The sequence below is a fragment of the Melitaea cinxia genome, chromosome Z, assembly GCF_905220565.1.
Source record: "Melitaea cinxia chromosome Z, ilMelCinx1.1, whole genome shotgun sequence".
NCBI lineage: Eukaryota > Metazoa > Arthropoda > Insecta > Lepidoptera > Nymphalidae > Melitaea > Melitaea cinxia.
This window is the reverse complement of record NC_059424.1, coordinates 15,583,336-15,655,424: the sequence shown is the minus strand read 5'-3', so window position 1 is coordinate 15,655,424 and position 72,089 is coordinate 15,583,336. Positions and strand designations below refer to the sequence as shown.

Sequence of the window (72,089 nt, the reverse complement as noted above, 5' to 3'; positions counted from 1 at the left end):
CCCACAAGAACTGCACAAATACCCAGACCACGGCAAACACCCAAGTATGGCCAATACAAATGTTTGTCATGTGCGAGGATCGAACCCGCAACCGCCAGCGCAACAGGTACAATCCATGACTGTGACCGATGCTCTCTCTCTATTATTAATATATAAAATAATCATTTATTTATATTACTGTCATTTAGCGTTGTTGTCCACATAAAAACTTACATAAAAAGCCTACGGGAAACCAAAACAAGACTGAAAGCTTGTTTTTTTTTTAAATATCACATCAAAAATCGACCGTTCAAGCGAGGGTCGAATCTGCATCTCCGACTAACCGAGTTGGTGCTTTAGCCAATTAAGCTATGGAACGATGTACCCGTTAGATCGATTTTTTTATATATAATAATTTTATGTTCGGTTCTAAGCGAAAAAAAATTGTTTGGAATTCCCTAATGTATGGGTAACACAAAACTAAATAGTAAGCATATATATTTTATTTATTACCTTTCATAAAAATAACTAATAAAATTTATATTATTGTTATGAGTTCACGCTATTTTTGGTGCGAACTTGTGGAGGCCTATGTCCAGCAGTGGACTGGAATAGGCTGCAGTGTGTGTTAATTGGTGTAGGAATTTTCATATTTTATTTTATTTTCATCCATACAAACCTTGTACTGACAATTACAAATATAAAATAAAAGAATTGTCTAATTTGATGCAGTTGTTCGGAAGTGTACATACTTTTCGGCAATTCATTTATATATACATACACATATAGATGTAATTAAGTAATACTTTAAATCTATTAGGAATTCCACCGTAGACCTTAATATGTGCACAAATGATGATGCAGTAATTCTAAAAAAATGCAAACTTCCGATAACAAATCGCCTTTTGTCATTTGTTTTAAAAACGGACGTCTATTTACTTTACATATAGATTTAAAGATTTTAAAAAAATATATGTTTCTTGAATGGTTATTTATATTCAACATCTAAAAAAGGGAGGGTTACATATTTTAGTCTGTATATTTTTGTATGTTGGTTGATAACTTCGTGCAAGTATCATATGATTTTTTTTTTTGTTTTGTATATTCAACCAGGATAACTCGAACCAGGTTAATGACACCTTAGAAATTTTAAGAATATTTTTAAATAAAGACAAACAGTTCAACATCAAGCATAAATATGTTGGTCTTGCTTTTAAAAATACAATATGTACCTATTGGAACAAAGTTCCTTACGGCAGACTTGACATTTGGCTGGGCGAGCGAACTGAAAAAAAATGTGACACTAAAACCGTAAGAAAAGTATATAACGGAAATGACGTAATATCAGTCATACGACTGTATAATATGACGTTTGTAAAACTAAAATATTACTAGTAAACTTTTTTTTAATTATTTACGTAATTTTATACTGTCGACAAGAATAAATAAAGCCATATGTTTTTTTATTTCACTTAATAGTTTGAATTATTATTATTATTTTGTTTGATTTATTTTATTTTACGGTATTTATTTTCTAAAATACTAAATTTCCTGAATACTTTTATGTACTTAATTAAAAACCAATCAACAAAATTTAAAAAAAAAATCAAGAACTAGAAAATATATATAAAATTCAACATTTTTTTTTCAAATTGTGTTGCTTCTATACTATTCGAAGAATCTTCGTTCCTACCTGGTATCCCATGACTCAACAATTTTTTTTTAAATAACTTTAATCAACATATTCGTTTCGATGACGTGTATCAATATATTTGCTATCTTGTTACGTAAACACCATATAATTTTTTAAAGCCTTGTCAACATTTTTATTATACTCAACTATTATTATTACATTCATTTATTAGTTACAATTCTTTTAAAATCCCAAATGAAATTTAAATAAAGATTGGTTTATAATGTTATGGAAATATTAATGTAAAGAGCTATCTGGCATTACCATAGATATCCGTGGGAATAACCCAAAACATAAAAGCTGTACAAATCCCAGTAATAAGATATCTTAATTTATATACATATATATAATTATATATAACGGAGATTGATCATTATCTTCTATATGTATACAAGTAAATAAAATTGGAGTGCCTGTTTGTAATATTAAAATAACCTCTATTTACTAAATGCATATGAATGAATACACGGTACATATACCCAAATAACATTTTTTTTCAATTTTTGTCTGTCTGTCTGAATGTCTGTTTGCTCCAGCTAATTTCTGAAACGACTAGACCGATTTTAACGGGACTATCACTAGCAGTAAGCTGATGTAGTAAGGAAGTAACTTAGGCTACTTTTATTTTAGAAATTTATTTATTTTATAACTCTGTGAACTAAACAATAATTTTTTTCTTAAATTCCACGTGGACGACGTCGCGGACACAGCTAGTTCTTAATATAACGATACTCTCAAAAACTTCTAGGTATATAATAAATAAATAAAAAAGCCTTTTATTTCTTCCAGAAAATGCTAGTGTACAAGTTAAATTAGTTTGTTAGTATCGAGATTTTTTTTAATATTTAATGGTTAGTAACCACAGTTTTATATAAAAAATTTAGATACGTTATTAGTGTAGATATAGTAAATACATATTTTTAATAAGATTATTCTGCAAGAACCCCTCTGCAGGTAAAGGTCTCCTCCAAATTTAGCCAGTTTTCTCTGGATTGTGCTGTTTGTGTCCAGTTTGGATCCGTTATGCGTTTGACTTCGTCTTCCCATCTGATGTAAAGACTCCCTTTCTTTCTTTTACCCACTGTCCCCCTCCATTCTGTTACTCTTTTTGTCCATGAGCTAACCCGTCTGTTGCTTTTGTGATGTTACGTATTTTTTTAGGTATATAATAATTTGAAATCATTGCAGGTTATAAATAGAAAAAAAATTATTTGTCTATGTAACGAATTATGGCATCTCATAACCATTACATGAAGTATTAGGGTTAGCAGATGAGTGCCTGCGTAATGTGAACATAGCAAGTGTTTTATCTTCATGAAAAAAATGTGTAACAAACAACATTGTAATGTATTGCCTGGCTGAGTGTAAATTCCTTAATTCCCTGTCACTGTTATATAAACTGTACCTTCATTATAAACAAAAAATATCTTAAAGATGTCCATAAATCATTTCATTATTTCAGCCTATTGAAGTCCACTGCTGGGTATAGGCCTCAACATGTTGGCGCCAAAAATAGCGTGATAGAAAAATTATAAAATAAAAACTTTTTAACAAAACAATATTACTATTTATAAGTATAGAAATACGTAATGGCAGAGATCCTTAGCAGCAGCGACGGATAATGCCCATCCAAGGAAAATCAAGTTTGGGAGTTAGCATGTTTTGTGTTACTGCGAGTGTGTTGTGAGTAGAAAAATGCCTAGCTACAATAATGATTGTCATCTCGCATAGACTAGACTATATTCATTTTTATCTATAGCATAATGTATCAAATACATATAGGTACCTACTTAATTAGCGTTTATTTTCACGTAAATAAATTCATACCAATTTTCCATCAACATTGAGCATTAATATTAGTGGTGACTGAAGTAAATACAATAAAGATTACATAATTATTTGTCTACCAATTTTTCTTTACTAGTAATCATATGGCCAAGGTTAGATTACCTCTAATTTGTTTTATTAAAAAAGCATAAACTATGAAGGTCAGAAATATTTCATTAAATATTCATTTTACATGTAGTCATTTGTTTTCATATGCGTCGATATTTTTGTATACAGCTAGTAAAAAGTTCTAATTTTCCTACAGTCATAATTATAATCCGATCTTACACAGCAAAATATAATAGGCGCGAGATTTGTGATTTCTTAATGGCGTTACTCTTTCTTTTTTATGTTAAAATCAATAAAAATCAGGATTAACATACTTTTTTATCCACGATTTCCGATTAAGATATATCTATATATATATACAACCGAGTTGCCCCTTTTATTAAAATGTTGTTTGAATGGCAAATCAGAGTTAACGTTGTTGAGGTAAGGCGTTTGCCTACCTGTATGAGGTCTCGGCTAGGCCAGCTTACTGTTAATGAATCACATTTTTTTATTTAAATTTTTTGTGCCAGTTTTTTTAAACATATAAATGTCAAACGATGCCATTCGGTAACAAGGCTAGGATGTTAAATGAAATAATTTTGAACAAAACGGAGTTTAGATACTTGTTTAAGAAGTATAAATCATAAGAAAATTATAGAATTGAAAACGTAAAAAAAATCTGTGAATTCATTTTCATCTAAGTGCGTAAAGTCATGAAAGAGATTTGCATTTAAATATAATCAAATTTTATAAATAATATTTATAAAATACTAAAACCAGTTGCTTACCGTCTAATGAAGTTTGCATATTACGTTTATAGGTATAACAGAGCGAGCTTAAAAAAAAGAAAGAAACACATAAAAGATGTTCGTATCTCGTTATTCCTACAAGTTATTTTAACACAAGGTGATGTAATCAATTATAGCTTTAATAAATTTTAATTTTAATAAATTTTTTATGTTAAATACCACATATTTTAATTTTCACGTTATCTTTTAAAGAGTATCTTTGAAAGAGTAAGTATTTTAGTAGATCACGAGCTTTTTAATTACAAGTACCTATAGAAATATTAATGTACCATGAAATATTAATGTACCATGTATACATATCAAAAATTGAAACATAGGTTTACTGCGTAACTTTGTATTAAATATTTCGATAATTTTTCGATTCTTAAAATAGCTTTTTCTATTATATAAATATAAATATATATATATATAATACGTATCAGTTTATAAAACTCAACAAGATAATTATGATATCAAATATTTATTTTATAACTACAGAGGATTGTAAACACAAATAATTAAAATAAGTAACACCTTAATCCCAAGCTAGATACTTAATAAAAAATAAAATAAATACTTATCGACCTATCTGTATAATAATACAAATACCTACATTTGTAAACGGTACTCTATAGATTTCTTGATATTAATAGTATATTTTTTATCATCCTTCAATAAAAAATTATCGAGGAAGTATTCAAAACATAACTAGCTTGTGTGATTTACGTCTATGATGACATACCTTAAAAAACCAATTTAGTTCCAGTAGTCACTTTTATTTAATAAGTGCACACTTTTATATATGTTTTTTATCACGACGGGTTTTTTTATATTGTGGTCGTCTTTACCTAGATAGAAAGAGCGACTAGTTGAATTATGAAAAATTCCTTATTTAGTTGACTGAATAAAATAGCTTAGATAAATATAGAATCAACTCAATTGAGACAGGAAAAGTTTGCCAACACCAGTATACGCTAAGAGCAAGAGAAAAAAATAGAACTATTAAATAAAGAAGAAACCTAGAAATATTTAGGATACGATCAATCTTTACAAATATATCCCAAAAGAGTTACAACTAGACTGATACATCAATTTAAACACAGGCTAAACACAATTCTAAAAAAGCAACTATACTCACGTAATACTATAAAAAAATCACCATATTTGCAGTACCTGCACTTAAATATTCTCTTAGTACACACTTTTGCTTAAACAGACTCTTCCTGACTTCATAAAATAATATCAAAAATGGATAAGTCACTTACGCCTCTTAACCTTAAAAGTAGGAGTGCTCAGAAAAATGGAACACTCAGTCACAGCAGCACCATAGCGATCTTGACATGATCATATAGAAGTCCCATTTGGGTTCATTAAATCAGTTAGTACTTGTTGAAAAAGTTAAATAATTAAAAACAAAACAATTAATGGCCGAAGATGACTGCCACACTGTTTATATACATTTTATTGTAGTTAAAAGGAGTAAGTATATTGTTGAAGATGCAGCCAAATAATAATTCCCTCGAGTAGTGTTGCGTTCCTGTGATATGACAGCCAGAGATCCTAAAGAGGGTTGGTAACACGTTTGGAATTCTTCTAGAGTTGCAGGCGTCAATAGACGTCAGGCATCAGGGGAACTGGACAATTTTTTTTCCATCTTAGTGGTATAAAAAGAATAATCATATTTACAAATTACCTAATATTGTTAAAAAAAAAATAAAAACAGAAAAGCTTACTATGAGTATATACATCCAACATCAATACCTACCTCCAAAACGGACTTATTTCCATTCAAACGAAGGCAACGTAATTAAACGGTTTTGGCTATCTAATAACAAAAAAAAAAAAAAAATTTCCTGGCTCTGGCGTTTTTATATTTCAACATTACAGAAAAGAAATTTAGTTGTTTTTCATTATACTGAATATATCTTAATATCCCTTTAAAATTTATATAATATACTTTTACAAGTTAAAAGGAATTGTGGAAAGTTCTAGCATAAAATTATAATTTTCTGACGTAAATAAAATTCCTGCCACATAACTAAGTATTACACGAATTGAAAATCTACTTTCGTTCAATATAATTATATTATTTGCATTTATAATTAAATTAATTATTTGTACATATTCATTATTATATACATTTATTTTGTTTATCGCACGTAACGATCCGACATAGAATGTATATCATTACAAATTTTTACAAACAGTATAAATATAAATCAACTAGCTGTGCCCGCGGCTTCGCCCGCGTTGAAATCAGTGTGTCACAAAGTTTTCCGGCAAACTTCCAGTGAAACTCTCATCAAAATCGGCTTAGCTGTTCCTGTAAACCTTCCTCTTGAAGCCCTTTTTTATTGGTGAAACCGCGTGAAAATCCGATTTTGAGGGAATCGATCACATACACTTTTGGGGACTTTGTTTTATAATACACTAACTGTTGCCCGCGACTACGTCCGCGTGGTTATGAAGATATGCATTACTATCACGATGTCTAACGCAAATTATTTTTTTATTTCAGTCACTTAAAATGCTTATCACACTGAGTAACGTTTTAAAAGGCACAATTTAGTATAATTTAATAGTTATTTTTATACAACCTATACACCTCATTTTTAGTTTAATTTTCAGGCTGCAGTATAAATAACCTATCAAGCGAACTTATAGCTGCTGTATATGTTTCATACAAACTATCAACCCCAATTAAACCCCCTTAGCGATGGAATATCGCAAAATCCGTTCTTAGCGGACGTCTACTAACCTACCTCCCTGCAAAATTTCATCTTTTTTTATCCTGGATGGATGGACCGGACCATCAAGCGGTTTTTTGAGTTCTCGTGATGAGTGAGTCGGTGACCTTTCTCTTTTATATATATTTCTCTCTTTATATATATATATATATATATATATATATATATATATATATAAATTACGATGCATTATTTGGACACCTCCTCACCATATATAGAGCATACATTTTAAATTTCAAGTGTCTTACTTCTAAAACATAGGACTTTCATACAAACTTCCAACCCCCGTTTTATCCCCTTAAGGATCGAGTATCGTAAAATCCGTTCTTAGCGGATGTTTACACCCTATAAGGCACCTACTTGCCAAATTTCAAATTTGTGGCTGTTATAGTTTCGGATATTTCGTGATGAGGGAGTCAACCTACCGTTCCCCGTTTTAACCCCAAAAAGGAGTTGATTTCTAAAGATACAATCAAAACATATATATCACATCCAGACTCAGGGTTATAACGGGAACCACAACCACCAGAGCAGAAAATATGGTCACTGCAAACTGCGCCAACGAGCGATTCAAACGATTATTTATGTTTTTTATGCTTTATCAATTCACTTAAAGGGTATTCCTGTAGATAGTTGTTAAGTACATTATAACAGCCTATAAAGGTGAAATTCTTGTAATAATACCATAATTTCTTACAAATATCTTTAGTTTAAATTTATATTCGCAGTTTAGAAACAATTTTGTGTACAAAATTTACTATTATTATAAATTTGTATAAATAAATAATTATTATTTAGTAACTTAGATGCAACAATAAAAGGTTTTTTAACCTATGCCTTGGATAAGCTAATTACTTTTAAAAAAAACGTATAATTTTATAATAAAGTGTCAACTGAAGCTTTTATTTTCATAGAGCTTTCGTCTATTACCGGTTTGTGCGTGACATGGCCTTGTACTTAGGCGCATCAGTCATTAACACTCATCTCAGTATATAAGTGGGATTTCGGGTCTTATACCACATTCTCGAGTCTGTGGGGACGGAGTGATCGGCTGGAGACAAAATGTACACGTTTTGGGTGCGTATATTTTGTTATATATCAGCATATTTGTGTCGATTACGAAATAAGACAGAGTATTTACTTACTAAGTGATGAAGTGCAGTAAATATTAATGCTTTTTATTTATTGTCATAGTATATAGCCCTGCATTTTGTTCCGCGTGTTGCGGGTTCGATTCCCGTCTGAGTCTTGATTTAATAGTTATATTTATGTATCTATTATATATATATGTATTATTACTATGTGAAAATATCGGATGTTTTTAAACAGTTGGCCTATAACACAAGCATTAAGTTGCTTACCTTAGGAACAGACGACCGTGAGAATTAAATAAAAATTAAACCATTTTATTGTGGTTTATTAACTTCACTATAGTTAGGAAAGAATATTGCCATGCGAATTATTTAGAAAAAAATTAAAGAAGAAATAATTTATTTCTTTATCATTATCTTTTATATTTTGTGTAACATTTATTTCAAACTTTTTTTTAGTATATTTTCACATCTATTTTAAATGTTTTATTGTTATTACTTTTTGATAAAGTTTAGATCAAAAATTAATATCAATAATAAATTTAAAATCCTGTTTAAATACTTAAATTTTATGTAAAAAAACTGACGAATTCATATAATTCTTATTATACATTTCATAAAGTCAGTGATGTGTTGTAGTCTCGACATCAATATTCCATATATATAATATGGAATATTGATGTTAAAAAATATTTATTTTAAAAACTATGTTCATTTCAATATTAGTTTTGTAAATATGTCACCTTGTTTAGTAGGTCAATTTGTGAGGTTATAAATATATAGAAACTGTCATTATTGTATTTTCTTATAATTTTTATAGTCGTCTTATCCTTCTGATAAATGTTACTTATGCTATAATTAGCGTATATTGTTATGGTATTACAAGAAAAGCAACATAAATATATAATATAAATAGATATACATTTTTATTTAGTTGCTAAGTCAGAAACATGCATAAAAAAACTCTTTTTTTGTCTTTTGTGATTGAATCATGATAATGTTAAGTTTTTATTTTATAACTATGAATATGGAAGAGCGGGACATCCTGACACAGGTAAAACACTTACTTAAAAGGATGTCCCAACATCGGTATCATGTTATGTAAACGTTTTTTCTAAGTAAATATTTTATTTTTTGCTAAAATACAATAAAAAAAGATAGCTGTATTCATCTAAAAAATGATCACATGATGTCATCAAATGAAAATTAAATAATTAAAAAAATACATATTTCTCATTAAGAATGTAGTATTTTTGTTGTATAATTTATTGCCAATAAAGATTATTATTAATTCGTGGTAACGCAGTCACAATAAGTCGGTTACATTCGAGCTGAAGCATCTCAAACTTATTTTTAAACCACTTATTAAATATGTATATATATTGACAATATAGTGTATAAAGAAAGAGTTTACATTAATGTTTTTACTATTTACTTTGTAATGTTCATTTTATTGTAGTTTCAATAAAAAATATAACACATCTATAATATAAAAATGAGTCGCTGAATGTGTTGCTAAGCGCAAAACTCGAGAACGGTTGGACGGATTTCGCTAATTCTTTTTTTAAAATATTCCTTGAAGTACGAGTATGGTTCTTACGGAAAAATAATAAAATTAAAAAATCGACTGTTAGGCGATACGAAGCTCGCCGGGTCAGCTAGTTTTTAATAAAAATAAATAAATAATAATATATGTATATTCTTACGTGAGATTTACGTAAATTTATTTATTCACATGATTTTGTATGTTTGTCTTATTCTTCTATAAGGGTATTTATATATGCTTTTATGTATATATAATTATATTTATATATATTTAAAGTTTTAACTATATTTATGCAAGATATAAGTTAATAAAAAAACAAAAAAAAACATAAATAACCGTCAATTTAGTTTGCAAAAATCTTTTGTCAATATTGTTTTACTACAGACAAATTTTTGTCATTCAATATCGATATAACAACTCGATACAATAAATTAGCTTTTATACTATTTGGTTTAAATTTAATTCATATCAATAAATAAATAATATATATACGCAAATTGGAGTGAACTTTGTAGTTCATTAAAATGTTATGATTTATTAAAAAAAATTCATCGCTATAACAAAACTATTCATATAAATGAAATATTGTTTCTAACAAATAAGGATAACAACTTGATATCCTTGATACTTGATATTATCAAGTAAAAAATACCAACAAGTGTAAATGTTTGTTTAAAAAAGGTATCATTGAAAAATATCATATTATGGAAAGCCTTTGTTTCATTAAAACAACAAACACTACACAACAAAAACTACAAAAATAACCTTTGTCACTTTGTACGCCGATATAACATTTTAATACTGAAGCAAAAGATATTGAGGTATAAACATATAATCAAATACCAAGTAGAAATCTGAAGAATATTGACTGTATATTTAAATTGATTTAATATTTAAATTTGACTAGCCCGTTGGCGCAGTTTGTAGTGACCCTGTTTTCTGCTCCGAGGGTTGTGGGTTCGATTCCCACCTGGAGTCTGGGTGTAATATAAATATTTATATATGTATTATTTATAAGTAGGTTTATCGAGAAAAAAAATTAGCTATACGGCCTAACTACGGCCTACCTATAACACAAGCATTGGGCTGCTTGCGAAACAGACGACCGTGTGTTTATTGTATAGATATTTATTTATTTATTTAAATACCACTAAAAACCACTCGCTCTTGCTTTGGTTTTAGAAACCGCAACCATATTTGTTTATCTAATTTTGACCAACAATTAATATTGGTAGGTAATCCCGGACGTGAATATATCTTGCGTTATGTATTAACACTTATCTGGTCAAAATCAAGGCTGACAGCTATAAAAGTTTAACTATTAATTATATAGATTTTGAAGATTCCTTGTTTATTGACCTTCGTGTCCTCCCACATATATACGGACGTGAGTGAAATGTACGGTAATTCCAAATATCCTTGCGCAGGATTCGTCATCTACTCGTACATACATGTTGTGTTATCATTCATCATACAGCTAATAAAATAAATATTTAGTACGTGGAATTATTTCAACTCTCAAATTATTTTACAATTTACCTAACCAACTACTATACGTTGTGTTTATATTATTTGTTCTGTTTAATGATATACCATATTTAATGTATTAAAGTTAACATTCATTAACGTTTTCAAAGAATTTAGTATTATTTTATTTATTAACTTTATACTTTCAAGAAAATTAAAATATACAAGGTGCAAAGGCAGTTTTGTCACAGATAACCGTTTCTTACCTTGTTACAATTGTTTACCGAGTTTGATCCATTTTAACATTTATTTTCATTTTATTAAATACACTTAATCAAAAACGAGTATAATAAAAAAATAACGAATAGAAATAAAGCCTCTTTTTCGCTTAGTTAAATTAAAATAAAATATGCAAAAAATATTCACGTAAATTAGAACGTAAACCAAGCATATATCACAAACAGTTACCTCATCAGTTTTCCCATATAAATAATATTCACCTAATAAAAAAATTACTGTTTTAACATTATCATATATCCGTGTGTGTAAATGTAAACGCAGAGTTCAAAGCCGAAACGATAATAAAGGATATCAATTCAACTGTCAGTAAACTACAGTTATTATTTTCATAGTGGTTAAAATTAGATGTAAAAAAAATTATGTATTGAGTGTTGTACTTATAATATAAAAGTCTCAGTATAAAAAAATTCTGAAGTAATTAAGAAAATAAAACCTTTAATTTTATTTGTTTTTTTTTTATGGCACGTAAACGGTTATTTGAATTTATAAAATTATTTGATAGTCTTATTACTGCGGAAAGTCATACCAATACCATCACGCTACTCATAGCAATGGAAGTGGCTAACTTAGCAAGTACCTATGTGGAAAAATTGTATAGAAACGTAAAATATTTTAGGTATGTAGAAATTTGTATTACTATTGCGTACTGTTTTAGCATAGAAGTCGTTTTCGTTGATATAATCTCATTCTTATATCCAGTGCATTTAAATGCGAAGCAACTTATTATATGGCACTAATCAAAATAACAGTTACAAGTTATACGATTATCATTTCAAGAACGGATGAGATACGGTATATACTACTGACGTCAACCAATTTGATGAGTATCCAAATTAACTCCCACGAGTAAAACTGTTAGGATCTTATACTATGAAATAAATATATTTTTTTTTATACAACTAGTTCGACAAACAAGCATACGACTCAACTAAGTGGTAAGCGATTACCATAGCTTATAGACGCCTCCAAAACCTGAAGCATCGCAAGCGCGCTGCTGACCCTATCTTCAATCCCCCCAAGGAGTTCTGGACACAACACTGCTTAAAGCAGTATTATTTAGCTGTGATCTTCTGTAAGGTCTAGGTACTCCAGTCGGGCTGCAACAGATTTTGAGCAGGAAAATTCTTGCTATGCCCTACCTTAGTTTTGAAAAAATTGATTTGATTGATTGATCTATTCAGCCTTATAACATTCTTCTACTCGGCCTCAGTCTTTTCTCTTTCTCCGTGTAGTGGAAGGGTTGGAACTTCACACCGCTTCTCTACTGCGGAAATCTTTGAAAAGAGTGAAAAGAAATTAGAATACGTTATTCATACGATTATAAAATAAAAAACTTACACCTAATATGAAAATATTTTGAAATAAAACAAGTCCACTCACAAAGCACAAATATATACGCAAAGAGAATAGAATTGATCGACTTTAATGTTTTAATATTTTAGGATATTTTTCAAATCAGTAATAATAATGCAAAATGATTCTAAATTTATTTGTAAATTAATTTAATTCGTTTTTATGACAGGAGTGAAAAATATGAAAAATACTCGTTATATATGAAGTTAAGTACAGAATAAGAAACTATGTGATGTATAAACAAATTATGTAAAAAAAAAAATTGTAACATTTTAAAACTTTCATTAGATTCCTATTTTTTGGACAAATTGCAAAATATACCTTCTATCTAAAAAAACAGTCGTCATATTTTTGTGTTTAATATAAAACAAAACACACTACTTGAGTATGCATTATTATCTCTGATTGCCATCTGGCTTCACAAATTAGGTAATAAATTTTTTTGTTTATGAGTTTCTTAGTCTAGCAATAATATTTTTAAAGATGATTCTAAACAAAACAAAAAGTTTTGAAACATAAAATTTTTGTTTGGTTAATAACCGAGAAACCGGTAAAATACAAGTCCTCTCAAATGCGAATAGTTCCGTACCGCCATATTAATACTACACGTTTCTTAACGTCAATTTAATTTTAAAAAGTTGAACTAAACCTTATATTTATGGCAAATCTAAATTTCATAAAAATATAATTAATATTAATTTATGAAAATAGAAAAAGATTGTGAAAGAATGCACGTAGGTAGGTATATTCTGGCGTAGAAGGTAAGGACCTTAAAAATATTTAAGCACCTAAACAAAATAGCAAATGAGCCAAAGAAAACTTACAGAACCGTAAGGAGTATTAAAATAGGTACTGTCAGGTCTTACACATAAGCTAATTAAGAGAAGAATATTGGAAACTCCGCAATATCTATTTATATTTTAAAGAAATTGTATGAGAATATATGTGCGTAAAACACTATATATATATATATATATATATATATATATATATATATATATATATATATATATATATATATATATGAAAATCAAACCAAATTATATCTACAATAATTTACACTGTATACAATAACATAGTATCAAATCGAGTACAAGTATATATTTATTAAAATTCAAGAATCAAAAAGTAAGACAATTACAGTATACGTTAATGCATGTTGTATACAAACTGTACTAATTATATTTATGTAAACAGTGTCACACCTTCGTTGCATCACATTGCCATACAAATGTCAAGTTTTTCAAACGAATTAACAACATCGTAACTATCCTTGCGCTAAACCTTGATATTATATTAAACAAAACAAAAATATAATATTATTTTTCTACAGCCAAATGACGTCAGATGAGAACTCTCAATTTAATATATAAGAATATTTTAATAGATCCTTATTGTTGAATTATACTTTTAACCATTCTAAGACACGTTATGTTAAAGCAGTAAAATAGTGTTATTTTGTTTTACGATTTTATCAATATTCGGTAAGACATTTTCTTAATTATAATCATCGAATTAAAAATTCTTAAAGCATATTGATGAAAGAATTCGGTAGATCTAAAAGCGTGATATTCAGATATATATATCTTAATAATAGGTCTTTACCTACGAAATTGCCGTTTTTGATGAAATAAGTTAACGCATTTTTTTCTATATTTTTTATTTTTATTATTCAATTTAATTACCCATGGAATCAATGCATTTTTGCCAACATAGTGGTAACTTATTGATGCCTTTCTTGAAGAACTCTGTTGAACGGGAGGCAACAAACTCTTCAAAGGTATTTTGTACTGCCTTTCGGGTATTGAATTTTTTCCCGCCAAAAAGTTATCCAATTGTGGAAAAAGTGGAAGTCTATAGGGGCAAGATCTGGTAAGTACGGTTGATGACGGAGAAATTTAGTATGCAGGGGGTTTCGAGGGCGATAAATCGATCTAGCTAGGATTCATTTTTAGAAAATGTCGTTTTATCCGTGTTTTTAGGCAATGGAAACTTTCTACAATATCATAAGAATACGAAGGTAAATTTCGCCGTCATCTATAAGGCTATAACAACTCAGGTGAGAAATCGGGCTCGGTCCCAAAACCAGATGACCCCGGCTCGAATTCAGATGCCTCCAGTCCGATTTTTTTTTTCTTTTTTCGAACTTTTTTTTTTTTTTATTGCGTTATGGGCTTACTCTTGACCTCAGTCTAGCCCTAGAGCACAGACGAGGTCGAAGATGGAGCGAGTTCGCCCAGAAGAAGCCTGTTCACTCGCGCTTTAAATATGTTCGGGTGATATGAACTCGGAAATACAGACGCCGGCAGGGAATTCCATTCCTTGGCTGTGCGCATTAAAAAAGATGATTCGAAGCGCTTTGTACGTATGAAAGGTATATCAATCAGGTAGGAATGAAAGCCTGCGGTACGTCTGAAAGTCCGATGGAAGAAAGGAGATGGGGGTATGAGCTCGTGCAGCTCCAGGGCACACTCTCCAAAGTACAACCTGTAAAAGACCGTTAGACTGGCAACCTTTCTTCGGTGAGCCAGAGTGTGAAGAGATTTCACCAAACTGGCATTACCGATAAGCCGCTTGGCTCTGCGTTCCACTGAGTCCAGTGTGGCGAGTTGATATTTAGCTGAGCCATCCCACAAGTGACTACAATATTCCATGCACGATCGGATTTGAATCATGCATGATTTTGATCGGATTGAACTGTTATTAGGAATTTTATTCGTAGCTAAGTATATTTAAAAAATATATATTTTTTATTTTTATGTTGGTAAGATCGAAAATATATAGTATGTAATTCGTATTTAAATATAATTTCCAAAACACAAGATTTATCAAAAAAAAATACTTTGCTTTGCTTTTTGTTTCTTAATAAGGTTTAATTAATATAATAATTAATTAAATTATTATATTAATTAAATTTATTAAGATTAATTATTAATTATGTTAAATAATAATAAAGTTAAACATTTTACAACATAATTCATTTTTATTAACTGATTAGTATATTATTCCAATATGAAGAGAACTATTATTTAATAAAACGCTATACTTTGATTGAATCGACATTTATTAATAACATACGCATATTCTAACAAAAATAAAATTTAAAAATTGAAGAGGTAAAATTATCTAAGATTTTTAAGCAACAGTGCAACATCGTTGACCAGTTTTCCAATATTACTGGTAAAATTTCCATTTTAGTATTTGTTGATTGATAATCTTTACATGTGGTTAAATTTTTGTTCGTCGGTATATTCGAAATGAGTGTAGCGTTTTTAAGGTTCATTGATCTTGATTCAAACTCAAGGTTCAGGTTACGCAATGAATAGTTGAAGATGGTTAGAAGGCATTCGCCGATGGCATTTGACGATTATGGCAGCACAACATTATGTAAGCATAACGCTATGCCCATTCATTAATATTATGTTTATTTATGTCGTTGTGGGATATTATAGTATTAACATAAGAAAATGAAATGGTTGCGTTTAATATATTTTTTACTAGATGTGCCCGCGACTTCGTCCGCCTGGCAAACAATTTATTGTTCAGTCCGCAGAGTTATAACATAAATAAATTTCTAAAATAAAAGTAGCCTAAGTTACTCCTTATTATATCAGCTATCTGGTAATGTAAGTCCCGTCCAAATCGGTCATTCGTTTCAGAGTTTAGCCGGAACAAACAGAGAGACAAAAATTGTAAAAAATGTATTTTGGTACATGTTCCGTGTATACATGCATATGCATTTAGTAAAAAGCGGTTAGTTTAACATTACAAACAGACACTCCATTTTTGTTTATTTGTAGGTATAGATAAAAGTGGTTGAATATTCAAACGTTGGTATGGGATATTTTGTATCGTTTTATTGTTAGTACGAGCTATTAGAAGTAACTAGCTATACATAAATATTTTCGAAGAAATAAGGAAGCATCGTTCCCGTACCATATACCTATAGGACTAATATTCTGTCAGTGGATATTCTTTATGTACCTAACCTACTTTAAAGATCTTTTGATACGTAAAACCTTGTATAAAAATGTTTAACAGTTTGACAAATTATTTAACACATAAAATAACATAAAATGTCGGAAATAATAAATATTTACTTCTAATCTCCCAAGAGTCGCATCGTTTACAAAACATTATATACCCTGTAATTAAAAAACTCTAAATTCTAGAAATGCTATATTACTTAATATAATTATTTTTTTTACAAAAATAAATAATCATTCCTAGAACTGTCATTACTAAAATATGCAATATTATATTTACTGAAACAGATGGCAAGTAAATGTAACAGACATACGCTATCTCAAACTTACTCACATATTTTTCAAGGACGTTAAGCTGGTCCTAAACTTACCAGTTCCGTCTACCGTTTATGCTGGTTGCTATAATAATACTTAAATTAATATCAAAGCGTCATAATATTAAATACAAAATTAGTTACGATGAGTTAATGTTGTAGCATTTTAATACAGATTTTAAATAGCTTGATACGAATATTTATTTAAATTTGGATAAAGCGATTTTAAGCATGTCATTTTCTTTAATTTCATTTGAGAGGCACTATTTCTAAACGGGAGTTAAAAAACCTGTCTCACAAGCCCTTTACGTTCGTCAATAAAAAAGGTCATTGTTCTATGAGAATGTACCTACACCTTAAACCTTTACTCATAAAATTGAATTATAGGCAATTATTATCTGTAGTTTTATTTAGTTTAGCCCAATAGTTGGAACATACAGAAATTAACCCACTGTGTTTTTTTATTACGGTGGGAAATAGAGTTTATAATAATAATAACTGATTGATTGATTGATGTAATGGGAATAATAATTACAATAGCGAGGTTAAACATATTGTCCGGGAACCAGGTACAAATTTGGTCAATTATTTTCTCCCAATCAAAACATAAATATATAGTACCCGGGTGACCGAGCTAAGCTCGGTATTTTTAGTAAATCGTGTTTTTTGGAAATCATAAAGTATAAATACGAATTACATATTGATAAAATATGAATAATATTTTTCGATTTTACCGACATAATAATAAAAAATAAGAACAGTCTATTTAAATTAAAAATAACGAGTGCAATTAGAAAAAGAAAAAGAAAAAATAATTGATCAGACATGTGGATTTGAACCATGATCTTCTCGGTTGATCCCGAGCGGCCGATTTCCCACCGAGCTATTTCAACTACATTGACTTATGCGAAATTTACCTTCGTATTCTAACGATATTTTTTTCAATTCCTAAAAACAGGGATAAAACGACATTTCCTGAAAATGAATCCTAGCTAGATAGATTTATCTCCCCCGAAACCCCCTAAATACTAAATTTTATGAAAATCGTTGGAGCCGTTTCCGAGATTCAGATTATATATATATATATATATATATATATATATATATATATATATATATACAAGAATTGCTCGTTTAATAGTATAAGATAAAAAATCATTGAAAATATTTTTTTCATGTTTAAGCAGCCAACAGTCGTATAATCCACCGTGCTATGGTCAGCTGACTTTATTTTTCCTTTAAGATATTGGGTAAACTATAATCCGACAAATTTTAAAGTGGGAGGAAATGACGATCACGACTCACGGAGCCGCAGCTGACGGTCGCGAATATTCATATTATAAATCTCTAATACATTTTACGAAGTTTCGATTGGAAGGAAATTGCTCATGAAAATCTGTCACTGGCTCCGGGACCAATATAGGACATATTTTTTTCTTCTTGTCAGTTTGAATATATATATATATATATATATATATATATATATATACTAATAAGTGGTTTAGGAGTCCATTGAGGACAAACATTGTGACACGAGATTTATATATATTAAGATATATAAGAGATTTCCACCTATATATTGACACAACACGATGATATCTCTGGAAACATAAGGCGTAGAGACTTGAAATTTGGTAGGAATATTTCTTTCGCCGAGTAGAGATCAGTTAAAAACGAATTTTAAGAAATTCTACCCACAAGAGGAGGTTGCAGGGGAGTAAATAATGGAAAATACCCGTTCTTAAACTATAGCTCCTATCGACTCCAAAATTGGGAGGAATCTCTTATATCTAAAGTAGATATGATCAATGAGTGGATTTTATAATAACTCATCCCCAATAAGGATTGCGGGGGTGGGCTTTAACAATTTAAATACAATTTCAATTTTAAATGTATGTAACTCCGAAACTACTGATCCAATTTTTACCCGACTGCCATGGAAGGGTTATGTTTTTCGCGCGTATCTTGTATGTATGTATGTATGTTCGTATGTAATATTCTTTACTACCTCATATTTCCAGAACCACTGAACGGATTTACATAATTGAGGTATCGTTAGGTTCGTCTTAGCTGCCCAAGTGTTCTTAGATAGGTGACATTAAAAAAAATCAAACATGGCGGCTGCGCGAAGCCATTGTAGTTAATGAAAAAAAAATTTTTTTTCTCGAATACTACAATATGAGTATCAAATTGAAAGACACAATACAAGGATTTTAAAAAGGTATATCATGATTATTATTACCATAATACTAATAAAGAAATACAATATTAAAGAGTAAAAAATGTGGACTTTGCTCTTTCCCACGCCTATGCCATGCCAAACTCGCCTCCTAGGCGACGATCAACTTCGGGGTGTAGCCTTTCTAATAAAATACAATGATTAAAAAAACCATACAATTAAAATTACAAATAAAAATTAATAAATATCACACCAATTTACAATTACATTAATAAAATCAATAACAAATACGTAATACTAAATACAAACAAATAATTTTAATAATAATTTCATTATATTAAAACTAATAGTTGTTGACTTAAGCAGTCACCTATTTGCTAAAGGTCAGGCTTACGTTGCTTTGAGCAGAGTGAGATCTTTCTCTGGGCTTGCTATCAGTTCTCTTGACCCTAAAAAATTACTTAATCAACCACATGTTGTAAACTGTTTTAATGAATTGAACCGAATACGTAATTTGTCTGACTAAAAAGACATAAATAAAATAATAATTAAAAAAAAAACCCGCCTGCGTGAAGAACAACTAATAGAAAATCAACTGAAAAAGCTGGAACAAGATAAAAATTCAATATGCACACAAAGTCAGCGAAATAAATAGAAACAATATGAAACATTTTGTGCTGTACATTTAAAATATATTAATACGGTAGTCCTTCGAAACTTTATGCAACGTCGTAGATAATATGCAGTCGCAGGCATGAAATTGAAGGATAAGTCAAATCATTCTCTCTTTGTGCATGTGCATGTATATATATATATATATATCAAGCTCAAATGAATATAAAAAATATTATATTGATTGAAAGGACTAAATGTTTCTCATTGCTATTCTTTTTTTTGGTCGTACCAACTCAGAAACCTTTGGGCTCATGCACACTTTGCTGAAGATCATGATATGATCAAATGCATAGTTTACCATTCTATAAAGGACATAAAACAAACATTCATTTTTATATACAAAGACGTACGTTTTATTTTTTCTCTCAATGTACCTCAAACATATAATAAAACTAGCTGACCTGGCGAACTTTGTACCGCCTTCTTTATTTTTTTCTTAAATATAATAATTAATATATCAAAATAAAATATAGCCTACCTTTCAAGTTGGATCGAACTGCACATGGTGTGCGAATTTTATTATAATCGGTTAAGTGGTTTAGGATTCCATTGAGGACAAACATTGTGACACGAGATTTATATATATTAAGATGTAAATGTCAGAAACAATAAAATTAAATAATATGTAATTCTAACGCTATGCATTTTAAATAATCTCAGCCTAAAAATTATTGGCTTGACTATATATGGATAAACAAATGCATTAGTTATTAGAGTAATAATGATTTTTTTACTTAATTTCAGGTTCTAGCAGTAGCAGTCAGCGTTGCAAAAGCTGACGTAAGCCTTGGATATCATTATAATGCACCAACTACAACTTTTGGCGTTCCATCTTACCAAGCCGGTAGCAACAGCTACAAAACTACATACTCAACAACTAAAAATATCGTCAGTTCGGGTGTTGGCTCAGGCCTCGGTTCAGGTATAAGCTCCGGTATCGGCTCAGGTATCAGCTCCGGCCAAGGTGCTGGTTATAAGTATGGCAGCCATGGATTGGGCTCTTCCTACAATTTACTGGGGTCAAATTCTGGCTTGTCCTCCTCTCAAAACCAAGGTGGCTTAAACTCTGGATCTCACTTCAATGTTGGTACAACTGGACTAAACTCAAGATACAACTACGGATCCTCTGGAGTCTCTAGTTCCGGATCAAACTCAAATTACAACTACGGATCCTCGGGAGTCTCTGGTTCTGGATCAAACTCAAATTACAACTCCTTTGGTTCCTCTAACATAGATTCTAATTCAAATTATAATACCGCCAGCGCTACAGACACAGGTTTTGGATCAAATTATAACTCACAAGGAACAACTGCTGGATCAAACTATTTCTTCGGCTCTGACGGTTATGGCTCAAAATATAACACTGGAGGCCATGGGAATTACTACGGATCAACTTTTGGTCAAAACTCCGGATACCAAACTACATTCCAGACTACTGCAGATACAAGTGGCTTAGATAATATCGGAAGTTACTACCAAAAGGCAAGTGCTAATAATCAATTTATTTCATCAAATCAATATCAAAACGCTGCCGTTCAAAATTATCAAGAATACTACAATCAAATTCAGCACCAACCACCACAAATATTCAAACATTTTTACGTACATGTTGCTCCTGAAGATCCAGAACCAACAAAACCAAGACAACCTATTGTCCTTCCTCCACCTCAGAAGCACTACAAAATCATCTTTATTAAGGCACCGACCCAACAACCTCCAGCTCCTCAAATAATTGCAGTGCCCCAACAAAATGAAGAAAAAACCATTGTATATGTTCTTGTTAAAAAACCAGAAGATGCTCAGAACGTTGTTTTGCCTAAGTTCGAACAAAAGCCACCAACGAAACCAGAAGTCTTCTTCATTAAATACAATAACAAAGATTCTCAATCTTTAATCGACAATATTGTTAGTGATTATAACAAAGGAGGAGTTTCAGGTTCATTCCAAGGTGCAGCTGTCGCTGGTTCTGGTTATAAGACTAGTTCCTCAGAAAGTGCTAGCTCAACCGTATCCGAAGGAGGTTCAAAGGATATAAGTTACGAATCCATTTACGGCAGTTCGGATAGTTTTTCATCGGGCGGTATTTCTTCAACTACTCCCAGTAGCCAAGTCTTAGGAAATACCATATCCTCTTTTTCTTCTAGCATCGGTAGTGACTTGACTACTGGCACTAAAGGTAGCAGTTCCTCGTCTGGTTCTGGTTATACTTCTGACTTTTATTACAAGCAAAAACCCAGTACCAGTTTTGGTTCAGCCTCTAATTCATACAGTAGCTCTGCTGGTTCTGAAGGTATTTACAATACCAAACCTAACAATGGTTTCGGTTCAACTACATCTTTTAATACTGGTTCCCTAACCTATGGTAAAGTATCCGGATCAGAAAGCAGCTTTGGTATAAGTTCTGAAAACCAGGATTCCAGCTACGCTGATTTAGCTTCTAAATATGGATCTAAATCGGATAGCGACCAATCTAGTTCCGTTTCTCACAGATACGAGCTTAGTTCTTCCTCGAAACCTACATATGATTCAAGTCTTTCAACAGAATCTCTTGGATCCACAAATACCGGTGGTTTTTCTTCTTCTAATCATGAGGTTGCAGATTTAGGCAATGTAAATGGTGGTTACGGTCCAAGTTCCGGTTCGAGCTCTAGTAGCTTCTCATCCGTCACTAGTTATGACGCAACTTCTGGTAATCTTGGAACAAGCAACTTGGAGTCTGACAAATACAGTAGCGATTCTAGTAGTGCAAATTCTGAGTACAAATCTACTATTATTACAACTAGTCAGGGTGTTCCTCATGAAACATATGGACCCCCTAAATTTAAAACATTGTAAATAAATTGTGACTTAATTGCTCATTTTTATACTTTCACTCGATGCAAATAAATAATATGTAAGGAAATATTTGTTTTATTGAACTACTAAATCGCTCTTAATATAACATTACAGTATTGTTCAAAAATGCGTTATGATCTTTCACTAATCTACTCACTAGGTATCTGAACCTTGAGCACTTATTAGTTATAACTAGCTGTGCACACGATTTTGTCCACGTGAAATTTAAAAAAAAAAGTTATTGTTCATTTTGCAGAGTTATATATGAAGTAAATTTTTTAAATAAAAGTAGCCTAAGTTACTCCTTATTTCATCAGCTATCTGCCAGTGAAAGCCCCGTTCAAATCGGTCCAGCTGTTTTAGAGATTAGTCAGAACAAACAGACAGACAGAAAGACATACCGACAAAAATTGTAAAAATGTTATTTTGGTATATACCGTGTATACATCCATATGCATTTAGTAAAAAGCGGTTCTTTTAATATTACAAACAGACATTCCAATTTTATTTGTTTACATAGATAACTTATGGATATAAATATAATAAATAGGAAAAATAATAAGAATTTATTATTCATTTTCATATTGTCACGAAATTATCTGAAAAAATATAAAATAAAAATAGGTAGTTTCACCCATTTCAATACGACCTTCCCAGAGCCGCTCTTAATTATTTTAAGTGAAAATTCTTACAAAATCGTAACATCCATTTATAAGTAAAATATATAAAAAATTGTGTAAGCGGAAACGAAACGTATTTTGAAATTATTGCATTAGAAGAAAGCTTTATTAATTCCGAGTGGCACAGACTATTGACACTTCATTTTCATAGTAATTAGTATCTAAATATTGATATACGGCGCCCTATCGACCTTAAATCTGTTCTGTCATATGTATATCATACTCCATTTGTAAATATTTTATGTTCCTTTATCTCACTAAATAATATTAGGCTGTAAAATTGTTTGTCTTATACCCATACATGTTTGTATGTATTTGTTTGTGTCTTGTTTTAGGTGGATCAACAGATTTTAAATTATTCTTTCTGACATAAATTTGTAATCTCACAAAACCAGCATATTTAGTAGAGTCAATTTCAAAATAACAGAACAAATTCGATCACTCGGATGTTGGCAAATCTTAGAAGAAGCTAGAATTTAAAGAAGAAGAAAAAGTATATAAATAATAGTTTTAGTTACAAGTCGAAAAAAAAAATGTTACTGTTTCTACACAGACAGCAAAATGACGTTTTAGGTCAGTCCGTATCAGCTCATATTTATGATTTGGACTTCCTGAATAACCTCCTCAAGAAGTTGTGCGCCACCTAACGTGAGTTTCTTAACTGAGAAATGACGAGAAAAATGAACAAGATGACTTCATTTAAACGTCAAAAAATTTACTTCTCATTTATGATTTCATTAAGACTTCATACTGAAATCTTTATGAGTTGAATGCTGACTGGGTAGGCGCTCCTTAGTGCTAGCACTAAACTGTATAATTATGTTTCCGTTGTTCCGTGATAATATGTGAATAAAATGTTCCTAAGAGTACTATAAAAACTAAATAAATAATACGTTGTAAATAATACTTAATCACATATATTAATACTCTAAGGTTAAGATGTTTGCCTCTCTTTTTAGAAAAACCTCACAATTACTCCACATTATATTATATATCATTTTATATAGGTAATTACTTGCTCTACCGGCAACAACAAATAAAAAAAATATTATTGCTTTTGTTTTTGTAAATTAATTAATTATTAAAATTATATATACGAGAGCTTTAATTTTGAAAAAAGGTCAACATGATTGACGGTTGGTAAATTATTTGTCCAATTTTAAATCAATTCACATATAAATACTTTTTTGAAATTTTGTAAAGTGATAGTTATTATACTTATTTAATGCGAATTATTCGCACGGGTATAGCTAGTAATAATTTAATTATGTAATTTAAAATATTTAAAGTTGTTATATCATCGGGACCATTGTACTCTAGTAAATTTGACTTAAAATAGTTTAAAAAATAGGGGAAAATGAACATTGTTAAGCGATATCCTAAATATACATTTAAAAAATTGTCACCGATTGAAGTAGGAATGGGTTAGCTAGTCAAAAGCGTCACTCAAGTAACTGTAAATCTGTAATTGAGTAACTCAAGAATTATCCGCAAAATATGCTAATTTCGATTTATTAATATCTAAGATTTTTATTTTTGTGTTACCCACATTAGGAATTCTAAACATTTTTGAATATCATATCAAAAATTGACCGCTCCAGTGGGGTTCGAACCCGCGTCTCCGACTTACCGTGTCGGCGCTCTAGCCAATTAAGCTATGGAACGATGCACCCGCTTGAGCGAAATTTTCGATATGATAATTTTTAATTTCGGTTTAAGCGAACCGTGGCGCCGTCTATAGTGAGCTCTTTACAGAAACCCGTAACTATTCAAAGTTTCATATTACAATGAAAATCTTTGACAGGAGACGACACCGTGCTATTTTTAATATCTAAGATTTTTATTTTTGTGTTACCCACATTAGGAATTCTAAACATTTTTGAATATCATATCAAAAATTGACCGCTCCAGCGGGGTTCGAACCCGCGTCTCCGACTTACCGTGTCGGCGCTCTAGCCAATTAAGCTATGGAACGATGCACCCGCTTGAGCGAAATTTTTTAAGTTAAATTAGTTTCGATTTATTAAGTTAAGACAAAGACGTGTCGATATCTCAGTTATCTATGATCTATGCGTTATAAAAATGGATAATACAAAAACTACATACCTATTCATATCGATATTTTGCGGTTGTAGCTTTGTATTTATTACATACTACAATGAATATTATTAAAATAAAAGAATATATATAGTAGCATCAAGTAAATATATAATTTTAATATACTCGTATGAATATTTCATGATTAGGCAAATACATCAATAACAGTGTTCCAGTCAAAAAGTGCCCGCAAATACGTTTATATAAAATGATTTTAATTAATAAAAAAAAAATTATATAAGTACTTCTTGATTAAATGAAATCGACGAAGATGGTGATTGCTATATGGCAAGTAATATGAACTATATTAATTATTTAATAAGTTTATAAGCGTTTCCTTTTTATGTAAGTGTAAGTTTCAAATACACTGTAGTTTTAAATATGGTCTGCGTATTATAACATTTTGTCAATATAATAGAAAATATCTTATCTATCTTAGACTATATTCCTAGTTTTCGATGTGAGATTAACTGGAGTGTCTACGCACGAGCGACGTCAGTAGCTTATTATTTTGTATCTGAACTATTAGTTGATTGTAATTGAAGTTGGCGTATTACAGGCATTTTAATGGGTTGCCCATCCGCATAGCTGGTCGACGTTATCTTGATTTATAGAGTTCGCTTCCACTGGTATCGTAAGCCAGAATATCGAATTCCGAGTGGCTAATTTAATGGTAATGCGTTAATGCTGATAGAATTGCCTGATATACATTGTTTATGAATGAAATGGTTCTATATTGAGACGGTGGCGCGTGATGTCTTAATGTTGATGCGAGTTCATTGAGAGGTTATTCATGGATGCACTTTTCTCGGGATCGCCTGGAATGCGCAAACAGCGTTGGCGCCATAGTGTAAAGGTTTCTTCACACAATCATGTTTTATCTAATTTATCACTACTGTCACTATAACACCACCTTATTAAATATACTGTTTGAAATAATTAGTACATTTTTATTGGTTTCGAAATCAGTATAATACAACTGTAATTTAAAACTATTTTTATATATAGGTATTTAGTAAAATTAATACTATAAGACGTTATTTCAATATGGCTTTAATGTCACTCAATGTTTTAACCACAATTTGAATTTTTTTATCAGATGTCTTATCAAACTATCACAATATAAATAATGTTTATCCGCAAAAACATCAAAGTAAATTAGGTGAACCACATAATAGACTAAAGAAAGAAATATTTTCTTAAGAATAAACATTTTTAGTGATGTTCAAACTTCGCAAAAGATCTAAAATTAAACATATTTACTAAAGTATGAAAGGAAATTAATAAATTGAACATCTGTCGATATTTCCTATAATCCCTCGTATATAAGATTTACAATCTCACATATTCTTGGGCGTACTGTTATAATTTAGCTGGCGTGGGTAGATTATAATACCACTTTTGGAATTATATTGTAAGTAGGAATTTATGTGTGTTTCCAAGTTCACCAATATTCTACAGCAATAGGCAATGTTTGCTTTTGAAAAACCATTTAAATCCTATCACTGAAAACGGTCCAGCACTAAAAAGTCCGTTAATTATCTATCCGTTTATAATTTTAAAGCTTATCCTTGTTTTTCAGAACTAATTACACTCTTTTAAAACTTACTATACCTACTATCCCGCCCGCGCAAGTAAACTTTCCACTGTTGTCTTTTTATACAACGAAGAAGCGTAGGTAACAGAATAATACAATAAAATAGATTAGAATTAAATTAAATAAAAGATTAATAGCAACTAATAATTTCCTGTCACGTTTTTACATACAATTTAGCATAAATACCACCTCTATTTATAAAATACTATTTTCAGATATAGCACTGTTCGTCCTTGTACTGTTTGTCTTTGCGCTTCCCACTTGACACCCACACATCGAATTGGGGACTTGGGACCCTTCTCTTAATTAATAAAGCTTATATTAGCTATTATAGATATTTTGGAGAAGTATTTAATATCTTCGAAGTTTGAATTTATATTTACGTGATATGGAGACTCGTCTTTATCACAAGAATTTCATTAGTTACATCAGGAACACCAGGCGCGTGCTTCAAGGGTGTTTACACGATCCTTGACACAAATAAACAACTAAAGCATCTTGTGATCATTGAATCAAATTAGGAAAATTTGCATACCAATAGACGTGTTCATGCATAAACTCGTAATGCTATTAATGTTTTAAGCGGATTCTTGCTACGATATTCCTATATTTCTACATAAAATTTACAATTGTTTAAGGGAATAAAAGAAATTATTTATTTTTGTGTGATTAGATTTTTATCGATTATGATTTCATTGTACAAAATACAATACAAATAATTATACGAAATAACAATAAGATCGATAAAGTGGTACCAATTTTATTGTTACTGCAATAAAAAATTTAATATGAAATAAATATTACTTTTTTTCGCTTGCAATGATTTTGATAGTATACGTTGTTTTATTGCTCCGTTTGGATATTAAAGCTGTTTCTATCGACAGCTTTGTACAATTTATTTGTAAAGGATGTGTACCAAAATCCAATAGCTGTTGTATCGGTACAGCAGTATCGCCTAAACATTATTTAACTACAAATTACTGTGCAGAATCTTGCCAATACGTTAAAAGAAACAAAGAAGATTTTCTAATTACGAAAGTTGTTGTTAATCCATTTCCAAAAACGTACGTGATAAATAATATTTTCAACGGACCAAACACTATTGCTTTAGTAGAAACAGAAACAATTAAACATAGTAATTATAGTTACATTCAGTTAGGAACTAGTAAGAGTTTTTTCGATACAAGTGCTTCGATTCTTGTATTCGACGATGTACCTAAATTCAGGAAAGCAAAACTTATACAATGTGAAAAAGGTTCCGAATTTTTAGATAGTTATTACGTTTGCGCTGCTGACGATAAGTTCGAAGGCTGTGACATTCCTCAGGGTTCGCCTTTGTTTTCAGGTGAACAGTTACTTGGTATAACAGGAATACAAAATTTCCGAACTTGTCAATATACTAAAAGGACTTTCATTGCTCTGGAACCTGCAATTTTCTGGATACAATACATTCTTAGCGACGATTTGATCATAAATATGAAACGGCAAAATAAAACAATTATCAAAAATAAATTAATTATCAAAAATAAATTAATTATCAAAAATAAATTAAATACGAAAAAGTCCACCGGGAGTACGAAGAAAAACAAACGGCTACAAAATTCTACTTCATCAAATAAAAATCACGGTACAAAAACATATCAAATAATTTCTAACAGAGTCTTTAACGTTCATAAGAAGAAAATAAATGTTATAAAGAAAAAAATAAAGCATGTGCCTTTAAAAGGAAAACGACATTTTAATACTACAAAATCAAATATACCTATATTTTCTCGTCAAATTACAAAACAAAAAACCAAAAAAATTAAATTTATAAGAACGAAAATTCAAAAAAAATATCTGAATAAAAAAGTGCCCAAAGACACAAGTTCGAGACATTATCTTATTAAGTGGAATTCCAAAAACAAAATTCCTAGTACAACAACTCAAAAACATTGTTCCAGACCTAAGCTAGATTTGAAAGCAAAAAATCAATCAAAGACTACCGATAAGAAAATGTCAAAAAATGTTAGGTCTACAGGTCCAATTATAAAACTACGATCACTTTCATTGCATACGACAAAAACTCTGAAATTGGCCACGACACTATCGACGAAAAACCGCACAAGTAAAATATCAAAAGTGTCAAAGATTAAAAGACGAAGGACCAAGAATACTAACGCCATGGAATGGTTTCACAAAATTCGAAATAAAACATACACCGACGAACCACAAATACTTGTTTTAACTACATCTCGTGTACCGTTACGTGAATTTATAGATCTTACTTAATCTTAAATTTGCCTATCTACTCTATTTACCTGAGTAAAAAATATTAAGTAATGTTTTTGTCTGTATGTAGGTATCTATGTATGGATGTAGGTATGTATGTAATGTAAGTAGATTTCTATGTTACTATGCAGGCAAACTAATAACCTAATAAATTCAATTGATAGTAGAATCAATATTTTGTACAACTTATTTGGTCCCGCGAGCAATAATTTGAAGTACATAATTATATTACTAATACCTAAAACTAACTAGACTAATACATTAAAATATGTGTAGAACCTATATGAATGTATCGAATGGAATATAAAACACGGTGCTCAGAATACGCTTCACACAAAATTGTAAAGCGTGTTTTTCCCTCTTTAACCGACTTCCAAAAAAGGAGGAGGTTCTCAATTCGACTGTATTTTTTTTATGTATGTTACTTCAGAACTTTTGACTGGGTGGAGCGGTTTCGACAAATTTTCTTTTGGTCGAAAGGTGGTGTGTGTCATTTGGTCCCATTTAAATTTATTTGAGATCTAACAACTACTTTTCGAGTTATATCTAATAATGCGTTTTTACTTGACGCTTTTTTCGTCGACCTACGTTGTATTATACCGCATAACTTTCTACTGGATGTACCGATTTTAATAATTCTTTCTTTTCTTTTTTCTTCTTTTTGTTCGAAAGGGGATATCCCTAGTTTGGTATCATGGTAAGGAAAGCAGGATCTGATGATGGAATCTCAGAGAAATCGAGGGAAACTCTCAAAAATCCGCAATAACATTTTACTGGGTGTAGCGATTTTGATAATTTTTAATTTAATCGAAAGCTGATATTTATCATGTGGTTACATATAAATTTTATCGAGATCTGATAACTACTTTTCGAGTAATCTTTGATAACGCGTAGATACTTGACTATTTTTCGTCGATCTACGTTGTATTACTCGTCGATGTAATTGAAGTCGGTTCTTTTTTCGTTTGCGAGCAAACACAATTATTAGTAGATTATTTGTTGTAGTCGGGTTTTTGCAACGACGAAAACAGTGGTCAGTACTTTCAGCAATATATGAGAAATTATATTTTTACCAAATAAAATAAATAGTTCCATAAATATTTTTTTATTATTATTATTATCATTTGGAACATTAACATCACTGGATAAATAAAAGTAACAGCAATGTAAGCAGCAAAAGTAAAGCATGTGAAAATAGGAATCAATTGTTCAAAAAATAGCTCTCAGATCCAACAAATAAAGTTTAAATACAAAAGTACAACTTATCTAGAAACTATGCAAATAAATTAATTAATAAAACTAAAAATCATAAAATTCATAACGATATAAATCATAATAAAAATAATCCAAGAACACTATGGAAACTACTAATTGAAATCGCTGGTAGACCAAAAAGTCTTGCGATACAATTAAAATATTTTAAACGCGTTTCTAAATAATAAAAATAATTGCACAACTGATAATATTTCCAATAAAAAAAAAAAAACAATTTTGCCAACATCTATAATATAAAAATGAGTCGCTGAATGTGTTGCTAAGCGCAAAACTCGAGAACGGTTGGACCGATTTCGCTAATTCTTTTTTTAAATATTCCTTGAAGTACGAGGATGGTTCTTACGGAGAGAAAAATTTAAAAAAAAAATTTAAATTTCCTGAAAAAGTCTAAAAACAACACTTTTCTATACTCCCATACAAAAGATTTGTGATAATACTTAAAAGTCACTGTTAGGCGATACGAAGTTCGCCGGGTCAGCTAGTTGTAAATAAAATTGTTTCAAAGTGTAATATTAGATTACTAGATAGAAATTCATATGACTTGCATAAAAATTGATGCCATAGATATCAAAAAGTAACAGCTGAATCAGTTTCGAAAGATATAAAATCATTAAACAACCACAAAGCACCAGGTACCTATTGATATAACCAGAGTACAAATTCTAAATATTATAAAAACTGGAATTGTAGAACCACTATCACATTTTATTAATACAACTGTCATAAATAAGGTATTTAGCCTCATGAACTGAAAACTGGAATAGTAAAGCCCTTACAAAAAGGAAGCCAGGGTATCTATGACAACTATCGCCCAATTACTATACTTTTTGGAACGAGGTTCCTTACGGCAGGCTTGACATTTGGCTGGGCGACCGAACTGAAAAAAAAATCTGATACTAAAACCGTAAGAAAAATATATAACGGAAGTGACCTAATATCAGTCACATGACCTGTATATTATGACGTTTGTAAGACTAAAATATTACTAGTAAACTTTTTTTTTTATTATTTATGTAATTTTATACTGCCGACAAAAATAAATAAAGACATATGTTTTTTTATTTCACTAATAGTTTGAATTATTATTATTATTATTATTATTATTATTATTATTATTATTATTATTTTGTTTGATTTATTTTATTTTACGGTACTTGTTATTTTCTAAAATACTAAATTTCCTAAATACTTTTATGTACTTAATTAAAAACCAATCAACAAAATTAAAAAAAATCAAGAATTATAAAATATATATAAATTTCAAATATTTTTTTTTTTCAAATTGTGTTGCTTCTATACTATCCGAAGGAACTTCGTTCCTACCTGATGACACCACATAATTTTTATATTAAATAAAATAGTCGAAAAAGTTTTTTCAAAGAAATTGACTCCTTTTATGAAGATAAAATAACAAATATTTATTTGAATTCCAATCAGTTAAGAGCTCAACCAAATTAATCTCAAAATTTACGGATAATATTTATAGACACCTCATCGTTAAAAAAACACGTTCTAGTAATTTTTATTAACTATAGTAAAACCTTTGACACGCTAAAACATGACATTCTTATCGAGAAACTTAATGACTGTTGTACTCGTATACAGGGCCCCTTGAACAATTAGTGCCAAACCATCTTAATAATCGATCATATGTGGTGAAGATTGGCAATACCACAAGTAAAAACGTACGAGTATTCGATGGAACAGCGCTGGGCACCTTATTTGGTACCTTGCATTATAAAACCTACGTAAATGATGTCGTCAATCTAATATATAACTGTGACTGCGACACCTGTCTCATAGCAGCAAATAACGATCTAGATGCAGCTCTGAGAGACTTACAAACAGATGTCAACCTATTGTTAAAGTGGTCTCATGATGTAGAACTTGATCTAAATATCGATAAAACGAAACGAATGTACCTACATCAATTCTACCCGAAACAGGAAATCACATAATAATTTAGAAACTAATAGCACACAATCACCAATATCTACATGCTAATCTTCACAACTGCTGTAACAAAAATATCTAGGACTTATAATTGACGATCGACTAAAATGGACTGAACATATTAAAAGAAAAATTCCATATATATTTCTGTCCCTGCTGAAAATCCCAAATAAAAAACGATTCCAGATAGATCTATCTGGATCCAGAGAGCCCCGATCAAAACAGAAAAAAAACGTATGAAAATTCTACGTAAATTTTAGAATACCCGGTTCAAACACAATAGTTTACAATAACTTCCCATACAAATCATCATTTTTTTATTTGGAATTTTCAGCAGGACTTAAACCTATATATAAAGCCTTAGGCGAAACATCTATATTTTACAGTCTGAGTAAAAGCAGAAAGCTGTAATACCTAAAAATATTACGAAAACGTTAAATTAAATACATATAACTGCTTGAGAAATTCAGGTTGAGATACCAAAAATAATAAACGACCTACCACCTTAACTTTTAAAAAAATCACAATAACAAATATTAATATATAAATATAAATCAATATTCCCTATCGTTAATAAAAACAAACATTAAATAGTATCGTTCAACGTTTCGTAAATTACATACAAAAGCAAATTTTTTTATTAAAAAAATTAATACATATCTTACGTCGTTAATACTCATACGTCGCACAATCGGATAGTTACTACAGGTAGGTAGTTATTTTAAATGTGACCTAATATAATTTCTAGAAAGATCAGACCAAACCTTTACTTGAGTGAACTAAAATTAAATATATCAATTCTATTATCATTATTAAAATTACGTTACATTTCTTGGGTCATACAAAAATAAAAAAAGCGCCAATGCGACTTAGCAATGAAACGAAAATTTAAATAAATACATATGGCTGCTGCTATACGTAACTATCGGGGCCTGTTTCACCGTCTGTGGATAACGCTATTTGACGGATGACAAGATACGACTAATTTTATATATATATATATATAAAATTAGTCGTATCTTGTACATGAGAATAGATCTTATATATATACTTATCTTTACAGTATCTTAAAGTTGTAGTTTATTAATTGAGGAGAAACAGGACCTACTGGCCTATTCTACTTCCCAATGTCAAAGTCTATTTGTATCACACAGTGTCCCTCAGTCAGTCAACTCTTCAAAAAACTATTCCACAAAGGTTTTAACAAAAGTCCCAGAGTTAAAAACAAATCCCACTAAACCTAAAATTGAAATTATTTAAAAATTAGTCTGTACTGCGGTCACCAACCCGCCTGCCCAGTGTGGTGATTATGGGCAAAACACATGAGTTCACGTTATTTTTGGCGTAAACTTGTGGAGGCCTATGTCCAGCAGTGGACTGTGTATAGGCTTTAATGATGATTATGAAAAATCAGTCAGATATTTTTTTATTGGTTTTTATTATTATTTACTTATACTTTGCTTATACTTTTATAAAATTGATAATAGCGGAATTAATTGTAATTTTTTTTAGGTTTTTTTTTATATTAAAATATATTACTTGTACACCTATGCCAACGCTAGACCATTTCCTTTGCCCTAAGGCTGCCTGGAAGAGATGGCTTTTTAGCGATAAGACCGCCCTTTGTACCTAATGAATATGTTGTTAATATTTTTCTTTCTTTGCTATGTATCATTTCTGTTTTTGGTGTACAATAAAGCGTATTATTATTATTATTATTATTATGTTCTGACGAATTAAAAATTCCCAAAATATACCCTGAAAAAATTTATCCCCTAAAACACCTTCGGCGACCAGCCTCCGCTGCGGAACGGAGCATGAGTGAGCGTGCTTTCGCACGCAAGGGCAGAAGGGCTGCACTTCCCGCAGCGCCGGAGCCAAGCGTTCCTCTAACTTTCGAAATTCTTCTTCTAACCTCAAAACTTTAACCATGGATATCTCCATAACCATAGGGTTCTGAGGTGTGACAGTGGTACCAGAGGTAGCGTTCCCCCTCTCCTCCCCCCTTCCCTCAACGGTCCCGAAATTCGGTTTTTCCTAATCTAAAGCTTTGTGTTTTAAAGGAAATGCTAAGTGACGCGTTATTTTGTTTAAAAGTGTCGATTTGTCAGTCGTTAAGCGTCAGTTCGTATCGTTTGTTGATCTTGCAATCGAGATCGTTTTTACGTAAATTTGTTCGAAAATAAAGTGTGAAAGTTGGTGAACGGAGCATATGAGTGCACTTTCCGCAGCACCGGAGTTAAGGTGGAGTCAGACGAGGAGCTCTAAGGTATTGTAATATCTCTGAATCACGTAAAGTTAACCCCAAAATTTCAAACACGATATCTTCGAAACCACGGTGTTTACGCGAAACGCACACTACGGGGGGCTAAAAAACCCACCCTCCTCACCACCCTTTACCCCCCCACCCCCATTTCACCCCATAAATTCGAGGCCACTTAACTAACAAGTGACCATATACGCTACATGCAGACACCAATTAATCAATCAAATGTTGAAACAAGTCCTCAATATCATTTATACACGGTCTGCTATACAGGTCATGCAACAACAGTAGTGACAGTACGTCGGCTTAATGGTTGCGCTTTTCTTTTTAATTTACGGCCACATGACAATATATGGGCGTAATTTGCGACGAAGATAGAATAGCATTCTGTCTCTTTTTCTATCACATATAATGCATTTATGTTTTAAAATATAACCTATTACAATGAAACGTCACTCAATATAACCAATTACAATGAAACGTCACACAACTGAACGAAAAGTTATGACACTATCGTACTTTGATCGTACTAATATCTAACCATTGAAATTGGGCTCTGTTGCAAGACCTGTATATAAGACCGTGCTTCTATGGCAACGTTCTTGTTCAGTTCAGAAACATTCATAATATTTTGGATTATAATTATAACTTTGTTGTAATAATCAAACAAAATTTACATCTTTTTAATAACAAATATTTATGAATACGAATTTAAATAATATGGTAAGCACAATTTTACTTTTACTAAATCGTTCAATCAGTCTATGTTCAATATATAGGTAACTCTATTATAGAAAACTAGCTAGTATATCTTTGAATTTACTACATTGTTTATTATCGTTTACAACTTGTCAGTTTATTTTATTCCACAATCCATTGTCAAATCGTTACCTTAGGTTTGCGACATAATATATGTCTGTTAATAGAATACGAGTACAGAAAAGATTGTGGAATATAATTACAAGTACGATACAAGTTTCGTATGTGTTGAAGAGAACTTGCTTTGTGTTATATAAATGTCTACGTAAAATCAACAGCAGTGGCTGACGAAAATCCAATTGGCAGTATCCTATTACAAGCACATTTTGTTTAACATATCTACAATGAGCACCGCACCGAGTGGAACATATAATTTCAAAGTTGTGTTATTAGGGGAAGGCTGTGTCGGCAAAACATCAATTTTACTACGTTACATCGAAGACAAATTCAATGATAAACATTTGACTACGCTACAGGTATGTTCTAGAAAGAATATATTTAATCCTATTAAAAACCATAACAAAAAATCGATACAACACGACTTGTTGATATGTTTTGTCTTGACGATTTGACAACTTTCTTGGTAATGTTTCAAACATTCGTAATGTACAGATTTTGTTACTATTATTGATCTTTTTGAGGATTAAAGTTTTTACGTTACTCCATACAAAGAGTCTGAATAGTTTTAAAATTATTACTTTTTAATATCATTAGTAACTGTAAAGGTAATTTGAAGATTTAGTAATTTATATTATCCATGCAAAAATAATTAATTAAATTATAAACATTTATAAAACCTACGTTTTTATTATTAGGCAACCTTCTTGAATAAGAAACTTAATATTAATGGTAAGCGTATCAATCTCTCAATATGGGACACGGCTGGTCAAGAGAAGTTTCATGCCCTAGGTCCCATTTACTATCGAAACTCAAATGGTGCAATACTTGTTTATGACATCACAGATGAGGATTCATTTGGAAAGGTAACAGTTGTGTGTTGAAATTAAATAATTAAAAATTTTGTAAGGTAACTACAAATAAAAGTAAGAATGACTTACTACTATCTTTAAATTACAAAAACTTATCTAGATTGCATTATAAGACATCCAAATAGTAAAATATTATAAATTGTGCTTATGATGTAATTTATTAATAAATTTTGAATGAAACTATTATTATTCACATTTTGGGAGGTAAATTTCAAAACTAAACATTCAAATTATTCCACAGTTTATTGACACAATTGAAAAAAATAATGGTTCACATTAGACTGTTATTTAAAATAGTGAGAAATTTTAATTTTAATTTTTTTAATAATTTATATTATATTGGACTAGGTTTGAAAATGATTTTAATTTGACTCCAAACTTCAATAGATAGATCTGAAGATGTTGTGTAATTTATATTACTATAAGAAGCAAAGCATGCTAATTTAATTAAAAGGCTATAAATAATAATATATAATTATAGCTTTATTTAATCATAAAATTTGTTTTTTGGTTGATTGCAGTCAGATGTTTAAAATTAATAGCAGCATAAACAATGTGGCTAAATTAAACATTTTTATTTTATTTTATATGTAAAAACAATAATAAGAATATATATCTATTAATGTTATAATAATTTTGTAGGTAAAAAATTGGGTGAAAGAATTAAAGAAAATGCTTGGTTCAGATATAGTGTTGGTGATTGCTGGCAACAAAGTTGATTTAGAACATGAAAGGACTGTACCTCTGGAAGAAGCTGAAAGGTTGGTACCTATATGATAGTATGCTTCTACCTCTCTCTTGTCGGTCCCTCATGTCTGAGAATCGTGGTCAGCATCAGGGTTGCATCTGGATCGGATGATTTGCCTCCACCGGTCTCTGTCCATGGCGTCTCTTACGACCGTGTATAACTTAGTGGCAGATGAGTTTTTGACCTGGTCTGCCCATCTCGTTGGTGAACGACCGCGCGATCTTTTGCCGTCCGTGTTCCCAACCACAATCAGTCTCTCCAGATTTTTATCGCCTCTGCGCATCGTGTGGCCGAAGTACGACAATATATGCCGTCGGCATATGGTGGACAACCTGGTTTTCAATGCATCAATCCTTTGCCTTTCTCGGGCCAGGATTGTTCATGTCTCAACTCCATACAGGAAAATACAAGGGCTCGCCAGCCTGGTCTTGGTTCTGATACTGATTCCCCTTTTCTTCCAAATGTTCTTCAGACGCGCCATAGCATCCTTTGCCATCCCAATTACGCCTTCTTATTTCGGGGACACAACTGCCGTCATTGCAGATTTGGGCACCTAGGTAAATGTAGCGATCGCCGGTGTCAATGCCCGGAATGTTGAGAGTATCTTTTGATAGGTTTCCGGCTCGATCCACTATCATAACCTTGGATTTCGTTCGATTTACTAATACTTATACCAAATAGCTGTTAATACACAAATCACTATTATTAATAGAAATAAAATTTGATGCCTTTCATAACTTATTTATGAACTAAATATTTTGTGCTTAATCAAAAAAAGACATTCCATGTACTACTTATAAGATCATATGCTTTTTCTTTCTCATTTTACTCTTAAAAATTGCTTTTTGAAAAATCTTTTAGTGTGTATAATTATTGATTGATGATAAGGGACTCTTTTCAATAAAAGTAATTCTTTCAGCTATGCTAAAATGGTAGGTGCTAAACATTTCTACACATCGGCAAAATTAAACCAGGGTGTCGAAGAACTGTTTCTGGAATTGACACGAGAGATGGTAGAACGTTTCGAACAAAACTCTCGGACTGAAGTGAATCGAACATCGAGGGTTTTAGTCGTTGAAGACGAGACACCAACACAGTCATCTTGTTGCTCGGGTTCACGAAGTAACTGAACTTATTATAGGCTGTGTAAAATGTTTATAAACTTTTTTATTGATTCTATTAATGGAATGTATTACGTCAATGTGCAACATTGAGCTTAAGATCAATAAAATTATTTGGTTTCCGAACTTACCACATCCAAAATTTTAATACAAAAAATAAAATCAATCAACTATTGTAACCACATACTGACAATAATCTAATATGAGCTTAAATTAAATGCAATATTACAATAAAAGAAAGGACCGAACTGAAATCCTTTGTAAATATGTAATTATTTTTGTTTATTATTTTTACGAAATAAGTTGCATAACACATGCAAATATTACTAAGCAAAAAAATTATATCCGACTATGAAGTTTTATGCTATAACATATATATATATATATATATATATATATATATACATATATATATATATATATATATATATATATATACATATATATATATATATATATATATATGTTATAGCATACTTAAAAATATCATGAACATTTACTATTTTTATCAATATAGATAATGGCTTACATATAGAAGTTGCAAATATCTCTTTGTGTTTGTAGATGAAAAATATATTGAAATAATAAAGCACAGCCTTCTTGGAGGTGTGCAAAAAACATGAGATGTCATGAGATTTTTTTTATGTGAATTTACTTTTATTATCTTTTTGATAAGATAAACCTTGAACAATGTAAAATTCTTGTCAATACATTCGCGTGAAATATGTAGAATATATTTTTTATATTGCACTCAATAAGATAAAATATAAAATCAATGATTCATCTCTTAAAAACGTACATATTATAACTTTTCGAGACTAACATCTACAAAAATGTTTATTTGTTAACTAGCTGTGCCGCGACTTCGTCCGCATGGAATTTAACAAAATAGTTATTGTTCAGTTCGCAGTTATAAAAAAAAAATCTAATATAAAACTAGCCTAAGTTACTCCTCATTACATCAGCTATTTACTAGTGAAAGTCCAGTCAAAATCGGTCCAACCGTTTCAGAGTTTAACTGGAATAAACAGACAAAATTTTTAAAAAATGTTATTTCGGTATATGTACCGTGTATATTTAGTATGTATATATTTTGGTATATGTAACATGTAAACATACATATGAATTTAGTAAAAAGCGGTTATTTTAATATTACAAACAGACACTCCAATTTTATTTATTTGTATAGATAGTAAACAACATTGTAATACATAAATTTAACGTTTTTTTAGTAAATAGTTTTCATAGCATTTCAATACTTAACATTATTAAAAATATTACTGTTGTTACTGAAACAAGTTGTAATGGTAAGCATATCACCATTAATTATTAAATCTAAAGTACATCACTTATTCTTAATATTAAATTTTTTACATAAAATGAATGTAAACATTCCCTTAAAAAAAGCAATATTTTATCTATATTGCATTAAATTTAAAAGCAATATTAAAGTTAACTTGAAAGGAGCTGTGACATAACAAATATATAGTTAATTCTATGTTATAAAATATAAGTATTGTAATGTGGCTTAAAATACTAAAAAAAAACTATTTACGGTAAACATGTAGTATAATTATTAAACTTTTTATCGTGTGTTATTCAATTTAAAAATCAATATTGTATCAAACATAGATAGTCATGTATTATTAGTCACTTTTTTTCAACAAGTTATATTTTTATTATATTTCAACAAAAACATAATTATTATAATAAATGTTCTACTTAGCATAATGAGTGACATATAAATAGGGGCTCATTTTCTAGTTTGAGTATTGTAATATTATTTTACTATGTTTCATTCACAGTTACAAATAATATACAATTTGATGAAAATATAGCGTGTTAATTTATTTCATATGTATCAACATGATCGAATTCATATTTAAGTAAACAAGTTTCATGGCTTGTTTAATTATACTTTTTATATAACCGCTCTGGTACACCAGAGGTGGTGCGAGGTATCGCCTAAAACACCGACTGTTTGTGGGTTCGATTCCCGCTCGAGATGGAGATTTGTTTTTGTAGAAACATTTCTTTCTGGTTTGAATGTGTGTCCTTATGGGTCTCCCCATCGTGCCTCGGAGAGCACGTTAAGCAGTCGGTCCCGATTATTATCATAAATATATTCGATAGCGACCGTTACTCATAGTAAAGAACATGTCAGCCCGCAGAGGCCCATAGACCTAGAGGACATTGAACACACCCAACGTGGGATGTTAAAGGCTGAATGTTTGTTTAATGTTATATATAATTATATTATTTTTTTTATTAGATAGGCTTTCGTTTGACCACCATTTCACCAGATGCTAAGTGAGAATTTGGTAGGATGGAGCACGCTTACCTAGAAGTAGCCTATTCACTGGCGACTTAAAGATCCCCAGATTGTAGCTATTTGGAAACAGACGCTGATTCCGTCTGGCTGTACGCATCAAGAATGTACTAGCGAATCGCTTAGTGCGTATAGTGGGTATGTCAACCATATAAGGGTGGCCAATCCAACCTCCTCTTTTGGAACTTGGTAAAAAAATATTAATAACGGATTAAAAAATAAAACAAAAATAGTATATAACAAGTTCTATTAACACACTACATACAAAGATTAAGCAAATAACTAATATACATTGCTGAGAAACAAATCATTTTAAAACTTATAACTTTTAAAAAATGACTTATATTACTTTGATTAGATATACATAAGACATCCATAACCATTTTTTTGTAAATGCTGAAAATAACTACAATTCAGTCTGAGTGAAATTAAAAAATAGAATGTTCTGCTAACAAATTCAGTGTACCATTATTATGTACTAGTTATTATTTCTGACTTTTAGTATAATAATGTACTAGTTATTATTTCTGACTTTTGGTATAATAAAGTAATGGTTCTTTAGTTTGTGAAAACTAATTTAATTTATGAAACAAAGTCAGTTACACAATTAACAGAGTTCAATTTAAAACAGACCGTTTATTACATTTAAAAGGCTGTAATAATGGAAAAACTGACACTTCACGTAACATCGTACTAAACATATTACATAATACAAAAACAATAAAATGTGGAATTGCTTTGATATCAAGCCTAATAAAAATTGTAATCACAAACTACATATACAAATTTTAGTGCCATTCTCCTTTCATTCTAATTTAAGCCATTTATATTGCTTGATTTATATACGTTTGTACTTTCAGTTTTAACACATCACTTATTGTATGTGTTAATAACGTTTTCAATTAATTACCGTTTTCAGGAGGTGAAAATATCAATCAGTAAATAAATAATATTGTCAACATGCTATTGAATAAGTTTCTTATTCATTGTGTGTATCCCACAAAAACAGTCATTTTTTTGTAGTCAACAGTTCTTTGCATATTGCTAGATTTATAATAATAGCAGATTGTTAAATTTCTCTATTTATTAGTTACTTCCAATACCTCCATGAATATGAGTACAAAAATTCATGACGATCAGGTTAAATAGCTTTCGCGTGAAAGCGTAACAAACTTACATTCACATTTATAATATTATTTAAAGATTATTAAATTGAACTGGGTGTGTATCCAGACGATTGTAAAGAAAAATAAAATTATTTTATTTCTTCAGTCTTGCCGACAATTCCCGCAATTTTTTAAAGTCACCCTCAGACAACATAATGTAGGATTGCAATTTAGATACTCTAAAGTCATAGACGCACTGTTTATTATCACAGTTTATATTTTTATATTCGGAACTTGAGTTTTGTATTTCTACTTGTTTATTATCAGATATTGGGGGATGTCACTTGTCTATGTCTTCCTTGAGTTTTTTCTTAGTTGCCTTTGATTTAGGTTCCTCTTTGGTTTCCGGCAGCTCTTTAATTGTTGCCTTTTGAATATTTTCAGTAGTTTTATCCAGAGGAGGCAAATCTAAGAGATATGGCATCATACTTCTCGTTTTTTCTTCTGCTGACAGCCACTCCATCTAAAAAAATGTTATTTTCACATTAATAGGATAACAGAAGTTATGTATTTTGTTTAAGTAAAGAATTAGATGTAAAAAAAACCGTCAATCACATTTCGGAAACGAAAAGTGCCTTGTGATATTGAGTGCTCGTGTTCAGAAGACTTAAAAGAAATGAGATCGGAAATATCTCGCATCGGCTCTCTATTAGAAAAGTATGTAGGGTCAAATGAGCAGATATTGAAAAACATGCAAGAGAATATCACCGATATCAAAAACCAAATTACTGACATAAAATCGTCAAACGAGCGAACAATTAATTCAATGCAAGTCAAAATAGAATCTCTTGAAGCTGACATAAAAAGCATCAAAATGTCCTCAAAAACTTCACCCACTACCTCTGTAAATGAATTATTTGCTAGCGAACAAATTATACAAGAGATGCAAAATCGTAGTAATAGAGACAAAAATATCATACTGCTTGGTTTACCTGAACCAATTGCTTCTAACTCCAACGAAAGATCAACAAAAGACGAAGCTCAAGTACTTAAAATAATCTCTCAGGTAGGCGCTGGCATTCCAAATCCGTCAAAGGTCTTTAGAATTGGCAAATTCCAACCAGGCAAGAGCCGTAGTGTCAAGGTATGCTTCGAGGCTAAAGAACCTGCTAAAGAACTACTCCGCAAGAGAAATAAATTACAAGATGGATTAAAAATATTTTCAGACCAAACACCGACTCAACAACAGTATATGAGAAAACTAAGAGAAGATCTGAAGCGACGTCAAGAAAATGGTGAGACTGATCTTACAATCAAATATGTTAATGGAACACCATCAATCATAAAAGTAACAAAAAACTACACACAGTAAACACAATAATCAATACCTTTAACAAAAGCAGTAACACTTATGAGCTACTAGACAGTTACCGGGAATTCCCAATCAATAAATCACGCTTTACGTTCCTGTACCTCAACGCCCGAAGTATACGAAAAGATGGAAAATTCGACGAACTCAAATGTATCCTACGGGCAATACCGAACAGAGTACACATTGTTCTACTAACTGAAACCTGGATACGTAATGAAGAGCAAGCATTGCAATTTCAACTACCGTACTACACTCATTACTACAACTATAGAACCGATACTATAGGAGGTGGAGTATCCGCATACGTTCATAATAATCTGAAGCATAGTTTATCAGAGTCAGTGTATGTGGGAGGTAATAATTATTTGTGGATACAATTGGAGAAATATGCACTCGAAGTGGGTATCGTTTATAATCCAGGAAATACTGATTTTAAACAATTTCTCGAAGTATATGAATCGCAACTACAAGATAGAAGAAGAGCAATAGTTTTCGGTGACTTTAATATTGATTTACTTACAAAGAACTCAAAAACCGACCAGTACAATCAGCTTTTGAAGCAAACAGGATACACGATTATAAATAAAATTACCAAAAAGTACTGCACTAGGGAAGGATCAACTAAAAAATCCCTCTTAGACCATATAAGCACCAACTTAAAGAAAGATAACTTTCATGTGATAACCATCAACTCATCTTTATCTGATCACAAACAACTATACGTGGAAATCAAGAAAATAAAACCACCTCCCAGGAAACGTTATCAATACGAAGCCATCAATTACAAGGAACTTTTTGAATCAATGGAAAAATCTGGAATGCGGGAATTAAGCGATGATTTTACAAAATTGGAGAAACTAATTAAAAAACTAACAATAGAGCACAAAGTTATAAAGACGAAAATTGTCAATGAACCGCAAAAGGAATGGATAGACAGAAACATAATAGCAGAAATCAATGAAAGAAACCAAATGTGGACAGAACTAAAGAAGAACCCAGACGACGAAAACCTAAAAGAAAAGTTTGACACCAAAAGAAAAAAAGTAATCAATCTGATCCGAACAACAAAAAAGTTATATTATGAGAAAGAATTTGAAAAACACAGTGGAACTCCTAAAAAATTGTGGAACATGCTGAATACCTTGGCGAATAATAAATTAAAGCAGAGGTGCGCTCCTTCAAAACTTATTGTTGATTCAGTAGAAGTCACTGATTCTAATGAAATATGTAAGATATTTAATAACTTTTTTGCTACCATAGGGGCATGTTTAGCGAATGAGATTCCTGTAAATTTCCATAATAATTATATTCACGCATTGCCAAAACCAACTTTACGATACTCTCAGATGAATGACTTTGAACCATGTACTGAAAGGGAAATCCTTAACATCATTAACAAACTTGAATCAAATAGTAGTGTCGGTGTGGACGGCGTCAGTACAAAAGTAATCAAATGTGTTAAAGAATTAACAAAAAATCAATTAACAATTAGCTTTAACAAACTTTTACAGGACGGATCGTTTCCAGACTCACTCAAAATAGCTAAAGTTACACCTATTTATAAATCAGGAACAAAAACAGACCCCGGAAATTATAGACCAATCTCTGTTTTGCCAATATTATCAAAAATATTTGAAAAAGTTCTACATACACGGCTACTGAACTACTTAAATTCTATAAATTTCTTTTTTGACCGGCAGTATGGATTTCGGCCTAAAAGTAACACACTCACAGCAACAATTGATCTGGTAACCAAAATTAAACATAATATTGATAAAAAAAACATTGTACTGGGAGTATTCATTGATTTAAAAAAGGCTTTTGACACCGTTAGTCACAAATTGCTGTTAAAGAAACTGGAAGCCATTGGTATTGTCGGTAAAGCTTTAAAGATGTTTGAATCGTACCTTGAGAACAGATTACAGATAGTAAAAATTGATTGTAACTCCCAATGTCCCCCACTACCTATGTCTTATGGAGTTCCACAAGGATCAATACTAGGCCCTCTGCTCTTCTTAGTCTATATTAATAACATGCATGAACTTGGCTTAAACGGTAATATCACTCTCTACGCTGACGACACATGCCTTTTTTACTTTGGTTCGTCAATTCACGATCTTATAGCTCAGGCCCAATACGATCTCGATGTCCTTCATGAGTGGCTTCAGTACAATCTTTTGACTATTAACATTTCTAAAACTAGTTATATACTATTCAAAGCTAAAAACAAACTAATACCAAATTACACACCTCTCACAATAAATAACAGACCTTTACAAGAAAAAACTCATGAAAGATATCTTGGCTTACACATGGATACTTATTTAACATGGAACGTTCACATTAATCACTTGATAAGTAAATTGATATCACTTCATGCTTCCTTACGGACTAATGTTAGGTGTATACCACGTAAACTACGTTTCACGATTTATAATTCCCTAATAAAACCACATTTATTATATTTAATCGAAATCTGGGGAAGTACTGCCAAAACACGATTGGAAAAACTACAAGTAATACAAAATAAAATAATAAAAATGTTATTCAATTTTAAATTTCGAACATCAACTGAAAAAATCTATCGCGAAACTAAGTTAATGAGCATAAAACAATTATATAATTACAGCACCTGCACTTTCATACATAAAACTATTAATAAAAACGTCCATACCGAACTACAATTTAATAGCAGCAAAAAGGTTGGGCGCCCCTGCACTAGACGCGCAAGTCTCATTGTTTTGCCTAGAACCCGTACCAAGTTCGGTCAAACTGCAATAACTTATGACGGTGCGCGTCTTTACAACAAATTACCCTCACACATAAAAAATATTGAGTCATTCAATCTATTTAAAAAGCGACTGTATAATTATATTGTTACAAAAATATCTGTTTAAGTATGTACATATGTAGAATGGAATATATAATATGTAGTTAGTTTCAAGTCGTAGTGTTGTTGATTCGGGGTATCTGGTTGGGTTGTGTTCAGTGATTTATTTGTGTATTATTTTTACAATTGAAAAATGTAAGTACGACAACGAATGTTCTGTTAATTGTTTGTTTATGTTTTAAATTATGTTCTCATGTAAGTGATATTATTTGTCTTTATGAGAATAAATAATCTTTAAACCTAAACCTAAAAAGAAAATACAGCTAAGATCTTGTTGTCTAATTAGGCAACATGGGTCTAAAAACTGTATATAATATTCTACAACTACTACTTAGATTAGTTCAATTTTATTATGAAAAAATTACTTGTAGCAACATCTATTTCACAACATATTAACTAGAGAAAACTGACGTATCCTACATCGTGCTATCAAAGTTATCAGAGTCATTGAGTATATTATACAAGAATCCGACAACAACCGTCGGGGCGTTAGCCCTTAGCCACCAAGTACAATAACCATCTGGTCGGAGGATCCTCTCTTTGCAATGGCGGACGAGAACTTCATAACCTATTCCTCGCAATCCTAAATACTTAATACACAAAGAGCACGGTAGAATTGAAACATGAGTAATCATACAATTTCAACACGATTTAGCTAATAATTAATACCTTTTGTCTATGATCCTGGACAGCATCATCACATATTTCTATGCACATTTGTTCCGTGAGTCGACCATCGTCCGAAGCATAGGCAGCGGCTTGCCACGCTACACCAAGTTTGGACAACGCTCTACCGGACATACCTGCTGTTCTCTCTGCTAATTTAGCACATAGCGCACCATAATCAAACTGGTCTACATTGAGGCGTCTGAAAAATAGAAAAAGAAATGCATGTTCTGTAACATATGCTTTACCAAGTAATCATTTTTTTTTTAATTATATATATTTTGCTGTAGAAAACTTAGCATACCTCTTGCCCTCAGAAGCAGGTTGTAGTACAAACTTATCAAAATACAATCTGATTAAACGTTCTCTTTCCTCAAGACCAGGAAGACCAAACTCAATCATCTTATCCAACCTGTCATTGATAGCCGAATCAAACTGTTGTGGTGTGTTGGAGGCTAGCACCAACATTATACGACTGCTTTGATCTGATGTCCGATATAGAAAAGCATTTAGAGCTGCTCTCAAGTCTTCGCTTATTTGTGCGGATGAACGTTTATGAAGGAATGCATCAGCTTCATCAATAAAAAGTAGCACACCTATAAATAATATAAAAATAAATATAACGAAACTTTTTTTACAAATTTTATAAAATGTTGTCACTGTAACATTTTGTTTAAAAACTTGTTAAACTTACCTTTCCGACTTGTGTTAGCCCAGTCAAACATCTTGTGTATAGCTGCAACAGCATGCTTACCCATAGGAGCAACATCACCACCCGTCATTATAGCGTAATCCATACCAGAATGCTTGGCCAGTTTCTATAACAAAAATTAACACATTCTTATATTTAATTAAACAAACATTAATGTATATTGGTATAAAACTCTAATACTATGTATTACTTACTTTTGAGAACAAAGTTTTACCAGTTCCAGGTGGTCCGTACATAAGCAAATTTCTGTAAAAACCTTTATTAACTTTGGTATTCTTTGTCGCTATAGCAATATCTCTTAACCTTTTCTCTAAGTTAGGTGCCAAAACTACACCTGCTAATGCATCTGATGGTTTTCTGAAATTTGCAATGGCACGTGATATCGTAAGAATGGGGTGTTTGACTGCCTCCAAGAGAGAAAACCTTGATGTTTCATTTACTAGCGTTGGTTTACCTAAAAAGAAGTATTTACTTTTTTAGCTCTTTACTATCTTTTACAACATATTAAAAAAAACCTAATTCTTTAGTTGATACGTCATTTTTGTTCTTAAACAAAAATAATCTATTTATTAATTTATGTGACATATTATTCAGAGCGTAAATAATTGAAACAATACCAGATGTTTATTACCCATGGGTTGTGTAATAAAGTTTAGGGAGGAACTGAGCTTTCACCTTGGCAGTTTTAGATTAACTATACACTAGAAAGTAGCACATTACATTTTCAAAAGCAAACTATCATGACTATTTCAACCCAAAGTAAAGCAATATGTCAGGAAAAGTTACAACCTTTCTATTCATAAGAGAAAAGAACTTAATTCAGAACTAAGTTGATGCAGTATTATAGTATATTTATTAGTGTATTAAGGAATAACATAAATATTTGTAAATAAAAATTTACCAATTCGGGCTTCAATAAAACGAGCTGTTACAGACGTTGCTCCTTTAGCTGTGTATACACCAAGAGCTAACAAAGATAAGCCTCCAGCTGCTGCCAAAGTTTTGTCCCAGTCAGTGACAAGAGCATTTAGACCTGTTCCTATGACGTTTCCTGCGGTCCTACAAAAGATGTATGTTTGAGTTTCTCTCTAAAACATAGTTTACAAACAAAAATCACTACAAGCTATTGACCATTTGAACTTATTACAACACAATATTAGATGCACGTAGAGGATTTAGCTGTATATTTCCTATAGGTTTTCATGATAAAAAGTAAAAGGGCTTTAATTCCAAGTTTTATTATAGCTGATTAAGAAATTTCTATTATTAGCCAGTTATGAGATCGGGAAACAAATATCCATTCCTTGATTTATCTCATCATGAACTTTAGCATTTTTAACATTGCTGTGACAATACTTACTGTATACTTTCCAAAATAGTAGTCCTATTCTCAGCTGCCTTGAGTTTAATTTGTTCTAATGTTATATCTCGGTTTTCTCGGTCAGCTTTAGCACGAGCTCTTGCCTCTGCTTCTATAGCTTTTAGCTTATTTTTTTCACGCAACTCCATTTCATGCTCGATTGTTGCCCGACGCATTGCTTCTTGTTTTGCCACACTTTCTTCTTGCCTGCAATAATTAATATTTAAAAATGTAACAAATATCAAATTCAACTATGAGACAATTCAAAATATAAAAAGCCTAATAACATACAATTTCCATGTGTTGGCTTTGATTAATATACTACTTAGATAATAATGGGAAATTTATCATATAATTTATATTATTCAAAAAACTTACTTTTTCAATATCTCATCTTGATTTCTTTGATGTTGGAGTAATTGTTCTTCGTAACGAGTCTTTGCTAATTGATCTTGGTATTGTGCACGCATTTTATGCTGGTTTGTCTCTTCCTATAATAAAATTAAATCAAATTTAGATTAAAATTAAAATAAACATCATATTCTTTAATATGATTTAAAAATATTAAAAAATATTATCTGCTTGTGTAAAGTTTAATTAAAGATGTAGGTAATGTAATGTAAATGTAATGGTGTGTAATTTAAACATTTGATTAAAATGTTTATGTAATGCTTACCTGTAGCGTTTTACGTCTTTCTTCATGATCAACCCTTTTCTGATCAACTTTGGCCTGTTCTATAGCAGCTTCATATTCTTTTATCTTGGCCATTTGTTCCTGTTGACGAGTTGCTTCTTGTAGCTTACTAAGTTCCAATGCATCTTTAGCATGCCCTTTGAGAAAAGAATACTATCTTTACTACTGCAGGAAAGAAGATCAGTTTATTTTATCCCTTTTAATTCTTTGAATATGGCACTCCTATCTAATAGTCAAGACCGTCACTCTAGTCTAATGCTCTAGCTGTCACAGGTATCGACACATGTCTGTGATGATGTATGGCCTGTATCGATACAGGCCATACAGACATTTGTCTAAATGATGATGATTGAGTCTATGCCTACTATTTTTTAAATTATTATAATTTTTTATGATAACTATTTCTAAAACATTTAGCATAATTTAGCAACAGATGCTAAAGCCACAAAATGAACTATTTTTGATAACTACACTAGATTCTGAAATAGAAGTAAAAGAATACAATTATGAATCTCATCCAATTTCTTACAGCATATGCTGCTTGATGCCAAAATTAAGAAAGACAGAACAATACAGTATTATCTTGTGCTCCCAAAAAAACTCTCTCACTTGTTTTGGCTATATATCTATCATGGATTGATAACAATTTTATTATATCTGCAGACATTTTGTTGAATTAAAGAACATTATTTATTTATCAATAAATTATATTTTATTCATCTTACTTGAACCTTATTAGGAAACTAATATCAAACACCAATACAAAAATAATGTTGTATGGTATGTAGCTTCAGCCTGTAATATCCCACTGCTGGGCATACGTCTCTTTCCCCATGTAGGAGAACGATCAGATTTTAATCCACCACACTGCTCCAATGCGGGTTGGTGGATATATTTCCTACTATGATTAACTATCGCTATCAATTGTACATGACAACAACGGGGATCAAATGCTTAACATGGTCTTCGAGGCGCAGTGGGGAGACTCACGAGGGCTGTAAACACACCCAGACCACGGCAAACATCTGTATGGCTAATACAAATGTTTGTCGTGTCCGGGGATCGAACCAGCAACAACCAGTGCAACAGCCACAAATCAGTGCTGTGAGCGTTGCGCTAAAGTAACTCGTATTAATTACATTATTTGTGTATATCATATCTATGAAAGGTGTTTATTAAAAAATTACATCATCTTTGTTAATCTAAGAGTCATTTATACAAAACAATAATATAAAATAATCAACTTTCTCGTCCTTTACTGTATAATTTATTGATATAAAATCTGTATGTTTCATGTAATTTCAATTCGTAAATATACTTCTATAATATTTAGTTACATTATAGGTTAGGTGGCCGCATTATGCAATACCTCAAAATGTGACTGATAAGGGTAGGAACATACTTGATCTTTCCAGCTCCCGGGCTGCCTGGGCAGCTCGCTCCAGAGCGCTGGAATCGAATCTATATGCTTCCATGGCTTTCTTTTCAGCTTTCGTAAGGTTAACTGGAGCGGCGGCGGCACCACCGCCTTCCGCTGGAGGCTCATCTGAAGGCGGCGGCTGAGGCCGGCTGTACCCAAATAACCAAGACATGGTTAAAACCTAGGGACTTTAGTCATTAAATGTATGCGAATTTAGTAAAATGAACACTGTATTGAATAAATTAATAGCGCACACCGACAACTGACGAACAATTGATTGAATTTGATTGAATCATAGATGATAGAGCATGGAGCATAGAGATGATAGAGTCTACCGATTACCGAATCATAGACAAAATACTTTTTTTTTTTTTTTTGGGATTTTATGACCTGGTATCTATAACCTTTAGGTCAACTCTTATTCTTCATATATGTAATAATACGGCTATGAGCACATTTCATTAAATTGTTTTAATTGTATTCTTTATGTATTTGTAGATGTGCTTGTAAGTATGTTCGTCTTGTAATAATTGTTTTAATGGCGGCGGGCGGGACAATAAATGACACTTATTTTCAACATCACTAAGTTCACTGGCCAACACTAGTCTGTCAATCAAAAATTTTTGACAATCGAAAATAATGTGTTCCACAGTTCCATCACTTGAATTACAATGTGGACAAGTTTTATTCGCAATAATGCCGAGTCGAGCAAGGTGTGACGGTGCAGTATTATGACCAAAACGTAGTCTATTTATGATAGTAATAAAGTCTCTAGTAGCATCTTGCATACGATGATACCAAGGTCTTGCAGGTAAACTTTCTTGTATGCTCCCATACCATTTTCCTTTCGTATCTTGATCTTTCTTCCACATTTCTAACCACAACTTTTGAGTATTCTGGTCAATACATTGCAAGTAATCGGACATAGGAACATTCATTGCATTTCTAACGTCAACAGCATTAACTCCTTCATATGCAGTTTTATCAGCCATTTCATTGCCAGAGATACCTTTGTGGGAAGGCACCCATAGAAAGAAAATTTGAATATTTTTATTATGGTATTGGTGAATTATTTGTTTAATGAAATAAAGTATATAATTAGACTTGTATTTAACTGTGAGGGTACTTAAAGCTGTTATCAAACTCAAGGAATCAGAAATTATTAAAAAATATTTAATGTTATTGATTTCGCGAATACGCATTAATGCCTGATACACTGCATATGCCTCTGCCGTAAATATAGAGCAGGGTTCATGCAGAATAAAACTTGAAGAAAATTTTGCTTGTGGATCATATAGAGCAGCATGTACATAATCACTTGCTTTGCTCCCATCAGTGTAGATAACATAGTACATTGAATTTTCCTCCAAAAATTTAAGCATTTCTGAATTATTGTTTATTGTCTGTTGAACTATATTAATTGGATGTGAAATACATTGATAAGAGAAAGAGTAACATGGCCATGGAAACTGTTTTCTAATTTTAGAAAAGCTATTGTCTATTTCCAGGAGTATATCGGACAGTGTTGGAGAATTACCACATAATAGACCTTGTGCTGTTATTAATGGTCTTCTTGGTGTTCTATCTATATAAGGTACAATTTTATTTATTACTTGAGTATTGTTTGATGCTATTAGTTTGAGACAGTATCTTTCAGCAAGTAATATTCGCCTCAAAATCAAAGGCATCACTTTTGTCTCAACTTCCATGGCCCTTATGGGAGTTGAGCACATAGCACCAGATATTATTCTTAAAGCCTTATTCTGCAATATGTCTAATTTATTTACATGAGAACTATTCATATAAGCGAGTGAGCTATAATCTAAGTGACTTCTAACAATACTTTTATACAATATTGACAATATTTTAGGGTCTGCACCCCATGTTACGCCACAAAGTGATCTGATAACATTTAGTCCTGTGTGAGCATTTTTGGATACATATTTAATATGTTCTTCAAAAGTTAGTTTTGGGTCCAGTATTATTCCTAAAAACTTCTTTGAAGTGACTCTATTTATAATTTCATTATTGTAAATAACATTCGAATTTGAGGTTTCATTGCCAAAAAACATAACACTACTTTTAGAGGGGTTAATTTTTAAATGTAAACGATCATTATAATATTGTAATAGTTGAAATAAGGATTTGTTCATATTATCTATTGCAATCTCTAAGTTGTAATTACTGCTATATAATACAATGTCATCAGCAAATTGTAAAATATTTACATTCTTATTATTTACATATTTACAAATTTCACTTGTGTATATATTGTATAGTAGTGGAGATAGCGTGGCACCCTGCATTGTGCCTTTTGAGGCACATTTGGGTCCATATAAAATATTGTTATGCCTAGCATAGATTGTTCTGTTGTTCAAAAAATTAAAAATCCACTTACATAAGTGCCGCCAGTGGGCACACCCAACCTAGACATGATTTGAACTAGTATACCAGGATCAACACTATCAAAAGCACTTTGAACATCTAGGAATACGCAAACAGTGTTTAATTTTCTATGTTTTGCATTTTTCAGGTCAGAGATTAAAGAGGTGAAACTGTCTGCACTACTACGCCCTCTACGGAAGCCATATTGTATATGTGGAATGAAACACTTGGATTCAACATACCAGTCAAGACGGACTTTCACCATATTTTCGAATATTTTACCAAGACAGGATGACAAGGAAATTGGTCTATAAGAACTAGCAAACTCAGGAGATTTGTCGGGCTTAAGTATTGGGACAACACACTGTGTTTTCCATGACTGTGGAATAGATTTATTACGCCAAAGCAAATTGAGGATGCTAAGAAACAACTTTTGGGCAGATACATCTAACTTTTTAATTACTATGTAAGGATAATCATCTAAGCCAGGAGTTGTATTTCGTCTAGAGTGCAAGCTTGTTAAAAATTCAGACCATGAAAATGGATCCAGTAAAAATTTAGAATTTGGGTTGTGATTGTTGATTTCAAAAAGAACGTTCAGTTGATCTACCTCAATTAAGTTGCTATTATCTGATAATTTATCCAAGAGTGGAGATATAAACTCATTTGTATGTGATTTATTCTTAGGTCTTATGCCTTTAAACATTTTTAATAAATTCCAAATTTTACTTATGTGAATATTTCTATTAAAAGTGTTACATAAATTATTCCATCCAATTTTTTTCTGTTCTGAAATTGTTCTCTTTTTCTGGGCATCTTTTCTTTTGTAATTAATATAATTTTCAATAGTAGGCTCTTTTCTATATAGTTTTAGTGCATTATATGAAGCAATAACACTTTGTTCACATATACTATTCCACCAGGGAGATGGTGGCCTGCTTATGAAAGTGTTTGTTTTAGTGAGCTTTGGAATTGACATTTCTTTAAGAGTATCTAAATGAAGACAGAAATTATTATAGGTTGAAATAGGATCATGTGATTGAAGTATGAGATCATTAAACATTGTTTTGGAAAGAGCTGTGTATGTTGCCCAGTCAGCTTTTTTATATATGAACCTATCTACAGGGGAATTGAGATGATATTTATCTACATGTAATAAAATCTCTGTTATTGTTGGATAATGGTAACTTCCCATTGTATCATCATGTACAGACCATTCACATAGTGGTGCGAGGCTGCCACTGATGAAGCTTACATCAATGGCAGAAGAAGTTTGTCTAGGGCGATTTATAGTTGTAGGTCTACCATCATTTAAAATACACAAATCTAAGTCATCAATTAAATTAAATAACTCCTGACCTCTACCTTTCGTTGACTGACAACCAAATGCAATATGATGAGCATTAAAGTCACCACTCATAAATATGGGTTTTGGTAGATCATTAATAATGTAACGGAGTCTATTAATTCGTATACGCCCACTTGAAGGTGGACAGTATACACAGAGAATTGTTAAACTACTATGTCCTGTTGATACAGATACAGCAACTGTTTGAATGTCTTCATAAAATCTGGTATTTAATATATTATACTTAAGGTATGGTTTTATCAGTATTGCAACTCCATTATGTGAATTGTTTGAATTTTTGTTGTAAATATTATACCCTGGTATTTTAAAATTATTATCTTTTAACCATGTCTCATTAAGAAGGCAAATATCAATATTTTGTTGTTTTAAAAATTGTATCAATAAAGGTTTTTTACTATTTGCACTTTGAATGTTATACTGCGCAATACGTAACTTGGATTGTGTAGAACTAGGCCCTACACAATCCATTATGTTAAGTTTTTTAATAATGCATCTTTAATAGTTTTAAAATTAGTAGGTATACTGTCATCTTTATTGGCTAATTCCACCAACGTCTGCACTAGGGCCATAAGTACATCGTTGTTGGAAATTATTTGACTTTTAAGGTCTTTAGAATGGACTGTTTTAACTTTATTTACATCTTGTACAGACTTATTTGCAGAGATATTTACAGACTTATTTACAATAACATTACTTTTTACAGGTTGTGATTTTGGTGATGGGAGTGGAGGGAAATCTGTTTCATTTGTGGTGACTTGTTTTGTAAAGGCGACACTTGCATAAGATATGTTGTTTTTCTTTTCGATAATCTTCTTTGTTTTAATAGGACATAATCTAGATATCGCAAGATGAGGTCCACTGCAATTTATGCAGCTGATTTCTGTTGGTTTATCACATTCCTTATACAAGTGCTCACCTCCGCAAATACTACATCTTTGTTTACCGTTACAAATCTTTGCTGAATGATTAAATTTAAAACACTTATAACACTGTAATAATGGTGGAATGTATTCGAAAACTCTGTACGAGAATAGATCATATTGTACATTACTAGGCAGTACATTAGATAAAAAGGTTATGCTTACAGTCTGTAATGGAATGCGCTCTTGTCCTACTTTCTTTGAAAACCTTCTTATTGCCACTATTTCATAAATTGAAGAAAGTCTTGTGTAAAGTTCTTTGTTAGATATATTCGCTGGAACGAATCTAATGATGCCAGTTTTTTCAATTTGCGCTGTCGGTATGAACGCCTTCATGTTATATTTTGTGAGGAAAGTAGTGTTATTAATAAAGTTATTGGCCGTATTATATTGCTTAAAAATAACTGCTATTTTATTTGCATTCACCCTCTGAATACCCGTCACACCTTTTACATCCATTGCGAAAATATGATTTAAGTATATAGGGCTCTTGTTACCCAATCTATCGTCATTTGTGGATTCTACATATACTTTAAAATCTGTGTTTAGTGAGTTTTCCGGATACAGTCTTTTGTAATTCGGTTTGTAGTACGGTAAATACGCATCTCGCTCATCACCGCAGCCAGATGATACGCCTCCTCCTTCATCCGTAGGCCGTGGCCGTTTTTTTGAGGCGGGCGGGTGAGACCCGCCCCCCTCGTTTACCTCCATTGCTATTGTGCTTTTCAGCAGCTAATAGCAATATTTTAAATACACTTTAGCTATAAAAAAAATCACTTATCAGAAAATTTTTAAAATTAAATTTTAAAGTCAACCGCGCTTTTTCAAGGTTCCCGCCAAAGTCTAGACAAAATACCAAATATTATCACAGATAATAAGTACAAATAAAAATAGAAATTTTAAAATTAGAGCATTTGGATCTATCTTTGCAAGATAATTAAAATCATCTTTAAATATACCATAATATCAAGAAGCTTAATTTATACAAAACACAATATACATCCAAGGAAATTAGTGAAATTGTTATTTTTGACAGCCGACTGATATCGCTACATTTTTGTTCGATATATAATACTTATTATATTATACCCATATTATACCCGGATTCTGGGCAGAAAGTGAACCCTCCTGTAAACTGCGCCAATGGGCTAGCTAGTAACTAGTCACAGAGTACATTGTAATAGTAGGGTATAGCTAGTTCAGCAAGGAGTATTGCTCTCTACCGAGAGTTGAGTAATATACTCTTTGTAGTTGACCGGGAGTAGTCCAGGGTTAATATATAAACTTTAAAAGAATTTATTATTAACGACGAACATAATATTGGAAATTAAACTCGTTTGTTATCTACTTTTACTTACTTAAAAAAAAACATATAAGACTTGGTTTTAATTTAAAGAAATTAAATTAGTACCAATCCTCAGTAAACGCGTCTAAAAATTAATAAAAAAATTATAATTTAGAGATGGCCACTTTTGAAAATTACTTCCTAAATTCTGATTCAAAATTACAATTAGTCTATAGAAGAGAGAATATATATTCTATTAGAAGAATAATTGTAATTTCACCGAGCATAGTGGAAAAGTGAGTTCTATTAAAGCTGTCGGTAATGTGTGAACCTGTTACTGTTTGGAGAGGATATCTTTGCTAAAGTACAAATATTTGTACTGCTTGGAGTATTCGTTCTAACAAGTATATCAGAGAGCATATAAAGTGATTGATACTTACCAGCTGTTATCATAACAACCATACTATTATGTTGATATAAATAATACGTAATCAGAGTAGAAAGACATTTTCTGCTAAGTCACAGTAGAACTGCAAGTTTAACCTACTTTTTTTCTTTTTTTTTTTAGGGACTTGTCTACACAGACATACCAGCCCCATCATACCCCACTATGTCTAAGAAATGGAGAAAGAATCATTGATGATGTAAGATCATATTAACTAACAAATTTGCTGCATCAGACAACGGTTCTGTTAACACAGAAAAAAAAAATACCCATATCAAATTTATTTATACTAAAATGTTTCATCAATGATTCTCTCTCCGTTTCGTATTATCACATTCACTTAGTATGTGGTGTACATCATTTAACAAGCCGCATGTGTCACATTAAGGGGATTCAGCTTTTTTCATTAAAAAGGCAAACTTTTGAGATGGAAAATGGCCTGAATGGAATTCAAATGCTGTAGTGATGTACTTCCTACCAATCCTTGCTTTTATAAACCAAAGTAAACGAGGGGCTGATTTTGAATAATTTTGTACCATATACCCTTTTCTTTACTTCTTTGGTCAAAATATTCTTTAAGTTTTTGATGACAATCAATTTTAAATTTGGTCACACTTTCTGAAAATAGAAAAATTATAGCTGAAGCAATTGATTTATATGAGAATAAAATTAATAAAACTGTTCTTCTGTTATTTTAAGTTAAAAAGATAGAGTTTAAATTTCTGATAGAAAAGCGAAACATTTAGAAAAGGTTCAATTATTATTTTTAAATAACTCCTATATTAAATAAATATTATCAAAATAAAAAAAATTAATGCAAATTGATAACCGTGTTAGTGAAAGAAGGAAACCAGATTGACATTAAATTCATTTTATTTCATTATTAGTCACAGAAAAATGGAATATGACATAAGTGTATTTGCTGTTTTGTTTGCACATACAGCGCAAGACAAAAGAGCAAGTTCGACAAAATTTTAATTAAATATATATTAACTGTAAGTATTGTATAAGATTGTAAAAATTTCTACACAGTCTTTATTAGAAGTCAAATTGTTACCTCTTTACATTTAAAATGTTTACAAAAAGATATTGTTTCGCATTAAAAACTAACATTTCCACTGAGTTGTTTTAATGGTTACCCACAAAGTTCGAACTTAGTTTTCTTTTAGATAAAATGGTTTTGTACCATTAGATTAACTTTACAACATAATATGAATTCTTCAATTGAAATAATTAATATAGATACTAAGCTCAGACTTTATGCCTAGAAGGCATTGGTTTGTTCGTTATACAATGTTTTTGATCAAAGACGTAAGTAGGTAGCATTAAGTAATTTTACTTTTACAGCTAAAATGAATACCAAACATTATTCATTTAAACACAGATATAAGCTACGACATTATTGGTTATTTGACACATTTATCAGACATATATATGCTTGAAAACAACAGTAATTTTTTTCTTTTTCTTAATTACAAGCTTCACATATATTGTTATCTACTGATGACACCAAATAGAATTATTCTAAGAAGTAAAATTAGTCTGTGACACTGCATATGTGTATATAGTATTTTGAGATTTCATATTCAAGATTCATCGTTTTAAAAACAATTATAAAATATCATTTTAACTATTTCTTTTTACATAATATTAATAATAATTTAAATTTACAGATCTGTAATGAGACAAAGTGTAAATAAAATAACATAAATTAACTTAACTTATACATTATCTTAAAATTATAAATAGAAAATATTTGCATGATTCTCTATAATTATTATTAACATTAAAAAGCAACCAACTTTGGATTAGAAAACAAAATTAATTAATCAAGATCAACATTGTATGTTTAATATTCCAAAATCCTAAAATATAAAAATTGTACTTAATAAATATTTGTAAAAAAATACACAAATGATACCTTATTAACAATATTAAATACTTATACATATATATATATATATATATATATAAGATTACATTTAACTGGGTTCAGAAAACTAATCGTAAGCTGAAAAAAATTCATTTGATATATTATTTTGATTTATAAATAAAATCCATGCATGGATACGACAATTGCAATGTTGTTTTAATATAATGCTATATATTTTTATTTTATTAGACAGGTAATCCCAGTAGTATATATAACAAAATAAGAAACATATCATTCATTATATCAGTTTGGCAATGTGATGATACAAAAAAAATCATTCTCAGTCTAAAAGACTGTTATTGTCTAAAGTAGAAAGATAGTGTGGTGCTTGGAAATAGATCAGTACTTGCTTCAGTAATACACATTCTTCGTTAAGTGATCTAATTTAAGAATATTTATCGCCTGTATCGACCGAGATATGCTCCACAGTTGGGACATTTATGATGGACATCCATGCAGCTGTCTATGCAACAGGGTATCAAGCAACAGCCAAGGAAACCTCTGGAAAAGTTACAATGAATAATAAACATTAAAAATTTAAAAGTATTGGGTAAGAAAAGTAAGGCATATCTTATATCTTTTTTATTGGTTATTTTCAATGCTAATGTGCCAATTAACACACATACAAATCCATTGATAGAATTTACAAGACATATTTTAAAAATTGAGTTAAATGATAATATATTATGAAGAGTAATTATTACCCCAAGAAACAGATAACTGCCCCAGATATATAGGCAATAAGTCCTGGCTTTGTCTGTGTGTAAGTGTTCATCTCAGCATGGCAACTTGGGCATATCATGTGCGTGGGCTGTGGTCCCACTGGAACCACTGTAGTGACTATAGCTGGTCCAGATGCTGTGACAACATACAATTTATGAAATAATATTTAGTATATTATGAATTATTCATTGTTATGCATTTATTTTTTGATTCTTGTCTAATATATTTTAATAATTGCTGATTTAAATTTTTTACATATAAATAAATTTGTTCCATGTCCATCCAAATAAAGTATATGTAATTAATAAATGAGAAAGGTGTTTGAATAATACTCCATAATCTGATAATTATTAAAATATATATATATTTGACTAAATAAAATTAATGAATAACATCACAATTTGATAGTTTTTATTTTTATGTTTATATAACAGTTTATCACATAGATTAAGATGAATTTTAGATAACCTTCAGTTCTTTCTTAATATAAAAATTGTTACAAGGGCATATTACTCATACATCCAAAAATTTTTAGGTCACAGTAAAATTTTATTTCATCAAATAACATTTTTTTAGAACTTACATGGAGAATATTGCGGGGTGTACGGACTAGAGGGACCCACTCCTCCAACAGCTTGGGAATAGCTCGGCGGAGCAGCCGGAGGAGGCTGCATCGTACGCCCGTTGCTCCAACCATATGGCGGGGGATTGCCACCTTTCTCCATGGTAACTGTTTAATCACAGAATAACGAGTAAACAACCACCACTCACAACTTAACACACTGACTATAAACCTTCGCGTGATGCAATGTAATCTCGTTGCTATTTTTAGGTATGATTCCACCGACCAATAAAACGCAGATGCTCATTTGCGGTTTCAAAGGCTGGTTAGTAAGTAAATAAAGCAAATTGTTTCAATTAAAAATAATAAGAAAATACTAACATAAAGCAGTCACTGCTGTTACACCTTTTAATGAGTTAGTCGTTATTTATTGATTAATATTTTTTTTAACAATACTATATTTTTCTATATTGATTCTATATTACCGATTGTGATAAAGAGCGTTTGAGATAAAGACATTAACCATAGACAACAATACGAAACATTCTGTTGAATTGATTATACTATTTGTTATTATTTTACTTAAAAAATGAATCGCGCTATTTTCTGACTTTATTATTCATATTAATAATATTATACACAAATTCTATTATTGTATTTACTGTTTACATTATGCTTGTTAATGCTTAAGTTAAAAAATTTGGTAGAGAATTAGACAATTGTGAAGTGATTTATAGTTAGATAGTCGATAGCTAATAGACAGACGGAAATTATGTGAAAGCGCAATAACAGTTAGCAGTAATGTGATGTTACAAAGTATACCTACTAGTTATGGCAGTAATTATAAAGTTGCATAATAAATTTTCTAATTTTTCGTTTGATTTTGGCTTTTTTCTCGTTTTAGACTAAAGATCTACAATTCTATAGTAACCTGAAAGAAACAACTAATAAATATTTCGCATTTATTAGCTTTTTTATTGATTTTTACCATTTTATTTCTATCAACATAAAAAAAATAGAGTCCCTGCTGAAAATTCCAAATAAAAAAACGATGATTTGTATGGGAAGTTATTTTATACTATTGTGTTTGAAACAGGGATTCAAAATTTTCATAAATTTTTTATACAATTTTTATCTGTTTTTATTTGAGCTATGTGGATCTAGAATATAGGTCTATCTGGAATAATCGTTCACAAATCATCGTTTTTTTATTTGGTATCTTCAGCAGGGATGTCACTGTTTCGTGGACACACTGTGTTGTACGCGAGAAAGTTGCGTAACGGTTAATATTTTCTATATACTACCGTGACTCGGTCTTATACATAGTGTTTTTATTGGTACTATTCGATTGCTCTTGAACCTACCCCACCCCAGCCTGCAAAATAATGATATTTATAATTAAAAAAAAAAAAATACTAATCGATAGATTTTCAATAGCTCAATTCAACTACGTTGACCTTTTAAATTTCTCACCTTAAATTATTTAATTAAAAATCAAAAAAGTCGTTGAAAAATATTAATTTATCAATAATTTCAAACTCCTATATCTTTAGGTGTATACAATATTTTAAATTGCTCAAAGTGTTAAAAAACTGCTCAAGTTGCATTTATAATTGCTCAAGTACAGCTTGGAACAGCTTGACTCTCCTTAATTTTTAAATAAATATATATAGTTCGAACAAATTTAACGTTTATATCATAAGACAGGTGAGCGCTGCGGGTGCGCATAGACAATGATAGGAAGCCAAAAAAAATATTGCAGATATTCGTGATAAAAAAGATATATAATCGTTAGATTTTCAATAACTCAATTCAACTACGTTGTCCTTTTAAATTGCTCACCTTAAACTATTTAATTAAAAATCATTAAGATCGTTGAAAAAAATTCATTTATTAATATTTTCAAACTCCTATATCTTTTCATGTATACAATATTTTAAATTGCTCAAAGCTAGACAGATGAAGCCACCTTTACGCAAAAGGGCCTGTGGAATATACCTTCATTTGTGGTCAGATGAAAATCCACACGCTTATCAGGTAACAGGGCATCAAACTAGATGTTCTGTGAACGTCTGGGCTGAAATATTCAATAACCAGGTACTGGGACCAGTGTTCTTGCCGGGGCGATTAAATGGACCACGTTATCTCGAGTTTATAAATGACCATATTGAAACATTTTTAGACAATATTCTACCACCAGAGTATCGGATAACGTGGTTCCAGCATGATTGTGCACCGCCACACGTCGTTAGATCAGTAAGAGAGCGTCTAATGGAGTTGTTTGGTGATTACTGAATTGGCAGACTAGGGCCTCATGCCTGGCCGCCTCGTTCACCTGATCTAACGATCGTAACGATCTAAGATTCCACACAAATCGTGCTTTTTACCCGCATAATACATACTGCATACTACTTCAGAGTGACTTAAACAAATTGTGTGATTACTGCTCAGTGAATTCTATGTATCTGAACATAAAAAAATGGTACGTGATATCCTATTCTCGTAAGACTAACACAATTAATTTTAATTATCAACTTAATCAAGAGACAATAACACGAGTTACCGAGGTGCGAGACTTGGGTGTTTACATCGATAGCAAATTGACTTTTAAGTCACATATTAATTATGTTACTGCTAAAGCATTCCGAATGCTTGGCTTTGTGTTGAGAGTGGGACGTGATTTTAAAAATGTCAGCACAATTATTCTCCCTTATAACTCTTTTGTAAGATCTATCTTGGAATACTGCTCAACTGTATGGAATCCATTTTACAAATGTCATGTTGCTCAATTGGAAAAAATTAATTATAAATTTATAAAATTTTTAAGTTACAAAGCTTCGCCGCATATTCAAGATATCCCGTATATTCCTTCTTTAGAAAATCGTCGATTGGAGAGAGACCAAATATTTTTATTTAAGTTACTTCGTAATTTTATTGATTCCCCTTATCTACTTAGTCATATATTATTTAGGTGTCCCAAAATAAATACACGTAATCAGTCCTTATTTTATGTGCCTAGAACTAGGACCAAATATACGCAGAATAATTTTACTTTTAGAGCATGTAAAATGTACAACCAATGTTTTCATCACATTGATTTTGCAACTTGTTCAGTGCAATCTTTAAGGAGTGAATTACGATATGCAATAAATTTTTAATTTATCATTAATTATTTACATAATTCATGAATTTCTAGTAGGTTGGTTTGATTTTGTTATAAATTAATTTAATTATAATTGTATTATAGTTGGTATGATTAATTTTTAATGTTGTATATATCTGAATTTTATTATCTTTTAATTATTTATTATTTAATTGATGATTGTATGAAATGTTTCTATTCGTACATGTTTACTTAATTATTCAATTTACTACTGTTTGAATTATTTATATTTTTGTGTGTATCGATTATTTCTGATTAATGTGTGCTTTTTAGCTTATTAATGAATTGTTTACTATTGGAAACTTTATTGGTTTATGTATTAGTTTTATATGATTTTTTCTTTGTATTATTGTACTGTTTGTTTCCTAAATACAATAAAAAAAAAAAAAAAATAATAATAACCGCTTTACCTTTACTACGTCGCGGGGAATTACTGAAACTTAAGAAATGATTCCCGCAAATGAGTATAAAAGGAACTTTGGTTCTTTTTGTTTTTCATTTATATTTCTCAGTGTCATCGTGCTAGTGATGATTGACGGTGAAAATAAAACTATGAAGCGCAAGTACGAACAGAAATATAGACCTGAGTGGGAACAAAATCCTGAGTATTCGTCATGGTTAACAAAGGACAAAAATAGCGATTTTGCTTCGTGAAAAGCTTGTGGCACGACATTTTTAACCAGAATCGTAACGATTAAAAGTCATGCAAAGTCTGAAAAACATCGGCATAAACTTAAACACTACAGTGGACGATCCAAGGTTAAGGACCTTTTACAAGCTACCAAGATCCGCGGGCCAGTGACGGTGTTCTGTGCACTTGTAGCGCTTCCTTAACGTTAAATTCGATAGGAATACGTGAATTAACTGCATTAGATACACTAGTTTGCAAAATCAGAAAATAGGTTTTAATTATTTTTTATTAGAAAATTAATAAAATACTGTTTGTTTTCAGATCGATAAATTATTTCAAAGCAAAGGGCCAATATCTCAAGAAGTAAGAAAATCAGAGTTTATATTTTGTGCAGCATTTTTTTAAAATTATTTATGTAATTTTATACTACCGACAAAAATAAATAAAGACATATGTTTTTTATTTCACTTAATAGTTTGAATTATTATTATTATTATTTTGTTTGATTTGTTTAATTTTACGGTATTTGTTATTTTCTCAAAATTCTTAATTAAAAACTAATCAAAAAAATTAAAAAAAAAAAAACAAGAACTAGAAAATATATATAAAATTCAACATTTTTTTTTTCAAATTTTGTTGCTTCTATACTATCCGAAGGAACTTCGTTCTTACCTGGTGTACCATGACACCACATAATTTTTCATTAATTATAGATAAAAGCACAGACATTTCAACAGAAAAATTACTTGCCGTTGCAATATAGTTATGTAGTGTTCAGGTTAATACACTGAAAACCAAATTTTTGTGTTCTGTAAACCTATCATGTGAAACTGCTGAAAACATTTTTGACTCACTGTGTAAAAGTTTGCTAGATTAAATTTAAACATTGAACATACCTATATTAGGATTTGCAGCTGATACGACAAATGTAGTGTTTGGCAGAAATAATAGTGTGGTTGCAAAGATGAAGTCGATCAATCCTAATTGTATCTTTGTAAATTATGCAAGTCATTCGTCGGCATTAGCTGTCAGTTATGCCTGTAAAAAGCTGCCTAAAGCTCAAGTTGTCAAAGAAGTACATAATTATTTTGGCCATAGTAGTAAGCGCAAAAGAGAATTTACAGAATTTCAGTCCTTTGTAGGATTAGAGCATCATAATATTTTACGTCATTACGATATACGTTGGCTCTCCCTACACACCTGTGCAAACACATAGTAGAGCATTAGAATGCACTTAAGCTGTATTTTCAGCAAGAACATCTCGTAGAACATAACCTTTCGCCGACTTTTTTACATGAAAGTTTTGACAGCAAGCAAATAAAGCTCTACTTTTTGTTTTTAGATTATACAAAACAAGTTCAATATAATTTTTTAAAGTAATGCATGCGTTGTTCATACTTTTTATCGAGATTTAACTTACATGCTTAAAACAATTTTGAGCTGCTACATGAAAAGTAGCTATGTGCGTTCTACTGCTATTGAGGACATAGATCCAAATAGTAATTTAAACTTTGTAAAATTACATGAAATATACTTAGGTGTTAAAATATCTAATGGAATAGCGCTGTTAAGAAGTCAATCAAATAACAGTAGATTTCCCATTCATGAAAAAATATTTTCAGAGTTACGTTTCATAGATCCACACGTAGCGGCTTATAAAAATTTTACATCGCTAATCAGCGTTGTAAATAGGTTCCCAAACATCATAACAAATGATACCACAAAACAATTGATTGACGAGGAATATCGTCAAATTAAGTACGATTCTGAGGTACAAAACCTAATGTGTGGTTCCAGTAGTAGTACAAGTGCAGCATTAAATGTAAAACAGTTTTGGGGCAAACTGAGTCATTTTGTTGATAGTAGGAACGTCCCTAAATACAAAAAATGACTGACTTTGTTAAATGTCTAATGTGTCATACTCATTTCTAACGCTGAATGCGAAAGAATTTTTTCCAAAGTAAATATTGTTAAAACAAAATATAGGAACAGATTTTCTACCTAAATATATTGCGAGCATTTTACATGCATATGTAAAACAAGGTCTAAATGAAAATCGTCTCTCATTTGACCCACTGAAAGACATGTTAAAAAAAAGTTCTTCCAATACTGACTATTTAGAATAATTAATATGTGTAATTATAATTGTATTGTTTAAGATGATAATTAATACAATTTTAACGTGTTTGTTTGTTTGTCCTTCTTTCACGATCCAGTGGGGAAAGTTAGTTGTAGTACTTTTAGTATACTTTTAGTATAATCCAGCATGAGCTTTGGTATTATTTAGTACTGGCAGCATTATGATTTTAGTAGATCTTATTTTTTATACGGTCACATTGATTGTTGTGTGGGTCAGGTCAAAAATAAAGTCTATAATCTTGTAAGCAAAGAGCTTGTAAGATCTTTTATTATTTAAGCTTTTGTTTGTAAAGGTGAATAAATATAAAACTAAATGATATAAAGTGTCTGTATAAATTATTGCGGATATGTATGTGTATCGGTTTTATTTCTACCTCATGATTCATTATTGATATTTTCCTCAACAGAATCAAGCGAAATGTCCTCACCACGCCCAAAATCGCCTCGTACTCCAGTTTTGCCTAAAAAAGAGGATAAAGAAGAGTCATTTTGGGATAAAATTGGCACTATCGGTCGTAAAAAAAGGATAAAGGAAGGTATGTGTTCAAAATCATCTTAATATGTTGCATGTGTTAAGGTTGACATCATACCTTGATTTGTGATTGTTGCAAATCGTAGGTGTTATTAATATGGTGTGATTTTTATATATGTGACCTATTTTAAATTCCTCTTGTTATTAGTTCAGGAAGTACAAGCAGAAGGGAAATTGGCAATCGATTCACCTGGTAGCCCGACAGCGCCAGAAATTCCTCCCGAGGAGTACAGCTTGCGTAAGATATTTTAATAACCTGAATCTTTAAACGTAATCTAGTATCAGTTCACAATAATTCTTGTAAAATTTTAGACGATAATGAGGAAAGAGCAATTATTGAACCAAGGTGTCTAGAAGATCCTAGAGTGAAGGAATTAATCCAAGTTTTGATTGATTGGATAAACGATGAACTAGCAGCCCAGAGAATTATTGTCAAAGACATTAGCGAAGACCTTTATGATGGACAGGTTCTTCAGAAACTTTTGGAAAAATTGACTGAGACTAAATTAGATGTTCTAGAAGTGACACAGTCAGAAGAGGGGCAACGCCAAAAACTAGCGGTAGTCTTAAGAGCAGTTAATAGGGTATGTAATCATTTTAACTACACTAAGACTTACTACTTAGACTTTATGTGTCTGTTGTCTTTACTATTGATTTCTTAATGGTTTAAACCAAAATTATTTTAAGAGATATATGGCAGTATTTTTATAGTTTGAGTAAACATTAAACATTTGTTTTCTCTAAAGTAGTATGAGTAGTAAGTTGGAGAGTGCTGCAAAAAAAAGTACCAATGTGTTAGGATTGCTTTTCTGCTTGGAATAAATGATTACCTTAATTGTCGTGGATGTTATAAAAATTCATATGAAGATGTTAAAAACTAATTTAAGTAAAATTAATATTTACCTCATTCTGGTGCATACTTACTTATGTAACCTATGTTAGGTTTGTTATGTAATGACATACTGTTCATTTTCTCAAGACCAGTTTCTAGTTTAAGAAGACGTATAGAGTGTCATAGTCGCTTTTTGTGACCAAGCTCTTTAAAATAAAGATTAAAAAATAAAAAAATAAACTGTTCATTTTAATCTGCTGATTGATTTAAAATGAATTGTAATACATATATTCTTATGTACAAATTATTTTTGTTAAGTGCAATGTAAATGTTTTGAAATAATCATCCTATACATTGCTTGACGAGATTAAGTAATATTCAAAGTTGTTTGAAGTGCTACCTCTTTGTACAAAATAAATTTGACTTAAACAGGAAAACTATTGTATGTGTATTATATTAAACTATTGTTTGCATCATTGAATATATCTGATGAGACTAATATAATTTTTTAGGAAATGCATCATTCACTTTACACATCCATGATTGCATAGTTACAAATATATTGCAAAATAATTACTACTTGTATGACTCTCAGCATTTTAATATATTTATTACCCCTACTGTAATTATATATCGTCCTCACATAATAGGCCTCACTTAATGTACTCCCCTACTAGACTTCCAAAATATATAAACATTATTTTAGGTGCTGTATGGTACTTCTAAGCCAGTGCAGAAGTGGAGTGTGGATTCTGTGCATTCCAAAAATGTAGTGGCAATATTGCATCTGTTAGTGGCATTGGCTCGTCATTTCCGTGCACCAATCCGTCTTCCTGAGAATGTCAGTGTGAATGTTGTGGTAGTCAAGAAAGATGGTTCCAATCAATTATCTCACAGGTATATTAAAAAACAGTATATTTTTGTGTTTTGTATTGATCTTCAGTGTCATCTCTCATTAGGTTGACTCTCTACCTGATTAGAAGTCTGCTCAAATTACGCTATAACTATTTTTCAATTATTATTTATTAATAATATGTACCTTTTTAATGTTTACTGACATTTAAAAAATCTTCAATAAGGAAAATTAAATTTGCAAGTGTTAAGAATACTAATAGTGGTTTATATAATGCTGCGTGTCTGGTTATTCATGATGGAATCTGAATCATAATATTAAAATCTGAGAGATTATAGTTAATAATATTTATTAGATTCACCATAACTTACAGAACATACATTGAAGATATAACAACAACATATGATGATTTGGGAATGAAATGTGAAAGAGATGCTTTTGATGCATTGTTTGATCATGCCCCTGACAAATTGCAAGTTGTCAAGAAGGTGTGTACAATTTTTTATTCATTAAATAAGAAAATTATTTACAAGTAAACGTGATGAGACACTAGATGAGACACCATTTTAAATTATTTAGAACGTAAATAGATAATGGACAATGTTATTTATACTGTTATGGTTTTGCTTTGCTTCTATGTTCTTCATTGATAATAGGCTTACTAATAGAAAATAAATTAAAATAATTTTTAAAATCATATTAGTAAGTTATGATTTATAGTGTTTTAAGCCAACCAATGCTATCAAATGAAAAGTAACTAAGAGAGTAAAAAATGATTGGTCGATATATAAAGTAAAAATCATGAAAGAAATCATGAGATTAATTAATAAAAATACTAAAATTATCTTTATTCATAATAATAGAGTATATATCTGGGTTTGAAATTATTCATACAGGGAGTCAAAACAGGTTGTGTTGATGATGTCATGACGAGTTTAAAACCTCAACTGCTTCTTGTAATTTTATTATCAGCATTTAAAAAACTATTATTACTGTTATAGATAATCTATATTTTATACCGTTAAATAAAATAATTATATATAAAACAAAAATTGATTTAACATAGGTATGTTAAAACTATAATTTTGTTTTTTTTCGTCAATTTTTCTCAGCCAGCTCACATTCCATATCGGAGGTGGCTTCACAATAATCACACACATAATTTATTAAAAACTGATTTCAATATATATATTATATTTCTTTTGTATGTGCGTTAGTCTCTTAGTTTCACCTAAACTGGAGGATGATTTGGTTAAATTTGTGTGTACATTATAATGATTTGAAAACACAATTTGACCCGGCAGGTGGCGCTTTTGATATAATAAGTATGCTATAATGTATGCTATTCTGAGCAGAGAAAAATTTACCATGTTGGCTTGAATAATGTAAACGATTTAAAAGTGTCTTTGCAGTCTATTCGAATAAAGATTGTAGATTTTGGTGATTAATGAAATTTAACATTTCCAGTCGTTAATCACGTTTGTGAACAAGCACCTCAGTAAGGTGAACTTAGAGGTGATGGATTTGGATACACAGTTCCACGATGGAGTGTACCTATGTCTTTTAATGGGTCTACTCGAGGGATTCTTTGTTCCTTTGTATGATTTCCACCTGACTCCTCAAGACTTTGATCAGAAAGTTCACAATGTCTCATTCGCATTTGAGCTGATGCAGGATGTGGGACTCGCTAAACCCAAAGCGAGGCCTGAAGGTATGTGATACATACTATGTATATTTTGTAGTTTATCTGTATACTAGACAATTAATGGTTCGATATAGTGATACACTTTATAATTTCGAACTTTCCTTTATAAATAGTATACAGACATTTTCTTATATAACATTATAATATCTTAATTATAACTACATTGAAATTAATATTATAATTTTCACTCTAAACTTCTAAATGGTATCAATTTTTGGTGAAACCTCCTTGACTTTGAAGTTATCTATAGTTAAATCGTTTGATTGATTGATTTTATTTCATTTATTATAGTTATTTTTACTTAACAAATATGTTTTAATGTTTCTGTTTTAATTTCATTATGCCATATATGTTTATTCATTCATTTATTGTTTCAGATATAGTGAATCTCGACTTAAAATCCACTTTGAGAGTGCTTTACAATCTCTTCACGAAATACAAGAATATGGCCTAAATTTATTATAATCTATGGCATTATTTTTATTTTAAATATTTGCAGTGAAATACTCAAATGGACTAATTTGAAGATACATAACTATTATAACTAAAAACATTTATACTTAACAACTTTTTATGTTTCAATGTTGCAACTAAAGACTAAGTTTATAACTGAATGTTACTTAATGTAGTCTATAGATTTTTCAACAGAATACATTTTTTAAGTGTATGAAATAAATATTATTCGCTGCAATTATTGTGTTCATAAATAATAGGTAATAATAATATTTTATATGGTCTTTGAATCTGGCTTACTTAGTAAGAATATAACAATTATTATACACTAACAAATTATATTAATTTATTAACATAATGTGCCTTGTCTGATCAATGTATTAAAATAAATTAACTACGTTTATTATATCTTTGTTTTATTTAATCAACCTTTTTTTTCCATAGAGTAAATTTTCAAGTTGTTTAAAGTCTTACAAAAGTTATTCAGCTACTAACTAAAAGAAAAAATAAATTGGATTTTTTTAAATTATGATTATATTAAGAATAATTTAAGTAATAGAAACGTAATTTTATATAAATACAACTTACGAAATCCGGCGGTACCATCTTTTTATAAAATTATCCTACCTTTTGACCGCCACGCCTCATATCTATTCCCGTGCCCTGTACGCCAAGGCATATAATAAAAAAAAAGCCTACGAAAAAAATAGTGTTGCTAAGAGTGGTTATTGAGTACCACACAGTGACTTGTTTTTGTTGGTTTTTATGCAATAAATGACTACATATATAATCTAGGAAGTTTTATTTTTTCAATATTTTTCTTGTGTTATCTTGCACTCGTTATATATACTTCCAATAAAATAAGTAAAAAACAAACATTACAAAAATAATCGTAGTAAAGCACAACACTCTTTTCTATCGCCATGACGTCACTGTCACGACTGGACGACTACGGCGCAGGGCGCAGCTGACCTACGGTTTTGAAACTTCCTTAAAGTATATATATGAAAAGTTATTTTAAAA

The 72,089-nt window shown here is 30.8% G+C and overlaps 5 protein-coding genes and 1 long non-coding RNA gene across 8 annotated transcripts; 4 read left to right on the top strand and 2 right to left on the bottom strand.

The window, feature by feature from the left end:
- Nucleotides 1-9,197: 9,197 nt before the first annotated feature.
- Nucleotides 9,198-22,898, top strand: LOC123668854 (uncharacterized protein DDB_G0283357-like). Its single transcript, XM_045602544.1, has 2 exons — nt 9,198-9,230; nt 20,741-22,898. The coding sequence occupies exons 1-2, from the start codon at nt 9,198-9,200 to the stop codon at nt 22,829-22,831; spliced, it is 2,124 nt and encodes a 707-aa protein (XP_045458500.1). The 3' UTR covers nt 22,832-22,898.
- A 12,882-nt stretch (nt 22,899-35,780) lies between these two features.
- On the top strand, nt 35,781-38,720 carry LOC123668422 (ras-related protein Rab-21-like). The gene is made up of 4 exons (XM_045602153.1): nt 35,781-36,205; nt 36,545-36,712; nt 37,361-37,479; nt 38,386-38,720. The coding sequence occupies exons 1-4, from the start codon at nt 36,074-36,076 to the stop codon at nt 38,594-38,596; spliced, it is 630 nt and encodes a 209-aa protein (XP_045458109.1). The 5' UTR covers nt 35,781-36,073; the 3' UTR covers nt 38,597-38,720.
- A 2,426-nt stretch (nt 38,721-41,146) lies between these two features.
- LOC123668421 (ATPase family AAA domain-containing protein 3A homolog) lies at nt 41,147-51,433 on the bottom strand. Its single transcript, XM_045602152.1, has 10 exons — nt 51,119-51,433; nt 49,699-49,853; nt 49,401-49,513; nt 49,023-49,229; nt 48,564-48,721; nt 47,857-48,116; nt 47,645-47,768; nt 47,255-47,546; nt 46,954-47,152; nt 41,147-42,545 (listed from the first exon to the last, which is right to left on the bottom strand). Exons 1-10 carry the CDS (start codon nt 51,306-51,308, stop codon nt 42,363-42,365), a joined length of 1,881 nt encoding a protein of 626 aa, XP_045458108.1. The 5' UTR covers nt 51,309-51,433; the 3' UTR covers nt 41,147-42,362.
- An 8,171-nt stretch (nt 51,434-59,604) lies between these two features.
- LOC123668562 (LITAF domain-containing protein) lies at nt 59,605-61,285 on the bottom strand. 2 transcript variants are annotated; one of them, XM_045602295.1, is made up of 4 exons: nt 61,140-61,285; nt 60,780-60,926; nt 60,178-60,331; nt 59,605-59,974 (listed from the first exon to the last, which is right to left on the bottom strand). In XM_045602295.1, exons 2-4 carry the CDS (start codon nt 60,919-60,921, stop codon nt 59,869-59,871), a joined length of 402 nt encoding a protein of 133 aa, XP_045458251.1. In that variant the 5' UTR covers nt 60,922-60,926; nt 61,140-61,285; the 3' UTR covers nt 59,605-59,868. The 2 variants fall into 2 exon arrangements, with proteins under 2 accessions (XP_045458251.1, XP_045458250.1); XM_045602294.1 differs by lacking the exon at nt 61,140-61,285 and having other exon boundaries at nt 60,780-61,021.
- On the top strand, nt 60,980-65,019 carry LOC123668563. The gene is made up of 2 exons (XR_006745590.1): nt 60,980-61,083; nt 64,874-65,019. It is a non-coding gene; the product is annotated as an uncharacterized LOC123668563 (long non-coding RNA).
- A 1,824-nt stretch (nt 65,020-66,843) lies between these two features.
- On the top strand, nt 66,844-71,425 carry LOC123668561 (beta-parvin). Of its 2 annotated transcripts, none has more exons than XM_045602292.1 (8): nt 66,844-66,984; nt 67,099-67,227; nt 67,372-67,461; nt 67,536-67,807; nt 68,762-68,952; nt 69,282-69,396; nt 70,376-70,619; nt 70,991-71,425. In XM_045602292.1, exons 2-8 carry the CDS (start codon nt 67,110-67,112, stop codon nt 71,065-71,067), a joined length of 1,107 nt encoding a protein of 368 aa, XP_045458248.1. In that variant the 5' UTR covers nt 66,844-66,984; nt 67,099-67,109; the 3' UTR covers nt 71,068-71,425. The 2 variants fall into 2 exon arrangements, with proteins under 2 accessions (XP_045458248.1, XP_045458249.1); XM_045602293.1 differs by having other exon boundaries at nt 66,844-67,016.
- The last annotated feature ends 664 nt before the right edge of the window (nt 71,426-72,089 follow it).

Excerpts from the sequence above, each read along its gene's own strand:
- LOC123668562 (XM_045602295.1), bottom strand. The coding sequence starts at position 60,921 with ATGGAGAAAGGTGGCAATCCCCCGCCATATGGTTGGAGCAACGGGCGT. Across the intron at positions 60,332-60,779 it reads CACCCCGCAATATTCTCCAT|CATCTGGACCAGCTATAGTC; the intron begins GTAAGTTCTAAA and ends ATGTTGTCACAG. Across the intron at positions 59,975-60,177 it reads GCAGTTATCTGTTTCTTGGG|AGGTTTCCTTGGCTGTTGCT; the intron begins GTAATAATTACT and ends TAACTTTTCCAG.
- LOC123668421 (XM_045602152.1), bottom strand. The coding sequence starts at position 51,308 with ATGTCTTGGTTATTTGGGTACAGCCGGCCTCAGCCGCCGCCTTCAGAT. Across the intron at positions 48,117-48,563 it reads TTTTATTGAAGCCCGAATTG|GTAAACCAACGCTAGTAAAT; the intron begins GTAAATTTTTAT and ends ACTTCTTTTTAG. Across the intron at positions 47,769-47,856 it reads GTAAAACTTTGTTCTCAAAA|AAACTGGCCAAGCATTCTGG; the intron begins GTAAGTAATACA and ends TTTTTGTTATAG.
- LOC123668854 (XM_045602544.1), top strand. The coding sequence starts at position 9,198 with ATGAATATGGAAGAGCGGGACATCCTGACACAG. Across the intron at positions 9,231-20,740 it reads AGCGGGACATCCTGACACAG|GTTCTAGCAGTAGCAGTCAG; the intron begins GTAAAACACTTA and ends ACTTAATTTCAG.
- LOC123668561 (XM_045602292.1), top strand. The coding sequence starts at position 67,110 with ATGTCCTCACCACGCCCAAAATCGCCTCGTACTCCAGTTTTGCCTAAA. Across the intron at positions 67,228-67,371 it reads TAAAAAAAGGATAAAGGAAG|TTCAGGAAGTACAAGCAGAA; the intron begins GTATGTGTTCAA and ends TCTTGTTATTAG. Across the intron at positions 67,808-68,761 it reads TCTTAAGAGCAGTTAATAGG|GTGCTGTATGGTACTTCTAA; the intron begins GTATGTAATCAT and ends ACATTATTTTAG.
- LOC123668422 (XM_045602153.1), top strand. The coding sequence starts at position 36,074 with ATGAGCACCGCACCGAGTGGAACATATAATTTCAAAGTTGTGTTATTA. Across the intron at positions 36,206-36,544 it reads AACATTTGACTACGCTACAG|GCAACCTTCTTGAATAAGAA; the intron begins GTATGTTCTAGA and ends TTTTATTATTAG. Across the intron at positions 37,480-38,385 it reads CCTCTGGAAGAAGCTGAAAG|CTATGCTAAAATGGTAGGTG; the intron begins GTTGGTACCTAT and ends TAATTCTTTCAG.